General features: G+C 49.0%; 1 protein-coding gene and 2 pseudogenes across 1 annotated transcript; 1 reads left to right on the plus strand and 2 right to left on the minus strand.

Annotated features, from left to right (window-relative positions):
- The first annotated feature begins 7233 nt into the window (after positions 1–7233).
- LOC119309696 lies at positions 7234–15222 on the plus strand (annotated as a pseudogene).
- Positions 15223–43613: 28391 nt separating this feature from the next.
- On the minus strand, positions 43614–50029 carry LOC119310476 (cellulose synthase-like protein E6). The gene is made up of 7 exons (XM_037586217.1): positions 49703–50029; positions 46923–47241; positions 46623–46763; positions 46388–46519; positions 45015–45227; positions 44350–44922; positions 43614–44261 (listed from the first exon to the last, which is right to left on the minus strand). The coding sequence occupies exons 1-7, from the start codon at positions 49963–49965 to the stop codon at positions 43713–43715; spliced, it is 2190 nt and encodes a 729-aa protein (XP_037442114.1). The 5' UTR covers positions 49966–50029; the 3' UTR covers positions 43614–43712.
- Positions 50030–70909: 20880 nt separating this feature from the next.
- The window catches only part of LOC119309698, a 3098-nt pseudogene continuing 1918 nt past the window's right edge, over positions 70910–72089 (minus strand).

Consider the following 72089-nt stretch of genomic DNA (forward strand, 5'->3'; position numbering starts at 1 on the left):
GACCAACTCCAGTCGCGCTTTCTCTGTACAGCTGCCCCCTTATCACAGTAAAGGCTTTAGATCGGCGGACAATCTGTCGAGCCTCTTCTTCGTCCTCTGGGAGCTCTTTCCTCAAGATATACGCGATATACGGTACTGTCCAATCGGGAGTGATCACCAAAGCTTCCATGATCAGGTCGACCACTGCTGGAACTTCAACCTCAGTCGGATCCATAACACTCTTAGGTTGCGGGGCTTCGTCGGTAAAAGGATCTTCTATGACTGATGGAGTATGGATATGCTCCAAGAACACATCACTGGGGATGGCTTCTCTCTTGGATCCTATCTTCGCCAAATCATCAGCCGCTTGATTTTTCAGTCGGGGTATATGGTGGAGCTCTAACCCTTCGAATTTCTTTTCGAGCTTCCTCACTGCATTGCAGTATCCAGTCATGGCTGGGCTTCTAACGTCCCACTCCTTCATCACCTGATTGACCACCAAATCTGAGTCGCCATAAACCATAAGGCGACGGACGCCGAGCGAAATGGCCATGCACAACCCATACAAAAGTGCTTCATATTCTGCTTCATTGTTGGAGGAATCAAAGTGGATCTGGAGCACATATCTGAGCTTATCTCCTCGGGGAGAAACCAAAACTACCCCAGCACCAGAACCATTTAACATCTTAGAGCCATCAAAGAACATGGTCCAATGCTCCGAGTGAACTTGAGTCGGCTGCTGTTGTTCAATCCACTCGGCAAGGAAATCTGCTATAGCCTGGGACTTAATGGCTTTCTTTGCCTCAAATTTGATATCAAGGGGAAGGAGTTCAATCGCCCATTTAGCCACTCGACCAGTTGCGTCTCTGTTGTGCAGAATCTCTGACAATGGTGCGTCGCTGACGATTGTAATGTCATGGTCAGAGAAATAATGAGCAACCTTCTTCATGGTCATGTAGATCCCATATACGAGCTTCTGATAATGAGGATATCTTTGCTTCGATGGAGTCAAAACTTCAGAGAGATAATACACTGGGCGCTGAACTTTGAAGGTTTTACCTTCCTCTTCCCGCTCGACCGTAAGTACTGTACTGACGACCTGTCCTGTGGCTGCAATGTAAAGCAACAGAGGCTCTTTGCTGATTGCAGCAGCAAGCACCGGCTGGGTGGAGAGCAGAGCTTTTAGCTCGGCAAATGCTGCACCAGCTTCTGGAGTCCACTCGAACTTGTCTGCCTTCTTCATCAGTCGGTAAAGAGGCAACACCTTTTCACCGAGGCAAGAGATGAATCGACTTAATGCGGCCAAGCATCCAGTAAGTTTCTGGATGTCGTGCACACGCACAGGCCGTTTCATTCAGAGTATGGTGCCAACTTTTTCTGGGTTAGCATCGATTCCTCGTTCTGAAACGAGAAAACCGAGTAACTTTCCGCCAGGTACTCCGAATGTGCACTTTGATGGATTGAGCTTGATATCATACCTCCTGAGATTGGCAAATGTTTCAGCTAGGTCAGTCAACAGGTCAGAACCCTTTCGTGACTTGACCATGATATCATCCATGTACGCTTCCATATTCCGACTGATTTGAGTGAGTAAACACTTTTGAATCATTCTCATGAACGTGGCTCCGGCATTCTTGAGACCAAATGGCATGGTGATATAGCAGAAGCACCCGAATGGAGTGATGAAAGCTGTTTTGATTTCGTCAGGTCCATACAGACGGATCTGATGATACCCAGAATAAGCGTCTAAAAAAGACAATCTCTCGCATCCCGCAGTTGAGTCGACAATTTGGTCGATGCGAGGGAGAGGAAAATGATCTTTTGGGCAGGCCCGATTGATATGTTTGAAACCAATGCACATGCGAAGTGAGTTGTCCTTCTTGGGAACCATGACGACATTGGCGAGCCACTCGGAGTGGTATATCTCTCGGATAAACTCTGCTGCAAGGAGTCGAGCCACCTCCTCGCCAATGGCTTTTTTCTTCTGAATGGCAGACTGTCGAAGATGTTCTTTAACAAGTTTCGCTTTTGAGTCGACTCTAAGGCGATGCTCAGCCAGCCCCCTGGGAACACCCGGCATGTCAGCTGGCTTCCATGCAAAGATGTCCCAGTTCTCACGGAGGAACTGGATGAGCACTTCTTCCTATTTAGAGTCGAGTGTTGTGGAAATATGGGTCGGAGCTGCGTTGGGGTCAGTCGGGTGGATATGAACTGGCTTCCTCTCCCCTGACGACTGGAACGCTGACTCTGTGGCGGGCTTCTTGGCCCGCAGCAAATCACTCGGATCTGCATTTTTCTTGTATCCTTCCAGCTCTACCACTGTTATCTGGGCATCCGCAATCTTCGAGCCTTTCTGGAAACACTCTTCTGCCTTCTTCCGGCTGCCAGCGATAGTGATCACTCCTTTGGGGCCAGGCATCTTTAATTTGAGGTACACATAACATGGTCGAGCCATGAAGCGGGCATAGGCTGGTCTTCCCAAAATAGCGTGGTAAGCGCTCTGGAAATCCACGACTTCAAATGCCAGCTTCTCTTTGCGGAAATGCTTCGAGTCGCCGAACACTACATCCAAAGCTATTTGACCGAGTGACTCAGCCTTCTTTCCAGGAATGACTCCGTGAAAACTCATGTTGCTGGAGCTGAGTCTGGACATCGGAATGCCCATTCCCTTGAGCGTCTCTGCATACAGTATATTCAACCCACTGCCGCCATCCATCAATACCTTCGTCAGTCGAGTGCCTTCGACGACTGGGTCGACCACCAGCGCTTGCCTCCCAGGGGTGGCAATGTGAGTAGGGTGATCGGACTGGTTGAACATAATGGGAGTTTGCGACCATTTCAGATAGCTTGGTGTCGCCGGGGCGACCATATTTACCTCTCGGTTGATCACTTTCAGTCGACTTTTGCTCTCTACATCAGCAAAAATCATCAGGGTGGAATTGACATGAGGGTACCCTCCATCACTGTCCTCCTTGTCCTCGGCCTTGTCCGACTCCTTCTCTTTGTCCTTGGGTTGTTTTCCTTGAAACTGCTGGATTAAGAGCCGGCACTGGCGAGTGGTATGTTTCGGGTAGATGAAGTTACCCTCTTCGTCTTTCTTCATGTGGATGTGACACGCTAGATCCATCACGTCATTTCCTTCTTTATCCTTTACCTTCTTGGGGTTCCAAGATCCTTTGGGCTTCCCTTTGAATTTTCCCTGAGTCACGGCCAGAGCCTCTCCAGGAGCAGTTGGCTCGGCCTTCCGCTTCTGCTTCCGACTGGAGTTTCCTTTTTCCGATTGACTCGGCTTATACTTGCCACTCCGGAGCCTGTCCTCTTCTTCACCGTTAGCGTATTTGGTGGCAATCTCCATCATTCGACTCAGGGTCATATCTCTGGTTCGACCAAACTTCAGGCTCAACTCTCTGTTCTTGACACCATCCTTGAAGGCGCAGACCGCTTGATGGTCCGACACATTCTCCACGGTATGATGCAAAGTGATCCATCTCTGGATGTAATCTCTCAATGTCTCACTCGAATTTTGTACGCAGACTTGCAGCTCCGTCAATCCGGCCGGTCGCTTGCAAGTTCCTTCGAACGTCCTGACGAACACTCGGGAAAGATCTTCCCAGGTGTAAATGCTGCTAGGAGCTAACTGATTCAACCACGCCCTGGCCGAACCCTCTAGCATGAGTGGCAAGTGCTTCATGGCCACCTCATCATTACCACCATCAATCTGTACCGCCACTCGGTAGTCTTCAAGCCAAGTTTCAGGCTTGGACTCTCCGGTGAACTTAGTTACCCCAGTCGCCAACCTGAAGTTGGGGGGTATCACTGCGGCTCTGATGGCTCTGCTAAAGCATTCTGGACCTGAAACATGGACTCGGCTGCTAGTGGGCACATCTCTGTCATGGCCACCTCTATGAGCTCTGTTCCAATCGACCAAACCTTGCACGATGATGGATCTCGCGTCAAAGCCTGGTTCTCTGGGGTCGACCGGAGCTCTCCGCACAACACTGAGCTGGCGCCTGTCATCTTGCTGCCGATGGGCGTTAGACCCACTTCTCGGGGGAGGAGTGGGCACTCGACGCCTATCATCACGATCAAATCGGTCATCATAGTGGTCCCGCCGGCCTTCACGTCCCACGCGCCTCGGAGGTGACCTTGGGCTGTGAGCCGACTAAACAGTATTCGCAGCGACAGATCGACTGTGAATCCTGTTACGCGACTGTGACACAACTGAATTCTGATCTCCTGCCGCCCGGAGCAAATCCCTGATCTGCATCAAGCCTCTTCCAGACTCCGACTGAGAGGGCTGAATTGACTCCGCTATACGGGCTGCAGCTGCCAAATTCTGAATCGGGGTTTGATATACCTGAGTCGGTTGCGGAAAGAGCTGACGTCGGCTGGAGTCGGGTACTCGTTGACGCGCACGCTCGTCGAGTGCTCGCTGGAGGTTCTCCAGTCGAGTGCGTTCAGCCAAGTTGGCCAAACGCGCCTCTTCCAAAGCACGAGCCTCAGGAGTTTCTCCTGCGATGGGAGTATGCAAGGCATCCATGTTCTGGCGGCGAAGATCTTCTCTTTGCTGAGAAGTGAGCGGCTCGGGCTGATATTCTTCGTGGGCCTGAGCGGGGTCGCCTCCATCGTCCATCCCGTCGATGCGGGGGAAACCGGGAGGGCTACGAGGCCCGTTGACCATCAGGACCTCCGCCGCTGGATCACTGCTGTCGCACTCGGATGCAGTCTCTACGGAGCCAGTCGACAGATCGAACATGCCGTAGAGAGATTCGTCGGGCTCAATTGCCGCAACTTGGGTGGTGGCCGATTGGCGAGCCACTGCGTGTCTCACCCATCGCTGAAGCCTCGACCGACCGGAGCGCTTGCGCTGGCGGGAGACAGGGAGGGAGGACGGCACAGGAGTCGACCAGTATGGGGTTGACGGCTGCCGCAGTAGGACGTCGCGGACACACGCCCGAAAGTGTGTCGCCCCGCGGACGGGGAGCGCGTCGATGTCGAGTGGTGCCTCCTGGAGCCAAACGGAGTCGTCGGCGATGAAAACGAGCGCACCGAGACGGATCTCGCGGCCCTCGACCAGAGCTCCGCCAGAAACCATGATGAAGGCAATCGGACAAATTGCAACTTCTCCAAAAAGTCGCTAAGACACCTGCCCCACGGTGGGCGCCAACTGTCGTGGTTCTAAGTCTGACAGTAGAATGGGGGGTAGGTATGGAGAGGCAAGATCCTAGCTATGGAGTAGTTGTACACACGAGTGTTTTACGAGTTCAGGCCCTTCTCGGAGGAAGTAATAGCCCTACGTCTCGGAGTCCGGAGGCGGTCGACTGGTTTCTGTATATATGAGTTACCGGGGTGCGAACCCTTTACACTGAGGAGGGGGGTGGCTTATATAGAGTTCGCCAGACCCCTCCGGCCCTCAGTTATGCAGGGTTTAAAGTACATTAAGACAGGGGGTTACTGGTAATGCCCTCATAAAGTGCCATGAAGACTATTAAAGCTACTTAATGACAGACTGTTGCGTGCTGAGTGACTTTAGGTCTCCTGGCCGTCGAGTGGTTAGCTTCATGGTCGAGTGGCTATCTTCATCGTCGAGTGTCCTTGAGTTCGTCGAGTGAAGTCCCTCTTGGTCGACTGGAAGGTAGCTTCTTCTAAGGATGTCCTTGGGTAGGGTATCCTAGATGGGTCCATGACCCTACCCTAGGTACATGACTTCATCACTGCTATTATATGATGCCCACAAGTACCATGTGCAGTCTTCATCACATTTTGCTTTCACTCTTTTCCTACCATTCACAGGAAGCTTGATATCAACTCTGTTCTGGCAGGAGTACTCTTTAATTGCTTTCCTTAGAAGCTCCACACTCTCAAAAACCTGCCCTACATGGAATTTTGGCCTATGAAGATCCTCTGGTCTGAAATTTTTGAACTTTAAATGCATTTCCTCATCATCAGAATCAGGTGCCCACAAATCTTCACCTTCAGACAAGTCTTCATCTGAATTGTACTGCTGCTTGCTTTTGTCTTCATCTGTAGGTTTCACATGCTTGACTTGCTCCTTTGAATTGTTCTTATGCTTCTGTTCTGGTTTATCCTCATCAACATTATCTGCAAACAAGTCATCATCATCATTGCCTATCTCATTGTCACTGTCCACAAGTACACCTGGGCCATAGTCCTCATCATCTGTATCACTTCCATATCATGACTGCTTTTGGTCCTCCTACTTGATGTGCTTCCTCCAACATCCTCATTTGCAACAGCTTGTGCATCTTTCCCTGCTTCCACTTCAGGGTATACAACCTGGAGAGGAGTAGGTGCTGCCTCTGGTGCTGCCTCTGGTTCTGCCTCTGCTTCCCCTGTTTCTGCAGTCATGCTGCTTCCCACTCTCTTTGCAGGACTAAATACTGGAGGCAAAGTGGCTCTAGGATAGTTCACAACATCATCCTCACTTAGGTTTGCTTGTAAGCTCTCATCATGATCAAGATATATAGTAAAGGAGTGGTGCCCAATATCAATAAACATCAACATTCAATCTGTCTGCTCATCATCACTAAGCTGCCTGAGACCATTATTACTGAGTGTAAGGATGGGGACACAATAGTATACCTTCAACCTCCCTGCCATCTCATAACCAATCTCCTCAACAAGGTGTTCAATCATAATTGGTGACCAAGTGACCTTCTCCAGATTATCGTACCAAATGGCACGACCATTAACATAAGCACGATTACTTCCATGGCCAACAAAAAATCCACCATGGTTGATTTGCACAGAGAAGTTGGTGCTTCGAGGGCCTGATACACAAGACAGAAACATCATGCATCATAATTGACTATAGCATCATTTCATTCGAGTATCTAAAATCCTAACCCCCAAAGACCATCAAATCCAATACCGAAACCCTAGTACAATCCATCGAAACTACCAGCTGCATACCATCTATAATGACAATGCGGGCCAAAAAGGAGTGTCTTTGAACATCAAAACGCAAAAAAAGTCGGATTTACGCAAGATGAAACTTACTGTACATGGGGGGAGGCGCCCCTTCTGCGCGACGAACAGGGGCCATCGCCACCACCTACCGCCGGTGGAATTGACGCGGCGGCGGCGCCTCTCCAGCCACGGAAGAAATCAGCACGCGGCGGCACCTGTAGGCCGATGATCGGCGGGGCGGCGGCGCCTATGTAGCGCCTTCCCTGTCTCCAATCGAAGACGAAGAGGCGTCGTCAGAGTAGGGATGATTGGGGGGATTCGGACATGCCCGAGGGGTTTTTCGCTTATTATGCACAGCGGCCGGTGCGCGGATCGCCACCTGTCCCCAACGACTGGTCAACAGGTGGTCAAAGGAGCGGCTACTCACCGCATATGACCAACAGTGACGGTACGTTCACGTCATATCGTATATAGTGACCGTAACAACCGTATTTCTAAGTTCAGTGATCGTATCGGGTTTTCGTCGCAACTACGATGACCGTGAGTGTAAAGCGCTTCCCCTCACGCACTTCCGCGCGCGGGCGGGCTCGCCGCTCCTCCTCTCCGCGGACGCCACCTCCGCCGCGCGCAAGGGCTCCGGCGCGCCAGGTACTCCGCATTCCTCCATGGAATCGCAGGCTGTTCTGCTCGGGGGCTAATCGGGGGGATTATTTCGCCGTGTTTTTTTTTTTTTGGGTAGGGAGGAGCAGGGCCTCGAGGTACGACGCGGGAGCGCCTCCGAGCAGAGCAGGTACACAGTGGCGGAACAGATGTTTCGGCTTAGTTTTGCTGTTTGTTTCGTCAGTTACTCCGCAGGCTGCTTATCTGATGAATCGTCGTGAATTTTCTCCTTTTACTGAAGGGAGGGGTGGGGTCTGGAAGCGTCATGATCCGGAGGATTCACCGCGCCGAACAGGTAACAAAATGCTAGCACTATGTTGGTAAATTACTGTATTTTATCCCTGGCATTTGTTACTCCATATTCAAATTACTTTACACATTCTTTTCCCAAAAGGGGGTTGACTCCGGCCTCTGCATCATTGTGATGCACAGGGTGATAATTACTTTACACATGTAAAAAATTAGTAAATAACCAAGGGCCTCACCTAAGGCGAGTTCAGGCTGTACCCCTCACCAGCCATATATTTCTTTTGTGTGAATACTGAAAGATGCCTGTCTGAGTGAATTAATGTAAGATAAAGCAAAGTACAAAAGCTGGGAATGACCCCGTGAACAACATGATCCTCCCTAGTGTAATACAGTATTGTACTTCATCTCTGTGTTAGGCTGATTGTCTGATCCAAATCTCCTGTGCTTTTTAGGGATGAATGGAGTTCCCAAGCTTAATCCCAAATTCTCCACCAAAAGAGCAGGTAAAGAGCGCTCCTTGAAATACTATAGCTTAGTTCATCACTTTAATCAAATTTCTGTGTTTCTTAGGGACGAGTAAGGTTCCGATTATTAATTTCGAGGTTTCTCATCACCGAGCAGGTAAAATGTTAATGTTATGTTTTTTTATTCTGATAATCATATTTGCTTCACCTGTATGAATCTCTGGTAATGATCTAATCATTCCTAATGTTTGTGTTGTTGCCTTGTTGGAGCAGTTGCAGCGGTGAGGTTGCTAAGAGCTGACAAGGGGAAGGCATTTGTTGATCTTTTAAATGAGAAAGCAAACGACTCTGGGGAAAATGAGATGGGCTATGTAGAAAGGACGTTAGGGTTCAGTACACGGCATTTGGATGACAGGGATATAAGATTGGTAAAATTCATATATCTCACATGTTCAAATGTTTGTTCTGTCTATGAATTTCAGTTTCTTTAGGGATGCTTACACTATGTTGGGTTATTGCTAGGAAATAGGGGTATAATGCTGTGAGAGAAACAACTCTTTTGTTGCAGCAGCATAATGATGTTATCTGTATTTGATGAACATACAGCTAACTAGTTGTCAGTTTTGTTTCTTCACTTTCTTGTATCACTATGCCTCTGATACAGGGTGTCATGATGAACATATTGCACAAATGGCTCAGTAGCAGTGTAACAGTATAACACACCTAAGACGACTTGTCTATGCCTGCTTAGGAATCCAAACCTTCTGATTCTCTTATGGTTGGATTGTTAGGTTACTGTCATAGTAGCTGGAACTGTACGTTGGAAACGCTACATTGATTATCTTATCATGTCACTCTAGTGAAGAGAAGGTGTTCGGCAACATGGAACCGCTGCTGCTGCAGATTTGTCCTATATTTCTTACAGCATATAATCTCATTGAATACCAATTGCAGAAGTTTACTCTTGCTTGTAAAATATTTGAGGTTAACACTTCTGATTTCAGATATTGCGAATTGGCTTCTTTGAAATTCTCAAACTTAATGTACCAGCTTATGCTGTCGTTGATGAGGTATGTTGAAGTATTTAACATGTACTGGAATTAAGTTAGCCCTTCGTTTGTTTTTTGGTTGACCAAAAAGTTAAATGCGGCAACTGGTATCTCTTAATTAAAGTGATTTCCTTCCTGTTTATTTAAGTTCCAAAGAACAAATGCGGGCATGTGATACTGAGCTCTTTTTCTTATCATTTCATAATACAAAAGTTACGCTAAATGCTGTAGATGGTTGTGTTGCTGTTCTCTGATAGTTGGCATGCTGGATATAAATCATTACGACAATAGCCAGTATGCTACACCCGAACCCCAAAAGGATGATGTGGTTATGTTCCTGTTTTAATATCCTGAAGATCTACCTTGTTACTGTTCTTTGTTATATGGTGGTTTTCAAACTTGGTGTGTCCATTATTTGAGGTTGACATGTAGTATTATATTATTGTTGTCAGTTGTACTAAAGTCTGAAGCCAATATCACCAGACAATATATTTGCTTTGTTTTCAAAAGGAACCTGATAATGTGTCTTGCAAACCGAATTTTAGAATGTAAGGCTCGCGAAAGTAGCTTTAAGGCCCGGTGCTGGGAACATGGTGAATGCGATTCTGCGTAAACTTCTGTTACTGAAGGTAAAACCTGGTGTACTCAGACTAGTCAGTAGGGTTATGCTGTAAGCCTGTAACGTTATTGTGTTACTTTTATAATTAGGAGACAGATTCTCTTCCTCTTCCAAAGATAGAAGGTGATGATCGTGCCCAAGCTCGTGCTCTTTCCATAATTTATTCTCATCCTGTTGTAAGTTTGCTTTCCCAAGCTTTAGTTCTCATCATGTTGTAAGTTTGCTTTACTTCCTAAACTTAATTGACTTCTGTTTTAAAATTTTAAAGCGTCAAATGCTTCGTTCGTACAATCAATAGGTTTACTGCACTGTTGATAACATTCGAATTGAACTCATGCCTGTTATCAATCAGTGTCCTTGTTAACTGGAGTAATGTACCTGTGGGGAATTCGGGAAGTGCATGGATGAACCCGGGTACATATGAACCCACTTTGAAAAACACATTTCTACATGGGGAATTCAATATTTCAATGTACTGCTATTTCTGACGTTTCTTAAGAGCATAATATAGGATTGGTAGACATGTTTTGTAAACTGTAATATGTTTTCTGCTCTGCAGTGGATGGTGAGAAGGTGGATTCGATTTCTTGGAAAAGAAGAAGCTCTAAAATTGATGAATTGGAATAACAGTGACCCTCATTTCAGTTTAAGGTTTCAATTTTTAAGTGTGCTCTACTGCTCTTCTGTGAATTGCAAATTACCTGCTCAGCTGCTCTGTTTATGCGTGTGTTTCTGATTGACTGATCTTTGTGCCATAGGGTGAACACAACAAATGGCTATACAAGGGATGATCTTGTTAACCGATTGGAAGATTTGCAGGTACTTACGTTAATTCTTAGTACCTGAGTTCCATCCTATTTATGGCTAAGGTAGGAAAAATATAAGAGCCATGCTATTTAGCTACATATGATTTATCCAATTTAGTAGTCATGTTGGGGTCATACTCTGCCTTGATTATTTGCACTGGATTTCATCGCTTGATTTTCTTTTGTGTAGGTTCACTGTGAAAAGTCAATTATGGACGAATTTGTCCGCATTTTTGTGAGGGCATGCAGGTAAGGAAGCTGAACAGTTAGTTCCGTGACCACTGCACAACTGGTGTTTGCCAAACCAATGTGTTCTATTCATATCCTCTTAATTTCTTTCGGAACACAATATGTTTAGGATGCTTATAAATAACAGTGTTCAAAGTCTTCTAAATTGGATGTGGACAATAAGATACCACACTTGACTTCAGTCCAAGGAAGTGAGACGCCGGGAGTGTAAAAATTAATGTTTAAGAAATAAAACTGAAATACTGCATTTCGATACTATTAGCTAGAAAGGAAAGGATAGCGCTATACTTCTGGTGCGGGCGCATTGAATAAAAATTAATATTTAAGAAATAATGCTATTGCTATGGAGCACAAAGCACTACAATCCAGCATACATTTCATTTTAGAAAATTTAGTTGTGTATCATACAAGTTCATTTATATTCAAGAAGTAACCTGTGCAGCATCTGTGGGCGCACAATTTCCCCAATTCGCCCTTAATCCATAAGAAACTCTAGTGATTTCTAATTGCAATATTGCATTAGGTCTGCACCTTTTCTTATAATGCCTCTCGAGATACTGGCTGGTATCTTGATAGCTTAATTTCTTCCTTGCAGGCAGTCTTACAAGCTGGATTACTGAAAGAAGGCATGTGTGCCGTGCAGGATGAGAGTGCAGGCAAGTCGTGAACGTTACTTGTTGACCACCTTTTATTTATTATAAATGGGATTATGGTATCAAATGATTTTCACTACGACTACATGCTGATGTAGAAAGAACTATTCACTATTAAGCTTTATATTATACTCCATTACGTTAAGTATTTACCCTTTTTCCTTATACGGTTCCAAGTCTTGGTAACAACAGCAAGTTTCATTGAAGATCGCTATAGATAGCCCGCACTAAGATTTACAGAACCTATTGCAGGTTTTGTTGTGTCTGTGGTCGATCCACAACCTGGGGAAACAATCATGGATTGTTGCGCTGCACCTGGCGGGAAGACTTTGTTCATGGCATCCCGGCTGGCAGGACAAGGTGAGAGATTGGAATGAGGGAGTTCAATTTTCTGTTGATATTGCGACTGGAGAACTGTGGGACCTTGTGCTAGTGTCTATCTTTTCCTTTCTGGCCATGCATCTATAATGTGTTTTTGTTAGTATGCTATGATTTTTGCGAAAGAACTTGTGAGCAAAATGCTCAAATGAATCACTTTTCATATGTTATTCTTGACAGCCTGCTCAGGGTGCTATGCACCGCCGGCATAATCGGTTGTTATGACCTAGTAATGTGTGCTAGTGTCTGCCGTTGTTAGCTTAATTTGTCAGATATAAACATAGTTAAAAAAGGCGCACCTAAGCGAGCGCTTAAGCGCGCCTAGGCTCTAGGCGTTGGCAAAACGCATTGCGCATAACTACGCATAATCTGTGCATAACTGCGCATAAGCATGCGCTTTGGTCAGTAAAGCGCAAGGCGGTGGCAAAACGCACGATTAACGCCTAGCGCTTTTTTGAACTATGGATATAAATCAACCAATGTATTACATTTATGTCCTTCAAATGTCGCATCTGATGCTATTTAATATGTAGCATCTGATGCTATTTAATGGGTAGCCGGTATAAAAATTCTTCACCTTTCATCTCCACTGAAAACCAGCATTTGTGAACGTATACATTCCACACCAACAAGAAAATATTACTCACAGGTCCAGAATAATTAAGTTCTAGCAGATCTGATCTTGTTAACACATTATGTCATCGATGCAGATCGAGCTTCTAAGTCTGGAGTACATAGTATACTTGACTTGATGATGTGCTATTATACAGGGAAGGTATCGGCTCTTGACATAAACAAAGGCCGCTTGCAAATTCTCATGGAGGCAGCAAAGTGCCACAATCTTGATGATATAATCAGTGATATCCATGGTGATCTTCGACTATATGCTGTAAGTTTCCAAGAAACTTCATAATTACTAGTCCCCAAAAGGCCTCAAAAAGAAAGAGGAAGCCCCGTATATCCAAGAATAATGCACCGCCAGTGGAAATATTTATCAGGAATATGCCTATTGACTATTACGGACTTATGGTTAATGTTTTATCCACACATATGATAAGGAGGCTTATGCACATGAGACTTGTATTGCAGAAGGAAAGCACTGCCAGACAAGGTATTGTTGGATGCTCCATGCTCTGGGCTGGGAGTCCTTTCCAAGGTAGCTCTCTTTATCAAGTTCACTATTTTCGAGAACTTCACCATCACAGAGCGTTGTACTGATCCGAATCTGGAGTTACAAGCTGGCAAATTTTGTGATGAACTAAAGTCACCTTTTCTGTTCCCAAGAGGGCAGACTTGCGTTGGAATCGGCAATTCGAAGATCTGGAGGAGTTGGTGTGTTTGCAAGATGAGCTCCTTGATTCGGCCTCATTGTGAGATTCTTGCTGTTATAAGTTTTTAAAATTTTGTGCAAGCAAATTCATCTTGACTGCATCTAAGATTACTTTCAATGACTTTACTTGCAGGTTGGTAAAACCTGGTGGTATACTAATATACAGTACATGTTCCATTGACCATGAAGAAAATGAGAACCGGGTTACTGCTTTTGTTCAGAGGCATCCGGTACGAGTTCATATTTAAATTATGCATCGATCCTTCAGGCATCGATCCTTCACAAAATATACAAACTCAATATTCAATTGATCTAGGCAATATGTCTGTCCTTACAATTCGGGGTCCTGTTGGTAACTTGGTACTATTAAGCATGTACATTGTTTCTCCCCAAGTATTATTATCACCAAAATTCTACTCCCTCCGGCCACGACAATAATTATGGAACGGAGGAATCAAGGCTGCTAAAGACTTCGCTTTCTCTTCAATCTCAACTATGCTCTCTTGTGTTTTGTCCTTGATTCCTCCGTTCCAGTCCTCCTTGTAGTCTTCGGTGAACCTCCTTCCGCAAAGGATCTCCCTTCTGTGGAAACATCCAGTGCCAACATACATAGGACCGCCCACACTGTCCATACCACCCATTAGCACCTTTAGATTGGGCAGCTATGTTAGTGGCAGAACATACATGCATAATGATTGCTCATATTGTGGAGAACATGAGAACGAAACTGAAGTTACAGTTTGACACCGCTGACCTGATTGGTGACTTGGTGGGAGTTCCCATATATATTATTCTTGGTCAAATTGTTATAGTTCTGGGGGAATTGCACAAATCCAATCTTGTGACCCATTTCTTCATCAAGGAAGAAACACAGTGCATCTCTGATTGTATCGCAATTGTTGGAATACATATCACAGTCCACATTCATGATGATAGGGCTGTTGCTTATCACTGATGACACTCTTATCTGCATTTCAATAGAAAAATTGTCACATTTTAGAACTATTCATTATGATCATAGAATTCCAACCTTTCATGGAACACTTGTGAATAAGTTCTTTTCATTTCACGCTCTATTTTGTGCCTTGGTTTTCGTTTGCTATTTTGCTTGTTTTCATTGTTGGACGACACCATCTTGGCGATTCTTGTAACACAAATGATGTGCAATTGGATGCGCTTTTGAGAAAAAAGGTCTAGCGGTAGGGAACAAGTTATTGTTTATATCTAAAACCAACATATTTTAAGCTCACATCCATTGCATGTATTTCACAAAATGCTAGTACTAAAGAAGTGGAGAGTTTTGCACTCCCTCAACTCTACAAACAATCCAATGACACACAAAATGAATTATTATGGTGTGAACTCCATGGTACAATTTTCTCAAAGGACAAGAAATTGCATGACAACATTTTGCTAATTTGGTTACTCTTGCAAACATTACTGTTTACTTAAACTTCAAAATTATGAATTAGAATATGTTGCAACTAATATGCTGCTAAGAATCAGTATAAGAAAATGGGCTAATGAAAACTATAAAGTTTACTATAAATTGTATGCTTGGTATGATGGGGCAAGGTTAGTGAGTGCACCAGAGCATTCATTGCCCCAGCTTTGAAATTATGGTGGTGCTGAGGCCGCTTCTCCCGTGCCATGTACACAAGTGTTGGTAGCACATTTCCTTCGTCATCATTTGCATTTTTGTCTTTGCCCTCCATCAGAATCTAGCAAAGGAAAGAATTATATAACTTGAAACTCCCAAATAACATGCAAGTTATTTACCCCAGAATCATGCAAACCTTTACTCAAATTTGGAGGGCAGGAAAGCTACCTGAACAATTGGCTGGTGATTTTTTGAGGTATTTTCTTGATCCCATTCATGAAATCCTTTATGATTTGCTTTGACTTCCTCTGAAATTTTACCTGACAAAACAGCTCTATCAATTCGCTGAGTTATATCTTCATACATCTCCTGCCCAAAAATGAAAAAAAAAGTCAGTTGTCATGCCAAATGCTGAGCACTAGGGGTAGACTGCGCTTAACATTAAGCATCTTATCTAGTCACATGTGTGTGTCATGCCGTTCCCTGTGTAATAGCCATTTGATTACATGTGTTAAAGAAAATATGTTTGGAAAATCTGCTTACCCTGATAAGTGACCATTCCTTTGGGCTGCACAAATCTTGATGCCCATCTGACTCTGAGAAGTAAGCGGCTGGTGACCTTGGCTCAATGTTATATCTCTTGCAGAATGGTATCCAATGCTTTGCAAATAAGGAGGCCTCCCACAGAGCATAGAAAGTGAGAATCGAACCTCTGTCGTCAGAAAGGTACACACTAATTTTTTCGGCTGGGTAATTGTATGCCATGAGCGATAGGATGGTGGAGATGACAAGACTTGGTGGCTCTGAGTGTGGATCTGCGGTGCATACAAAGATATCCACATAAGGTAGCCTCTCTCCATACCTTCTCCAAATGACATAGTAACTGTGTTAATGCTCAGTGCGGGAAATACATGTTTTAAAGCAGTAGAACCTTACACTTGACACTCTTATAAACCTTCAAAACAAGTCCCTACTTTGGATCTTGTTTTGGCAGAAATGAGTCTGAAGTACTCACTCCCTGGTTTATGGGTTGAGCGTTTAAGGGTGTCTCGAAATCTAAACAGATGACGGAGATGGACCCTTTAAACCGCAAAAATAATAATATTGATATAGGTCCCTTACACCCATGTGTCTTGAAATCTAAACAGATGATGGAGATGGACCCTTTAAACCGCAAAAATAGTAATATTGATAAGCCCTTTAAACCACCACTTTTTTTTTCTTGAGATAAGCCCTTTAAACCGGAAAGGAGGGAGTATCTACCTTCTTTTCTATAGAAAAGGCCTCTCAGTCTAGCTTATTAATTTACCTTCTAAGTTAGTGATCTCTGATCATCAATGTAAGCCCTGTGGCGGTGGCAGAACTATAAACCTGTGATGTCAACTATAATTACTCCCCAAATCTTATAGTATTTCTGAATTTATCCATGAAATTTTACTTGTACATTTAGACGGTTTTGATCAAAAGCTGTGTAGTCAGTTGACTACACAACCATAGTGTGGCTTAACCCTTTGTACAGCTGACAACGGTGTAAAACTGCCTCCTAGGAGGATGTAAATTCCCTATCTTTCCAATGCAATGAGACGCAAAGGCCATTTGCGTTTTCTCGAAAAAAGCATCAAACTTTTGTCTAATTTGTTAACAGAAAGACAGTTCTGTTATCTGGCCCGCGTAGCTTTAAAGCTAGCCTAATGTAGATTCTCAGTGCACTTAGTGTTGTGTGGTCTGAAACTCATAGGCTACCATCTCGTTGAAGTACAACATATTAAGAAATAAGAATAACGCAGAAGATAACTAAATTTAAACTGCAAAAATATCTTACATTAAGCTCATACTATGCAAAACACCCGTTAGAAATTGCCCGCTGTGTTTTGTTAAATCTGGTACATTTCTTTTCTTGAATATATGATTCATTATTGTGAGTTTTGACACTGGTCTCGTGTACCTAACTGACTTCAAGAGCTTCAAGAAAATCAGCCAACATGCTGAAATATGCGGCATGTTCATAGCACCTATAGCAGACAGCCCGGACATGGCGCAGACATGAGAGAAGAAAAAATGTCATCCAACCGGACCCCATAAATTGACTCGTATATCTAGACAGTCATCGAATCCTCAAACTTAACCCATATATGAGAGAATATGAGGGTGTCCAGTTGTCTAGGCAGTCCGCCAATCATATGGATTAGACCAACTCCATCCGAACAATTTGAGGGACATATTGCGTGCGCGGATAAAATGTGGGTTCAAAATAAACACGTCCGGACACTATCCGAACACGTCCGCGAGCGTAAGAAAGGGGCAGATTTGACCATTGTGGTTGTATATGCTCTCATCGTTTATGCTCAAAAAAGCAAGTTCGCTGTTTACACTATTGACCTGGTGAGTGGTGGCAAGGCATGTATGGTCACAAACTCACAGTCCGGGCGGTGTACAGGCTAACAAATAGTAGGCGTTACTGTCAGCTCCATCACCATCGCTGGACTAGTTTGGCTTTTAACAGTCTGTCTATATCAAAAATATACGCGTATAAAATCTGAAATTTTGGAAGAAAAAAAATCAAGTTTTTGTCGTGACACAGCCGGAGCTTACAGCCCCCGGACGTCGTACTGACCTGGCGGCGAGCCTGTCCCTGTAGGGGCGGCGGCGGAGGGGGCTCCAGCGCACGGACTGCGTGACGGCCCAGTAGGCGGCGTACCAGAGCTCCGCCGCCAGCATGCCCAGCCACGCCGCCTCCCTTCGCCGGCGGCCGGCACGCGCGTCGCCCGGTAGTAGAGCACCAGCAGTATCCCGGCGGCCACCGTGACGGCGTGGTGCCTGTACACTGCCCGGCCCCCGTTCGTCTCCGTCTCGAACAGCCTCCTGGTCCTCTCCATCTTCCAGTCTCGCATGTCGCTCTCTCAGTCTTTTGTCAACTCCTGTAGATGATGGACAGGAGCACACGCATGTAGTGAGGGCCCTGTTCGGGAGGATCTGGAACTCCTATAGTTGTTGTGGACAGCCGACCAGGTGGAGGCGTGGACCTCCCCACCCCTCACTCCACTGGTTTGGTTGACTGAATTGCCCGTCCCACTGCCCACTCCACGCGCGCACACACACCCACCCACATGGCCACACCCCGTGGCCCCGTAGGGCATCTCCAACACGACTCATCAAATCACCTCGATCCGATAGTTCAAACACTTTCGGACCTTTTAATGCGGACACATATTTTAGGTTGGACCTGTTCGGACATCCGAAATTCCAATGCCGGCCCCAAATTGGGGGTGGAAGAGTTTGAACATTCGCTGCCTCGGCATCTGACAACCTGGACCCACCTTTCCCATGTCTAGAACCCTCAGCATTGATGCCGCTCTCACCGGCTCGTCGCCTACCTGCATTCAAGCCTGGTCGGCGCGTCGCTCGAGAAGCCTACTTCAGCTTTAAAGTCAGTCAACCTCCCCTTCCAAACCCTATCCTCACTCAGTCCTCCCCATCTCCCAAATCTGCTGCACATCGTACCTGTAAGTGCATCTAGTGCCACCCCTAGTTGGTTTTGGAGTATTGACGACAAACCTGGTTGAGGGACTAATGTGTTTGTGAGAATTGCGGGATAACACAGGTAGTAGTCCCTCATTGATTCGGTTTACCTACCGGAGATGACCCCTAAAAATGTGTGAAGACATTGAAGACAATGGTAGTCTGTGAAGATATTCACATTGAAGACTATGACATGAGAAGACATTGAGTGAAGACTATGGAACGCGAAGACTTAGTTGTTTCGTTGTTTACTTTTCTTCTTTGTTGAGTCATAGGAACCACCGCACTGTTAAGTGGGGTCCTAGTGAACAAAGTCAGAGTGACTAAAGTGATGCTCAAACAAATCATATGTCTTCGAGCGAAGACAATGAGAGCAAATCTTATCCAGAGTCGGATAAGTCAGCTTTACTTGTAGCCCAAGTCAAGCTGCCACGTGTATTTGAAATCTGACCGTTGCGACACGTGTCAGTTCCTTAGTGACCGAGGGTCATTTCGGACAAATCAGGTCGGGTTGCCCTGTGGCTATAAATAGCCCACCTCCTACACCATAAATTGGTGGCTGCTCAGAGTTAGATACGGCTTTTGTCGTTTGAGAGCAACCCACCTCCGAAGCTTTTGAGAGAGAATCCTTGCGAGGATAAAGCCCAAACCACCCAGAGCCCAGAGTGTGTTTGGCATCACTGAAGTCTTTTTGTCCGCGTGATCTGAAGACTTGTTACACTTGAGGACTGTGAATCCTCCAGCCGGTTAGGCGTCACGTTCTGAGCATCCAAGAGTCATTGTGTATTGCCGGTGAACGAAGTCTGTGAAGGTTTGGAAGTCTACCTTGAAGACTTACCTAAGTGATTGGGCGGGGACTAGGTGTCCTTAGCTCAAGGGGAATAAGGTGAAGACGCGGTCTTCTGAGTTGAATCTCAGCCTCGCTAATCAGACGTACAGTTGTCACATCAACTGGAACTGGTCGAACAAACCACTGTCTCCCTGAAGCTACTTGTTCTATCTCTCACTTCTCTTTACTTATCGTTTGTCTTCGTGAAGTCTTTGCCTGATTGCATAATCTGTTTGACTTCACAGTTTGACTACTTGTCCTGATTGGCTTCATACTATCTTCCACCCTGATCCTTACTACCTAGCTGCTAATAGTCTTCGTGCTTTCACTTCATTGAATACTTAACTATGGCTTGTCTAGTGTAGTCTACCTTCCGCTGCATACGAATAGTGTTGTTTCTCCTGTTTGTCTTCGAAACTCCCATGTTTTGAAGACTTTCATAAAAATCGCCTATTCACCCCCCTCTAGTCGATAACTAGCACTTTCAATTGGTATCAGAGTAAGGTACTCCCTTGTTCTGTGTGATTCGTTTTAATCAGCTGAAGTTTTAGCTATGTCGACTGCAGGGATAATCAAGGTCTCCGCTGCGTGTGATGGCACTGAATATCCCTACTGGAAGAATAGGATGCGCATGCATCTTGAAGCCATTGATGTCGATCTGTGGTATGTCATCAAGAATGGCGTTCCCAAGACTGGTGAAGGTGTCACCCCCGCTGATGTGAAGAAGTTCATTCAACTGGACTCTACCGCCAAGAACATCATCTGTGGTCATCTGACCAAAGGGCAGTATGGCCGTGTGAGCGCTTTGGAAACGTCGAAGCTAGTCTGGGACTGGCTCTCCAAGGTCAATGAAGGCGTCTCAACACAGCGTGATCAACGAATCAGTACTCTTCGCAACCTCTTCAACCGCTTCAAAAGACACGACAACGAGAACGTCCAGCTCACGTTTGATCCCCTCACCGATATTACCAATGAGCTCCGTGCACTCGGTGCAACTGACATTACGAAGCATGAAATTGTGAAGACACTGCTGAGATCTCTTGACAGCTCATTTGACACCTTAGCCCTGATGATACAAGAACGCCCTGATTTCAAGACACTCGATCCGTCTGACATACTCGAGAGGCTCAACACACATGAGTACCAGCTATCTGAGAAACGAGATATCTATGGCCCCAACTACGGCCGAACTCGTGCCTTGAAGGCAAAGGCTGCGGCTTCCTCGTTTGGAGAAGAATCTGACTGCAATTCTGATGATCCTGAAGACATTGGAAAGGAGCTTGCTATGCTTGTGAAGAAGTTCCAGAGATTCACAAGGAAGAAGAACTTCAGAAAGTCTTCACGATCCAGCTCAAGGGACGATGAAGCTTCTACCTATGACAACAAGAAAAGAACCTGTCACAAGTGCAAGAAACCTGGCCACTACATCTCTGAATGTCCACAGTGGGACAATGAGAAGAAGTAAAAGAAGAGCAAAGAATATGATTCTGATGACAAAAAGAAGAAGAAATCCTCAAAGTCTTCTTCCAAATCTTCCTCTAAGTCTTCATCACACAAGAAGATCTCGTCAGGCAAAGCACGTGCTTTTGTTGGCAAGGAAATGGATTCAGAGGAGGAGTCTGCTTCTGAGGAGGAAGTGGTGGAGTCTGAGGAGGAGTCTGACTCCGGTGTCGCAAGTATGGCTCTAGCTACAGCCTACGTTGCCAAGTCCATCTTCAACACTGAAGACAATGACTCCCTCACCAACACTAATGACGAGAACGACTCGACTCCCACCTACTGCTTCATGGCACGTGGTGCCAAGGTAAACTCTCGCGATGCTTACTTTCAAACATCAAGTGAAGATGACTCTGATGGTGATTCCAAACCCAGCTACAAAAAACTTGCTAAAACTGCAACTGAACAGCAGAATGCCATGGAACATATTCAAAAACTGTTAGACAAAAGCGATGACATGTTGGACGCGGAAATGACTAAGACTCAGTCCTTGATTGAAGACATAAAAAATCTTCATGTTAAGTACCAGGAACTTGAAGGTCGTCATGAAACCCTCTCAACATCTCATGAAAAGCTTTCCTACGATTATCTTCAAAGGAAGCAGGAACTTGAGAAATTGAGATTGGATGATGAAGATCTTCAAAAAGAGAACGAGTCACTTCACGCTCAACAGATCAGTCCCGCTCAGGAAGGATTTGAACCACCATGTCTAATATGCATTGAGCGTGATAACGCTGCCTCTGTTGCTGAATGTTCTACTGCTACTCCTGTTGCAATACCTTCAACTGATGATGTGGTAACTAACCCCTCTATTGAGGATACCACCACTATTGCTGATGAGAATGCCAGGTTGAAAACACTGCTTGAGACAGGGATGTACAAAAGCCTCAAAGGGCATCAGACATTATGTGATGTCCTCAAAAAGCAGATTCTGAACCGAAACCCTAGAAAAGAGGGTGTTGGGTTCGAGAGGAAAATGAATGTTGATGGGTCGTACTGGAAGCCTGAGCAGTACCCCAAAACTACCTAGGTTGCTGCAAAGGAACCTCCAGCAGATCCATCCACCTTATCTGGTTTCACTTGCGCTAACCCTATTATCATTGATGAATCCTTTGATGCAAACTATAAATTGTTTAAGAATCGGAATGGCGAAGTGTTTGCCAGGTATATTGGTACTAACTGCAGGAATGGGTCACCTATGAAGAAGATATGGGTACCCAAGAGTTGCCTTGAGAATCTTCCTGTGAATGTCATCACGACGCCACTTGTGAAGAAGACAAACCCCCTACCAAAGGTGTCATACGTTCCAAAAGCTTCATACAGACCAAGGACTCATCTGAGTCACCCTAACTCAATGTTTTGCAGGAAAATCATACTCAGACCCATGAATATGAGCATGTTTCATTAAACCGCTATGTTCATAGAACCAAGAACTTTTCTGCTTATTCATATGAGTATTATTCACCCCCTGCAAGGCTATTTACTAGGGCTCAGAAGCCAAAATTCTCAGATGCTGCACTTAGACTCATTGCTTCTAAGCCACCCCTGAAGATGTGGGTGGTTAAGAAAACTTAACTCTCTTTTGCAGGGAAGGTCTCTAGTCGGAAATCAAAAGCATCCGAAGCTAATGCTGGAGACCTTAAAATCTTGTTGGGCGCAAGATAAAATGCCTAAATAGTCTTACTATGTATTCCATTCCAGATTTTCTTGATACTCATCCTGTCTATCCTAACCAAGACCTGAATTTCCATGTTCCACTTGCTCATTAAATGTTTCTGCTTCACAACTCGCTTGGTGAAGCCTATCCCCCAAACTGCATTGTAGGCTACGACACCTTGTGCTTCAGAATGGATTATGGACAATGGATGCACTAATCACATGACTGACGATCGAAGTCTTCTGATGGATTCAACGCTGCGTCCATCAGACAAAAGCCACATCACATTTGCTGACACTGGTAAAATTAAGGTATTGGGTCTAGGTAGAGTAGCAATATCAAGGGATCAGCACATGGATAAAGTGATGCTTGTTGAATCCCTTGGTTTCAACTTAATGTCTGTCTCAATGCTTTGTGACTTAAACATGATTGTGCTATTTGGAAAATATCGCTGCCTTATACTGATGGAATCTAACAAGTCTCTAGTCTTTGAAGGATATCGAAAAGGTGATCTGTATATGGTAGATTTCTCAGCAGGTCCACAGATGGCCGTATGTCTTCTAGCAAAAGCTTCAGAATGCTGGCTTTGGCATCGAAGGCTAGGACATGCTGGCATGAGGAACTTGCACATTCTCGTGAAGAAGAAGCATGTTGTGGGCATCGAAGGCGTCAAGTTCAAGAAGGATCATTTGTGTGGCACCTGCGAAGCCGGGAAGATGACAAGAGCCAAGCATCCCTCGAAGATAATCATGACCACGTCTCAATCCTTCGAGCTGCTGCACATGGACTTATTTGGCCCTACTCACTATTCCACTCTCAATGCTACTGCTTGCCTCTATGGCTTCGTCATTGTTGATGATTACTCTCGATACACTTGGGTGCATATAATCCTCTACAAGACTGAAGTGCAGGATGTCTTCAGACGCTTTGCCAACCGTGCCATGGCGAACTACGGTGTCAAGATCAAGCACATCAGAAGCGACAACGGCACTGAGTTCAAGAACACCGGCCTCGACCTCTACCTGGATACCATGGGTATCACTCATGAGTTCTCTGCTCCATACACATCTCAGCAGAATGGCATCGCCGAGCGCAAGAATAGAACTCTTATTGAGATGGCCCGAACGATGCTTGATGAGTACAAGACTCCACGGAAGTTCTGGCCCGAAGCCATTGATACTGCTTGTCACACCATCAACCGCGTTTATCTTCACAAGCTTCTGAAGAAAACATCCTATGAGCTCCTAACTGGTAAGAAACCCAATGTAAGCTACTTTAGAGTATTTGGTGCTAGGTGCTGGATCAAGGATCCTCATCACACTTCAAAATTTGCACAGAAAGCACATGAAGGTTTTATGCTTGGTTACGCAAAAGATTCGCACTCCTACAAAGTCTTCAACCTCTTTCACTATAAAGTGGTTGAAACTGTGGATGTGCAGTTCGATGAGACTAACGGCTCGCAAAGAGAGCACCTACCAAATGTTTTTAGATGAGTTATCCACTAGCGAGTCAATCAAGTAAATGGGAACTGGTGAAATCATACCCTCTGAGAATCAGGCTGAAGAAGAACTGATCATTTCTGCACCTGATCAACCTGAAGACAATGCTCAGCCTGAAGATAATCCTCCAAATGATGACATTGATCAGAATGAACAGAATCTTCGTCCTGCTCACCCTCGTGTTGCAAATGAAGTACAGATTGAGAAGATGATCGATAGCCTCAATGCACCTGGTCCACTCACTCGTTCAAGAGCCACACAAAGAGCAACACAACTCACCAATTTATGTGGACACTTTGCATTCGTCTCAATCTCAGAACCCAAGAAAGTCACCGAAGCCTTTATGGAATCTGAATGGATTCAAGCAATGCAAGAAGAGCTTCAACAATTTGAGTTGAACAATGTGTGGGAACTGGTCAAGCGTCTTGATCCTCGGAAGCACAATATCATTGGCACCAAATGGATATATCGCAACAAGCAAGATGAACATGGTCAGGTGGTCAGAAACAAAGCTCGTCTAGTTGCTCAAGGCTACACTCAAGTGGAAGGGATTGACTTTGATGAAACTTTTGCTCCTGTGGCAAGGCTTGAAGCCATTCGCATACTGCTAGCCTATGCAAATCATCACAACATTCTACTTTATCAAATGGATGTGAAGAGTGCTTTTCTCAATGGAAAGATAGAAGAAGAAGTATATGTTGCACAACCTCCTGGCTTTGAAGATCCAAAACATCCTGATATGGTGTACAAGCTCAACAAGGCACTGTATGGCCTCAAACAAGCCCCTCGCGCTTGGTATGATACACTCAAAGACTTCCTGAAGAGCAAAGGCTTCAAACCTGGTTCACTGGATCCTACCCTCTTCACGAAGACTTATGACAGTGAACTGTTTGTGTGCTAAATATATGTGGATGACATTATCTTCCGCTGCACCAACAAGAAATACAGTGATGAGTTTGGTCATATGATGCAAGAGCAATATCAGATGTCCATGATGGGTGAACTAAAGTTCTTTCTAGGTCTCCAAATCCGTCAGCAACGCAACGGCATCTTCATTTCTCAAGAAAAATATCTCAAAGATTGCCTAAAGAAGTTTGGAATGCAAGACTGCAAAGGATACACGACGCCAATGCCAACCAAAAGTCATCTGGGTCCCGACGACACTGGTAAAGAATTCGACCAAAAGGTATACCGCTCCATGATTGGTTCTTTGCTTTATTTATGTGCATCTAGGCCAGATATAATGCTTAGTGTTTGCATGTGTGCCCGATTCCAAGCGGCACCAAAGGAATCGCATCACTTACCTGTGAAGCGAATACTTCGATATTTGGCTTACACCCCAACACTAGGATTATGGTATCCAAAGGGCTCAGAGTTTGATCTAGTTGGATTCTCAGATGCTGATTATGCTGGTGATAAGGTTGATCGCAAGTCCACATCAGGCACATGTCACTTTCTGGGACGATCACTTGTCTGTTGGTCTTCAAAGAAGCAGAACTGTGTATCTCTCTCCACTGCTGAATCCGAATACATTGCTGCTGGATCTTGCTGTGCTCAGCTTCTCTGGATGAAGCAAACTCTCAAGGACTATGGTATACACCTAAAGAATGTGCCTCTTTACTGTGACAATGAGAGTGCCATCAAGATTGCCAACAATCTAGTTCAGCACTCGAAGACAAAGCATATTGAGATTCGGCATCACTTCCTCAGAGATCATGTTATGAAGGAAGACATTGATATCATCCATGTCAACACTGAAGAGCAACTTGCTGATATCTTCACAAAGCCCTTGGATGAGAAAAGGTTTTGCAAGTTGCGGTGTGAGCTAAATATCTTGGAATTCTCAAATGTCCTGTGAATGGGACACACATCCTAACACTTATGCATTTTCATGACTTAGATGTGCAACACACGAAGTAACATATATCTTCAATCAATGAAGACATACACTTCAAGTGTGAATACATTAATGCGGAATTTGACTTCGGAGCGCCAGGATAATTGTGCGCCATGTCTGAGTCTAATACTTTCTATACGGTGGGTAACACCACCACCAAACTTTTGTTTGAGGTGCTTCTCTTAGCGTTATGTTTGCATAGTCTTCATAACTGAGTTGTCTTTATTTCTGACTTATATTCGAATTTATCTTCATATGATTGATTTGGCCTTAAACTGGTTGCATACTATTTGTGTTCTGTCCTCCACGGCATTCACTTATAGTTATGACTTCGTGTTGAATCTTTTAATCTAAGTGAATGTGATCGGACCCTAACCTAACTATGCTTCTACCTCAACTCCATCTGTCCAAATCATATGCATTCTATTGAAAACTGTCGATTGTCTTCACTGAATCTTGTCAGCTGAAGCCAATCTGACAAACATTCATGTTTGTTTTAAATGTGCTATCTTTATTACCGGAAATCCGAAGAATTCAGAACGACCGCCCCCACAATCTAGGCGTGCGTGGGAACATGGAACAACTACCCAGGAGTTGCATGCACGCCACGTGTCATTCAAATGTGAATCGCCAGGGGCACCTGCGTAATTACGTTGTGCTGTCCCTTTCCTTATAAATGCACATCCCATCACAGTCAAAAAACTTTCTTCCACCTCGCCACCTCCCGAAAACCCTAGCGCCACCGCTAGCACTCGACGACGCCGGCGACAAAGCGCTTAGGTGTCGCGACTTCTCCGACGCCGTCCTCACGCCGGCCGCGACCTCATCTTCTCTGTCGCCACCGTAGCTGTCTCTCGTCGCCAAGTTAGGGCACGAGAGATTGAACTGCTCGGCCTCAACTTTTCCTCCGTCTAGCAGTTCTTCCTGTGGTAATTAAAACTCTCTTTTTACTGTCTTTTTGATCTGATAGATTCATCCTTCTTTACCAAAAGTAGTTTCTACAACTCCAAAGTTGAATCTATCACACTCTGCATCTCATAATGTGCCTAGAATGTTCACTTATGCTTCATTACAAGTTAGATTCCTCACTTGTACTTATTTCTGGATTTGTACAACTCTGGAACCAACTCACATCAACTAAGTGAATATCTTCGCTTTATGAGGTCAATGTCTTCAAACTGATTTATCTTCAAAATCATCTGAGAATGCATATGACCTCTTCCCCTTTCCTCGCATCTCTAATGCTGTCACAGGTACATGTCCGTGGGAGAATCCCTTGGTTCTCATAGTCTGCATTCATTTGCAGAATTCTTGCAGAGTCACATCAATTCACCTGAAGCAAGTTCTTGTCTGACTAGCCGCAAGAAGCCATTGCACGTTCTGAAACCCTTCAGCTTAAACTTCATGATAACTGAATAGTCAGCACGAAAGGGAGGCAGACAGCGCCGTGGTAACACTTCAAAGAATTTGCCTCCTGATCTTCACGAGCTGTACAAAACTGATCCTGAGGAAACCTATACCGGCCGCAAGAATCGAATCCAGTGGATTCGAAGATATTGGGCTGAAGAATGGTTCAAATACCGCTTCGTCACTGAAGAATATGCAGAGAAAAATGCCATCAAGGCACCCTGGGGAGATATTGTGTACAAAAATCTTCAACCCCAGTCTCTTTCCGAAGCCATCCAACGGGAATTCTATCCTTGCATGGTTCGCGGACCAGAGCCAGAGAATGCTGACCCTTCTTCTGTCACATCCCTAGCTTCTGGTGCTGCCTGGTGTGTGCATCATGTTTAAATTCAAATGAAATTTGAATTGAGGAATTTTCAAAAGCCTCAGGAAACCTCTAAAAATAACCAACAATTAAATCTTCTCAAATGTGTCCAAGAAAATGTTCCTGTTATTCCATGGAAATATTGGTAAGAGGTAAAAATTAAACCAATATTTTTGGAGTCACAGAGATAATTATTTTGGCCATTTGAATTAATCCAATAACTATTTGCTTTGGATTTATATTTAATATATATTAAATATGACTCCAATAATTCTGGAAGTTTGTGAGTGGCTTTGTATATATTTTAGCAAGCCACATAAAAATCTACAGAATTTATTTAAATGATTTAGTTGCTAAACTAAATCAAAACAAACTACAGAAAATAGAAAAAAAGTAAAAGAAAGAGAGCAGAAGGACTTACCTGGCGCCACTTACCTGGCCCAACACTGTGCAGCCAGCAGCGGCCCAGCCCACCACTTCTCCCCCCCCCCTTGTCGTCTTCCTCCTCGCGCCAGTAGGCGCAGGCGCGTGGCCGGAGCGCGCGGGCACACGCCCAGGCCACCTCCTGCCTCCCTGCTTGCCTCCGCTACTCCCTGGAGACGCCACGCGGCTCCCTCGACCCTCCCTCACTCTCCCGCGTCTCTCCCTCCGTCCCTATCCCCCTCTGCTCCCTCTCCTTCTCTGCCCGAGCGGAGCCCGTCGCCACCGACGCCGTTCGCCGCGGCCACCAGCCACCCCCTCGCTCCCTCTATGCATCCCTGAGCTCCGCCCTGACCCCGTGGAGCTACACACGCGACGCACGCGACCAGAGGAGGCCGCAGTCGACCGGAGCGTCGTCGTCTTCATCTCCGGTGCCCGGAGATCGCCGTCGTCAATTCGCCGTTGCAGAGGCGTCCCCGAGCCCACTCAGCGTCTCGTCCGACTCCCCGTGAGCTCCTCTTCTCTTCCCCTCACTCCCCGCACCTGATTTCGTCCCCTAGCTCCATCTTCCACCACGGCCGAAGCTCGCCGCCGCCGTGCCTCGTCGCTGTCGTGGCCAGAGCCACTGTGGCTCGAAGCCGGGCACACCATCGTGCTCCACACCTCACCAGGAGCACGTAGCACGCACCAACGCCTCCCCTAGCGCCCTGCATCGCCTAACCCGCCGTTGGCCGAACTCCGGCCGCCGCTCACGAGCTCGCCGTCGTCGGTACCGGCCACCACAGGCACGGCCACCACCACCATTCGATGCGCACCAGCAAGGGCTCTCCAACGAGCCCAAACACAGCCTCGCCCGTGCCCTGTAGCGCGTTTCCGGCTCGCGCCGCCGTCTCGGGCCTCGCCGGCGTCATGTCGCCGGTGGGTTTGACCCCACTGACCCGGGATTTGACCCTGCTAATTAACCCTGTGACACTGACAGCAGGGCCCCACCTGCTAATTAATCCTAGATTAGTTTCTGTTTAGTTTTTAACTAATCCTAGTGGCCCCACGCGTCAGCTTTGACTAAGCTAACGTGGCTGTTGACTGGGCCCACATGTCAGCGACACTAATCAGCCCCAGTCACTGACCAGTGGACCCCGCTGGTCAGGTTTGACCACCAGCAGCGTCTGTTGACCTGCTGACGTCATAGTGACGCAATGCTGACGCAATAAGTATTTTCTGGATTTAAAAATAAATCAGAAAATCCAGAAAATTGTATAAACTTCAATAAATCATAGAAATTCAACCGTAACTCCAAATTAAATAATTTATATATGAAAAATTATCAGAAAAATTCAAGGAATCCATCTGTACCATTTTCATGCATGTCAGAACAACTTATAGATGCTGTTTAGCACAAATCATACTAATGGCATTTAAATATCCACATATGGAGTTTGAATTTGAATCTTGGATTCAAACCAACTTCATTTAATCTGGTTTTAGGTGCATTAGCCCAAAACACATTCATATTGCCATGTCATAGCATGCATCATATTGTGCATTGCATTGATTGTGTTTCTTCTGTGTTTGCCGGTGTTGTTCCCCCTCGGTAGACGTTGTATCGACGATGTGATCGTTGACACTGATGAAGACTCAATGCTATCTTCAGAAGTGCCAGGCAAGCAAAACCCCCTTGTTCATTCCGATACAATCCTACTCTCTCGCTCCTGCTCTCTTTTACTGCATTAGGACAACACCGATTCATCTGTTACTTGCTGCGGTAGCTGAACCCCTTTATCCTCTGCATGACCTGTCATTCCACAGTAAAAAGATGAAACCCACTAGCATGAGTAGGAGTTGTTTGAGCCCTGTTGTGCCTACTCATTCATGCTTGGTTGTCATGCCTGCTACTGCTTAGAGTTGAGTCGGGTCTGATTCATCGGGGATGAATCAGAGGTGTGTGAACATGTCCTACGGTGTGTGAGCTAAGCGTGTGAACACGATTTGGTAAAGGTAGCGGTGAGAGGCCATGTAGGAGTACATGGTGGGTTGTCTCATTGCAGCCGTCCTCAGGAACTGAGTTCTGTGTTTGTGATCCATGATTCAGCTACTACCACGCATTGGGCCCGAAACCAATGGACCCTCTCGGCTTCTTAATCACCCTTGTCCTCTGTCCAGGAGTTGCAAGTAGTTTCTGGTGTTTGTAGTATGCTGGAGGCCGTGGACAGCGCTGACCGTAGGGGTGGGCTGTGATGCGGTAGGCACGTGGCCGGGTAAACCGGGCGCCCGTTTGGTGTCACGGAACCCTGTTCACATTGTTTGGGGCTGTGAGCGAAACTCCGGCCGGATCTCCTCATGGATGGAACCCGAATAGGCGATAAATCTGGACTAGAGACTTGAGTGTTTAGGCAGGCCGTGGCCGACACCCACGTTGGGCTTCCGCTTGAAGGTTGCCGAGTACATGTCGTGTAAACGGCGGTAAGTGGTGAGAGCGTGTGTGAAGAAGTACACCCCTGCAGGGTTAATATGATCTATTCGAATAGCCGTGTCCGCGGAAAAGGACTTCTGGGTTGCTTATATCAGTTCATAGACAAGTGAAAGTGGATACTCTAAAATACGCAAGATAAGCGTGAGTGCTATGGATGGCGTTCTCGTAGGGAGACGGGAGCGGATCCATAGTGGTGTATTGATATGGTGAATATGTGGACTCGTGTGCGCCACCTCAAAAGAGTCGCTTGCAGTCGTAGTTTAGGATAGCCACCGAGTCAAGCTGGCTTGCTGCAGTTAAACCCCACCATCCCCTTTGTTGATAATGATGCATATGTAGTTAGTTCTGATGTAAGTCTTGCTGGATACATTTGTACTCACGTTTGCCTATTTTATGTTTTGCAGAGAGACTTCGGTCTCACTAGTAGTTTCGCGTGGACTTCGACGTTTAGCTTGTTACCTCAGCTACGATCTTGTGCCCTCGGCAGGATCTGGTAGATAGTCAGGCTTCTCAGCCTTTTTCATTTATAGATGTCTGTACTCAGACATGATAGCTTCCGCTTGTGCTTGATTTGTATGCTCTGAATGTTGGGTCATGAGACCCATGTTTGTAATATCTCGCTCCTCGGAGCCTATTGAATAGATTACTTGAGTCATAGAGTCATGTTGTGATGCCATGTTGTATTTGCACATATCGAGCATATTGTGTGTATGTTATTGAAATGCTTGGTATGTGTGGGATCTGACCATCTAGTTGTTTATCTTTAGTAGCCTCTCTTACGGGGAAATGTCTCCTAGTGTTTCCACCGAGCCATGGTAGCTTGCTACTGCTTCGGAACACTTAGGCTGGCCGGCATGTGTCCTTCTTCGTTCCTGTGTCTGTCCCTTCGGGGAAATGTCACGCGGTGAATACCGGAGTCCTGTTAGCCCGCTACAGCCCGGTTCACCGGAGTCCTGCTAGCCCAGTGCTACAGCCTGGATTCACTCGCTGATGACCGACACGTTCGATGCTGGGTCATGGATGCCTGTCCCTGTAAGTCTGTGCCGCTTTGGGTTTACGACTAGCCATGTCAGCCCGGGCTCCTTATCATATGGATGCTAGCGACACTGTCATATACGTGTGCCAAAAGGCGCAAACGGTCCCGGGCAAAGGTAAGGCGACACCCGTGGGAATACCGTGCGTGAGGCCGCAAAGTGATATGAGGTGTTACATGCTAGATCGATGTGGCATTGAGTCGGGGTCCTGACATCTTCTCTGCTATGGTGTCGCGAAGACCATCTCTTTAAGCGCAATTACCAGTTCGCCAAAGACTCAGCTGCGAAGAACAAGAAGGCTCTAGGGCTCGACTTCAACCCTGGTCCTTCCTCACCTCGGGAGGATGGCACCCGCGAAGCCAATGAGAATAGGATCGGTCCCTTCTACAACTTTGAAGGCCTCCTCGCTCACATAGTTGTACAAGGTGCCAAGGTGGATCATTCTGATGATGATGCTGACACAGATGAAGCTCCTGCTCCTACTCCAAAGCCGCAGAAGCAAAAGAATGCTAAAGCTTCAAAACCCTCTGCTGCACCAAAGGCTTCTCGAGTGAAGCCGTTGGCAACTGCCCCTCCTGCTCCAAGCAACGCCTCTGAAGATCTCTCTCGCATCTCTAAGAAGCGTGAGAAGCCACAGAAGAAACCTGTTCAGAGACTCAGTCAAGCACTGACACCAGCTGCCGTTCTGAGGAATGAATCTGAAGCCATTGATTTGTCTTCAGATGAAGAATTTGGTGAGGATGCTCTGGAGCAGCTGATCAAGAGCAAGCAAGAGGCGGAGATCTTCAATGATCTGCCCCTCTTTGATGTGAACATCTTGCACAATTTCATTGATGAGTGGTTCGACAATCAAAATCTCAGCTTTGATGATCTCCAACTCCCCATTGGCATCAGCGTCGCCTTCCAAGGCGCAATTGCTCCTGAGCTGGCTCTGGCCCAGCGAATTGTTGAACTGAAACACAAGATTGATTTCGAGAAGGAACAGTTCAAGAAGCATGTGGCCAAGCTGAGTGTGGCTGATGTCCAAAAATTCAAGGTGATGCTGAATGACCTTAAAGAAGCCTTTCGCAAGAAGCATGAAGAAGCCAAAGGCTCAAGAGAACGCATGAAGATTCTTGCTGCCAAATGTGTTCAGGCTTACAACGAAGCTGAAAAGCGCAAGGCACTTGGGCGTCCTGGTATTGACCCCAAGATGGCTGTCAAGCAAAAGAAGAAGTCTACTGTGGCCCCCACTGAAGCTCCAAGGCGGGAAGAACCTTGCATTGTCTTCCCTGCCAGCATGATAGGCTCGAAGCCTAAGGTCTCCACAGTGGCTTCAGATCAGCAGAAGACCAAGGCCGCTGAAGCCGAAGCCAGAAAGCGCAAAATCAAGCGCACTACTGATGATGCACCACCCCAAAGAAGAGAAAGACCAAGAAGAAAGACCGGGCTGCTTCCAGAGAGCCCCTAGTTGTTGAACCCATTGCTTGTGCTCCCCCTCCATCCAACAATCAAGAGCGTCAGTTGATTGTTCATGAGCCTGCTTCCACAGAGGCTCCTGAAGAACAAGAAGTTCCAGTCGTCGATCCTATCGCGACTGAAGACATTGGTCCCCAAGACAATGTAGAAGATGATGAAGTCCTTCCTCAGATTCAGAACCCCACAGTATCATCGCCTGTTCTCACGAACAGCGAACTCATCAGTATTGGTCGTCCTTTGATGCCAATCACACAGGATGCTTCATGGGCTGATCGCCCCCAACCAGATACCCCAGTTCAAGACTCCCCAAGTACACCGCATCCTACGCCAACGCAAGGTACCAGTCCAATTGTCAATGATGACAATTACATGGAGGCCACACCATCATCGAAGACGTCACCCGTGTTTCAACGGCTTCACAAAGGCCTGAGGCCTTCGGTCTCCATGACGACTATCAGGAAGAGGATTCACACCAATCCAGCTCAGTGGCACGTCAAGTGTTTCCTGAAGACAATCCTTCTGTGACGGTTCCTGTGCCTGAAGCTAATGCTTCTGAAGAGATTCCGGCTGCAACAGTCGATGACAGACAAGAAGAACCTGTTGCCACACACCCCACAAATCAAGAAGTTGTTCTCGAGGAGAACGTATCTGTGCCCGACCCTCCAGCTACACAAGTGGAGGTTGAGAATACTGAGGCGGCCACCAATAACGCCACTGAAGCCAATGACGTTGTCATGGCTGAAGCCAATGTGGCACCTCAAGTCAATACAGTGAATGAAGCCAATGCTGCACCTGCATCCAATGTGCAGCCTGAAGCTAATGCAGATGCCACTGCTCCTGTTCCGCCTCCAAGGCCACACACAATTAAGCATGCATTCTATCAAGGCGAGCTTGTTCCTGTATGATGGCCAATTCTGGTTCCTCCGCCTGCTCCTGGACCACAATTTGACTACCATGTGGAGCATAGGCCTCAGGTTCAGAAGCCAAAACCTAAGACTGCCCAGATTCCCAGGTTCTGCATCAGCACCAGGCTCCTTCAATGTCAACGGCTTCATTGCACACAACACCTTCTTCGATTCTGGCAAGAACCCATATTCCAAGCCAAGAATCTCATCAGATCGGTTCTGGAGCTACCACCAGCGCAGCTACTACTCCTGCATTCTATACAATCAAGAGCGCATATTTCCTCATATGCGTCTGGACACTGAAGTCGTTGCTGGTCTGCCCTGCCTTGAAGAAGCCCTAGACTGCTTTCGTGATGCTGGCCTTCTGCAGTTTGTCACCGACAAGGAACATTGGAATGAAGAGCTTCTCCTGCAATTTTATGCAACCCTCCACATTCGCGGCTACAATAGGGATACAACGACATTGGTCCTTGAGTGGATGACGGGCAACGTTCATCATGAAGCCAAAGCCTTTGATCTCATTGAGCTTACCAGCCTCTCCACTCCAGGCGAACTGTATGAACCAGGTTGTCAGCTTCACCGCGATGCATTGGAGAGCATCTTTTAGAAGCTTGAGCCCAACATAAGCCAGATGCTCAGTATGATGAAGCCACTGCCCTCGGATGCTGAGTATCCCAAGGAATTCCTTGTTGAAGACCTTGAGTATCTGCCACGCACAATCTATCATATCATTCGGCGAACTCTATGGCCGATGAAGGGGCATTCCTCCTCAGCAAATCTTGAAGGAGCAATGAAGACATTGGTCTTCTACATACTCAATGGCAAAAGCTTCAATGCTCAAGATTTCTTCATACGCCAGTTTGCTGCATCTGGGTCTGACATTTCCGGTCTCAAATTTTATGCTCCTTGGGTTATGCGTCTGATTAAGCTGCACTCTGCTGTTGACTATCAGCCCTCTGCACGCAACCATATTATCTTCCTGCCAGAGGTTGATATGTCAGTCGAAGCCATTTACCCAGAGCCTGCCAAGGAAGCGCTATATCTTCACAATGCAGATTGTCAGAGTTTCACTCAGGATGTTGAAGGTGTTCAAGCTGTTTCGCGTGTCTATCCATTGGCCAGCAACACTCGCCGTGCACGTACTGAAGCCACTGAAAGCACCATTGCGCCAAGGTCTCGCAAGCGCTCCCGTGTACTCTATGACCGTGAGCTTCTTGTGGCCCTGCATCGGAAACAAGACAAGCATCACTTTTGGCTGAAACGGCAGATGCAAAGCCTCTTGGTGGATGTTAATCACATTCGCAATCTTGCTACCAAGAATGCTTTTGTCACTCATGAAACCTGTCGGAGGTCCTGGAAGAGTCTAACATTACTAAGTGTTGAAGCTGATCTTCAAGACGATGGCTTCACTGAGAGATTCAAGTTCGACTCCACTCCTCCACGGAATGATGTGCTACGTCAAACCCCATCTCTTGAAGACTCAGAATACTCTTCCTCTGCAGCCACTGTTCACGCTAGAGTTATTGATGAAGCTGATGATGCTACCTCACCACCTCCAACCTCAGCGCATGTCAACACTGCACCAAGTTCTTCTGCACCACCTAACCTCAACGACGACCCTACTGCTTCACCTACTCCTCATGGGAACGAGTAGCGACTATGTCTTCAAACCTTTTTGGTCCTTACTGACAAAAGGGGGAGAAGCATATGTTGATAGTCTTCAAGCGGGTCCATATGGGTGGTTGCTATACTTTTGCCCGGTGTTTACAACTCTCGTTTTTGATACATTTGGTTCTTTGAGTTGTAACACCTAAACTCGATGGTTGTCTGCTACTTTTTGCTACTAGTCTGTGATGCGACGATAAATTCCGCATATGCGATGTTAAATCTCGCATGAAGTCATGTCGCAGACATCCATCTTTCATTATGCATGTCATTATCCTTGTATATCTTCTCATGCATGATGCATTGTCTTCATATGGTGAGATGGATCACCACAAGTACAACCTGCCATGTGCATTTGCATTCCAACGCAAAACATTTATATGCACATCTTCAGGGGGAGCCTCTTGCCATATATGAAGACAATGCCTTAATCCCCTACAATTTCACATACTTTTATCCCCGTTGAAAACTTCAACCAGTTTGTCATCAATCACCAAAAAGGGGGAGATTGTAAGTGCATCTAGTGCCACCCCTAGTTGGTTTTGGAGTATTGACGACAAACCTGGTTAAGAGACTAATGTGTTTGTGAGAATTGCAGGATAACACAGGTAGTAGTCCCTCATTGATTCGGTTGACCTACCGGAGATGACCTCTAAAAATGTGTGAAGACATTGAAGACAATGGTGGTCTGTGAAGATATTCACATTGAAGACTATGACATGAGAATACATTGAGTGAAGACTATGGAACGCAAAGACTTAGTTGTTTCATTGTTTCCTTTTCTTCTTTGTTGAGTCATAGGAACCACCGCACTGTTAAGTGGGGTCCCAGTGAACAAAGTCAGAGTGACTAAAGTGATGCTCAAACAAATCCTATGTCTTCGAGCGAAGACAATGAGAGCAAATCTTATCCAGAGTCGGATAAGTCAGCTTTACTTGTAGCCCAAGTCAAGCTGCCACGTGTGTTTGAAATCTGACCGTTGCGACACGTGTCAGTTCCTTAGTGACCCAGGGTCATTTCGGACAAATCAGGTCGGGTTGCCCTGTGGCTATAAATAGCCCTCCTCCTACACCATAAATTGGTGGCTGCTCAGAGTTAGATACGGCTTTTGTCGTTTGAGAGCAACCCACCTCCGAAGCTTTTGAGAGAGAATCCTTGCGAGGATAAAGCCCAAACCACCCAGAGCCCAGAGTGTGTTTGGCATCACTGAAGTCTTTTTGTCCGCGTGATCTGAAGACTTGTTACACTTGAGGACTGTGAATCCTCCAGCCGGTTAGGCGTCACGTTCTGAGCATCCAAGAGTCATTGTGTATTGCCGGTGAACGAAGTCTGTGAAGGTTTGGAAGTCTACCTTGAAGACTTACCTAAGTGATTGGGCGGGGACTAGGTGTCCTTAGCTCAAGGGGAATAAGGTGAAGACGCGGTCTTCTGAGTTGAATCTCAGCCTCGCTAATCAGACGTACAGTTGTCACATCAACTGGAACTGGTCGAACAAACCACTGTCTCCCTGAAGCTACTTGTTCTATCTCTCACTTCTCTTTACTTATCGTTTGTCTTCGTGAAGTCTTTGCCTGATTGCATAATCTGTTTGACTTCACAGTTTGACTACTTGTCCTGATTGGCTTCATACTATCTTCCACCCTGATCCTTACTACCTAGCTGCTAATAGTCTTCGTGCTTTCACTTCATTGAATACTTAACTATGGCTTGTCTAGTGTAGTCTACCTTCCGCTGCATACGAATAGTGTTGTTTCTCCTGTTTGTCTTCGAAACTCCCATGTTTTGAAGACTTTCATAAAAATCGCCTATTCACCCCCCTCTAGTCGATAACTAGCACTTCCAGTACCTCCAATGGCCACCATGATGGACAAGAAGATGCTCGAGGAGGAGAACAAGCGCACCGGGGTGTGGTGGTTGCTTGGCGGCTACCACTCGACGCAGCCTCCGCCATGCCCGGACTCTGGATTTGAGGAGAGCTTCAGATCCAATATGCGGTGCTATTCCCGGTCACCGAGTCCATCTTCGTCCACCGTGAAGGAGAAGCGGGTTGACGAGGAGGAGATCGGCTAGGCCAACCTCGCGAGGAGGACTCGGTAGAGGAGGAGCCGCCGCAGCCGCCCATGCCCTGCGGCGGCGACAGATGGCGAGTTCCAGCAGCACACGCGGATTGCACCGTGGAACTCGTTGAGCGACTAGGGTCCGGCGCCATCATCTCCTCTATGAAACCATAGTGTCCAGATTAGACTCCATTTGTAGTCATCCGTGTTGCCCCGATGCCAAATGGTGCCTTGCCCTAGTGAAGCAAGAGTCATCCCAGCCGAGGCTGCGTAGCCACCTTGACTACTATCTGAGTGGTGGTGGCTCGGGCTGCACATCGTCCTCGTCGTCGGTGGTCGGGGGATGCCTCACCAAGGTGGAGAGACACGCCCGGAGTGACACCGGGTGCAGCGCTTGGTGGTGTTCGCCAAGACCGATGTGCCACTGCCCTAGGTCCTCGCTGAGGCTTGGGCCTTCGATTGGTTCAAGACCACCAAGAAGATGGTTGCCCGCCGATGGCGCCGTCCGAACTAGCAGCTCCTCCTTTTCGGGCTGGTCGAGACCGAGTGCTTGATCCGCCTCCAAGCCAACAAGAAGCGACCCAAGGTGGAAGAGGTGGCTGAGTTTCTACGGCGTGAGCATGACGCCCCGGCCATGGACAGATCGCGCGACGGCTAGAGTTGTATCCTCCACTGGCGCGACTATGACGACTCAAACGGCGGCGGCAACTGTGGTGCCCGTGGGCTTGGAGGCCATGCCTACGAGGTGGTCGTGCGCTACTTAGCCTAGTTTTAGTTTAGTTATGTTAAGTTAAATTTGAGTAGTTTCGATGAAACTTGTTAAATCTTATCTAATATGCATGTAATAGACCGTACTAGGTTTAATTTCGTTTTTGAAGTGTTCGGACGAGGGAAATTACGGAGACGATTTTGGATGGCCGGCGCCGGCCAGATGACCGCGGACACGTCAAATTGGTCATACAGTGCAATATAAAACAAATACCTTACACTCATTCAACAAAACTAAGTGAGACAAATATCTAAAAGCCATAGTGAGAACACTTAGTGATTTGAATGTGATATGTACAATCCAGTGGCACCCTGCTTTGTTTGTACATTGGGATCTTTGTCCAATGGTCCAAATGGCTAGATCCTATGTATCCACCTAATGGTCTGATCCTATACAAGTTGCTCCCCAGTAAAATGTACTGTAAAGAAATCTCTGATATTTCGATTCACATAGATATGGTGATTTTGCGCACTGCACAGTCTTCAACAAGTTACTTTCATAGTTAATATTCATACAAATATGTTGGTAAGAATATATAGAAAAACATGTATCATGAAAATATTTTCATCAGTACAATTTTGCTTAATTATTGTGAAGCATTTCCTCTTATTTAGCGCTCTTGTTGGTAAGATCTAAGAAATGACATGATACAAGAGAGGGAGAGATGGTTGAAAGGGGGTCCTAATTTGAGGTGGGCACATGTGGGATGAGAAGGGATTAGGTGCAGCATTGAGGATGAAAATAGAGGGTTTACGCAAAATGTCCATGCCCTGGCCACCTTGCTAAATCTGGATAGCTCATTCTTTATTCAATGGTGCAGACGATTGGATCCTATGTATTCATGTGTCCACCTAAAGCCCTGATTCTATACAAGTTGCTCCCATACTGGGATTTTACTAGTGCTAGAGGAGACTGAGTTAGATCTGTCATCGATTGCATCGGCGTTCTTGACATCTTCTGTTTGGGCATTTTTATTTTACCGAAAAAGGCTTTCGCCCCGCTTTATAAATAAAGCAAACCGCCACAGAGCATACAAACCGAAGCAAGTCCACACACACCCACCCAAGACTCACGACAAAGTACATAGGTTCTGCTGAGGGCACAGCTCAACAAGCCCAAAAGGAAAAGAAAAACAACACCCACACACCAAACACAAGGCGTCTAGTCAGGATCCGGCGGAGGCGGCGGCGACAGGCGGACGGCCATCGAACGGATGTCGGCGATGAAGGCGGAGATGGCGTCACAGTTCGGGGGGCGGCTAAGCGGCCGCCAAAGCTGCAAGAAACCCGAGAATTTGTAGAGAGCGTCAGTAGCGCGGCGAAGGGGAGCGTGCTAAATCACAAGCTTATTGCGAACGGTCCAAAGAGTCCAGGCGAGAACGCCAACCTCAAGCCACCTAATGTGGCGAGAGGACGCGGGGGACAACTGGAGTTCAGCAAAATGGTCCGGGAAATTGGTGTGGCACCAACTACCACCGACCACCTCGCGAAAGCAGCTCCAGAGGAACTGGGCGGAGTCGCGGGAGAAGAAGATGTGGTTCGAGTCTTCAGGGACTCCACAGAGCGGGCAGATACCGGTGCCCAGGCCATTGCGCTTGCAGACCTCCACTCCAGACGGGACCCGGCCGCGAATCCACTGCCACATGAAAATGCGGATCTTCAGGGGAACGCGGACGGACCACACCGTCGATAGGGGGAGGGAAGCGGAGGATGGGGCAATGGCCGGGTACAACGACTTGGTGGAGAACAAGCCCGACGGATCCAGACGCCACCGCACAAGGTCCGGTCTGCCATCCACCAACGGCTCATGCAACGCAACGCAATCAAGCAACTCACGCCAGGCGGCGGATTCCGCCGGCCCAAAAGGCCGACGGAAAGCAACGCGCCCTAAGTCAAGAAGGGCCCTATTGACCGAAATCGTGGGGTCGACGGAGATAGAGAAGAGGGCGGGGAAGCGGGCCGCAAAGGGAGCGTCTCCGGCCCAACGATCAAACCAGAAAAGCGTCGAGAGGCCGGATCCCACTGAGATGGAGGTCCCAATGCGGAGCACCGGGAGAAGCTGGACAATAGACTGCCAGAACTGAGAGCCGCCCGATTTCTGGCAGAAGGCTAGGGGCTGACCCCGCAGGTATTTATTCCGGATAATGTCGAGCCAGAGGCCACCTTGACCCTGGGCGATGCGCCAGAGCCAACGGGAGAGAAGGTCAATATTCATCCTTTTAGAGCACATGATGCCCAGACCACCTTGCTCCCTGGGCTTGCAGATGTCAGGCCAGCTGACCATGTGGTACTTTTGCTTATCATGCTCGCCAGCCCAGTAGAAGCGGGACTGAATTTTGGCGATCTCCTTGTGGAGAGATTCATGGAGGCTGTAGAAACTCATAAGGAACAGAAGGAGACTGGAGAGGAAAGAGTTGATGAGAATAGTCCGGGCCGCCTTAGATAGCCATCTCCCCTGCCAGGGCTCGCAACGGGATTGGAGCTTAGTCACGGAGGGCCGCAGGTCCGCGACGGAGAGTCGCGAGTCGCTAATGGGAGTCCCCGGGTAGGAGGTGGGGAAAGAGCCCAGGCGGCAATTAAGTCTGTTGGCGATGGCCATAGACTCAGAGGGGGAATATCCCATAACCATGACATCACTCTTCTCAAAGTTGATCTTGAGGCCCGACATCTGTTGGAAGCAGAGAAGGAGGAACTTGAGGTTGGCGATGTCCACCTCCGAGCCTTCGACCATAATGATCGTGTCGTCAGCATACTGGAGGATGGAGATCCCCGAGCCCCCAGAAAGGTGTGGGGTAATCCCGCGGATGTGGCCAGCGGCTTTTGCCTTATCAAGGATGGAGGCAAGAGCGTCCACTACCATATTGAACAGGAATGGGGAGAAGGGGTCGCCTTGGCGCACCCCACAAAGGGTAGGGAAGAAAGGACCAATCTCGTCGTTGATGTTAACCGCCGTGCGACCGCAAGAGACCATTTGCATGACTCTAGTGATCCACCAGTCATCAAAGCCCTTCCGAAGAGGGACTTCCCTGAGGAAGGTTCAGCTAACAGAGTCGTAGGCTTTGTGGAAATCGATCTTCAGAAAGACCGCCTTAAGGCGTTTGACCCGGACCTCGTGAAGGACTTCATGAAGGACCAGGACTCCATCTAGGATATATCGGCCCTTAATGAAGGCCGACTTGTTAGGGTGGGTTATCCGGTCAGCAAGCAGGGTCACCCTATTGGCGTACCCTTTGGCCAGGATCCGGAAGATCACATTAATGACCGTGATCGGCCGGAACTGGCGGATGTCGGACGCCCCAGGGACCTTGGGGATGAGAGAGATGATCCCGTAGTTGAGGCGCCCCAGGTCAATAGAGCCAACAAAGAATTCCTTGAAGATGGCCATGACTTCTGGTTTAATCACGTTCCAGAAGGTCTGGAAGAAGATGACTGGGAGTCCATCCGGGCCCGGAGCAGAAGAAGCATTCATACCCTTGATAGCCTCCCAGACCTCCTGCTCAGAGAAGGGGGTCGTCAAGGCCGCGTTCTCCGCGTCAGACACTAGCTGGAGGCCGGCCCAACAATCAGGGGCGAGGGAGATGCCGCTCCGAGGAGCGGCAGAGAAAAGGGACCTATAGAAGCCGTCGACATGGGTCCGGATGTCGCGGGGGTCCTGGAGGAGGGTCTCCCCATCCCAGAGAAGGGGGATGGTGTTGCGTCTACGGCGGCCGTTGGCGATAGCCTGGAAGTATGCAGTATTCGCGTCACCCTTCAGGACCCATTTCTGCGCGCCCCGAAGGCGCCAATAAGCCTCCTCATCGGTGTAGATCACGGAGAGTTGGTCTTCGAGGTCATAGCGGGACAACCACTCGTCCGGAGAGAGACCCACCACGTCGGCCCTAAGGTCAAGGGCCTGGATCGCGGTAAGCAACGCCTTCTTACGCTCCCTGGCGTCGCGACCAAGGTTGGCCCCCCACCCCTTCATAAACTGCCTGCCACGTTTCGCACAGAAGTTCCACGCGTCAATAGCCGAGGGGGGCCAAGGGTGGGGGTGGGCCCGAGCCTCGATCCACCGCGCGCAGACGGCGTCGGTAAATCCAGACTGGGAGAGCCAGAAGGTCTCAAAGCGGAAACGGGGGGGATCGGCGGACGCTCGTCCGCGGAGGAGAGAAGAAGGGGGACATGATCCGAGCCAATCCTAGTGATGGCGCGGAGAGAGGCTAGGGAGCAAGGGAGGTCCCACTCCGGGGACACTAAGACCCTGTCCAAGACGGACTGGGTCGGGGAGGCTTGCCGATTGGTCCAGGTGAACCGGGCACCAATCCTATCAATCTCCCGGAGGGCGAGGTCAGCAATGAAGTCATTAAACAACTGCATCCGGGCAAAGCAGACATTGTCATTGCTCTTGTCTTCCGCCACGCGCAGCAGGTTAAAGTCGCCACCAACTACCACGGGGAGGGAGGCAGCCGAGATCTTCCGGTGGAGCTCCTCAAGGAAGGCGGCCGATCGACTATGGTCGGCAGGCCCGTAGACAATGATGATCTCCCACTTGAAGTTGAGAGATCTCTCGAATAATTCCATGCTGACGAAGAATTCCCCCCGATCCATGCTGCCCACCTCGAAGGTGGCATCCTTCACACCTAAAAGGATGCCACCCGAGTGGCCTGAGCTCCCACTAGAAGGGAGCCAGTGCCACGCAAAGAGGTGGGAGCTCAAACGGTCGAGCTCAGGGAACGAGAAGTCGCGACGCATGGTCTCCTGAACGGCAACGATGTCGATGTGCTCATCCCGCATGTACTCCACAAGTTGGCAGCGACGACCATCATGGCCGAAGCCGCGGATGTTCCAGAAGAGGGCTCGCATTAAGGAGCCATCGGGGGGCTGCTTGACCCCAGAACACGAGAAGCGCTTTGCGCGCGAAGAGCCGCAGTGCGGGAGCGAGTACGGCCACGGATCTCCGCCCCGGCCGCCGCGGACCAGGCGGGGTGGGAGACACCCCCACCGCAGAGGCGGCCGGAGGTAAAAGGAGGGCTGCACGGGCCTCCGCGAGCTTCCCATCAAGGATCTCACGAGCTCTGATGGCCGCGATCTGGACTAAAGGGAGGCCAGCCTCCCCTCTGAAGATGATCGCGGAGTCGGAGGCCACTTTGGCGAGGTTAATCCCGAGTTGAAGGGCTTACGCAAATTGCTTCTGCCCAACCCGGGACTACTCCACATATAAATACAATTGCACATGAAACTATCAGCGCAAGTGTTTTGAGAGAACCATAAACCATACCAACTTGAGTACTTAATTACACACTGATGCCTCTTATGGGACCTTAAACTATTGCTGGCAGTAAGGCCAACATCACAAAGCCAATAGAAGCTAGTGTAACTGGGAATGGTATTCTGCCTTTGTCCTTCCTCAGGAACATTGCTTCATAGAATGGGATACTGGTTATCACCACCATCCCACAGAGAATGAGCTGGGGGAAAAGTGCATCCAAGTGTATATTATTCCATCCAACTTTCATGACTTTACTTAGCCCTCCCAGCAGGCAAACAAGGTTGAGTAACGTGATAGTCCCGATGATCACATATTCTGGATCTGACGACCCAAATTCCATAATCTCTTGCTCATACCTCTTGGACTCGTCTTCATCGCTTACCTTCGGTGAAACCACAAAATTCATCTTTGACAGTCCAAGTAACTTCCGGAGATTGTCAAGGACTCCAAAGAGGTACGAGGTTATTCTTTTGACCAACCACATCCTCTGCCCATTCCACCATCCTTTCAGCGTGTCTCCAGATGATAGTGCCTCATATAGGCTGTACATGTTCTTCACACAGAAGACATATACGAAGGGTGCAATCCATGGACTTGTAATCTGAACGACACATGAATATTACATCAGTTTTTTAATACAAAACATATATGTAACTAAGGTGAGGCTTTTTCATAGCATGAATCATTACCTCTGGGAAAAGGGGGGTGCCTTTGAGGAGGGCCAGTGAAGGGATGATAACATAATACAGTGTAGCGAGTGAGTTGGGTGCCCATAGTCCATAGATATGGTAGCCCATCTGATGTCGTAGCTTGGTTTTTCCATGCCCAAACAAGAACACGTTGTACTTGGAAAGGAAAATTGATAAGTTGCCCTCGCTCCATCGCTTATGTTGCAATATTGTCTGAGCAAGTGTCGTTGGACCTACACCCATAAACGCTGGTTTTTTAGGATTGTTGTAGACCGACTCCCATCCTCTGCAATGTATTGCCAATCCGGTGATTACATCCTCCACCGCGCAACCATATTTTACCCCAATCTCATCTCCCCACTGTGTGCCATGTTCATATGTGCAGGCTGCTAAAGACTTGGCTTTCTCTTCAGTCTCATCTATGCTCTCTTGTAATTTGTCCTTGATTCCTGCATTCCAGTCTTCCTGGTAGTCTTTTGTGAACTTCCTGCCGCAAAGGATCTCCCTTCTGTGGAAACATCCGGTGCCAATATACAGAGGGCCACCCAAACTGTCCATACCACCCATCTCCACCTATTAGATTGAGTGGCCATGTTAGTGCCAATAATATAATATAAATGGAGAACATGAGAATGTAATTCAAGTTACAATTTGGCACTGCTGACCTCATTGATGACATGGAGGGAGTTCCCATATATATCATTCTTGCTCAGATTGTTATAGTTCTGAGGGTACTGCACAAATCCAATCTTGTGACCCATTTCTTCGTCAAGGAAGAAGCACAGTGCATCTCTGACCGCATCGTTGTTGTTGGAGTACATATCACAGTCCACATTCATGATGATAGGGCTGTTGCTTATCACTGATGATACCCTTATCTGCATTTCAGCGGAAAAACTGACACATTCTAATTAAGTCCATTATGACAAAAGCATTACAACCTTTCATGGAATAAAATTGTCATATAATTCCCTCAAAAAAATTGTCATCTAAACACCAATTCCACTCCAGTAAGCTAAATTGGTGTGGTGTCAAGCTACTCTCAGCCTCTCACTGTCTCTTGTTAGGCGGAGGGCAAAAGAATGGGATCAGTGTATCACCAAGTGTTTTTAAGTATCAGCAAGTGCATACATTGGGTTATGTTATTAGCTAACTTCTTTGTAGCTTCTGTACATTCAAAACCCAAAATTTATAGAAATCACAGTAGGGAAACCTACTGTCTTCCTAAAAAAATTGGGTGTATGCATATGGTTTGTGATGACCGATATACGTTTGAATGCATGTATTGACCATTGTGTTTTGCATGCACCCATGAATATGGTGCGCATTTTGGATTTTACTCTATGTCTTTGGTGTCACTAGAAGATGAATAGACAATACCTACTCAAATTGGTGTGTATATAAGCATAGTCCAATTGCAACTTGGATTTCAATGCTGTGCCGCAGACATTGATTTGTTGCAGGTGCTACTCGTATGAATGCATACTACAACCAGCACACCTCAGGAACTTGAGCCATGTGACAGGAGGTATGTAGTCCTTGTGCTCTGTGTAGCTTTATAGACATACCGCAAGTGACTGATGGGGCATCAATCAACTTTCCTATTGATTCTGGCACACATCTCTTTGCAACACATTCAGTGACAATAAGCCCAGGGACTATTTTCCTATTGAGGATTTCAGACTGTACCAACATATTTTAAGCATACATTCACTTCATTTGTTTCACAAAAGGCTGAAGAATCGAGCTTCTTGCATTTTCTCAACTTTCATTCTCTCAAATGCTTGGGAAATTTCTATTGTGGACTAGTGGTACAATGAGGTGAAACTGAATGAAGAAAGCAGAGCACAACATTTTGGTTACTCTTGTCCAATAATGCAGTTTATCAAGAACTTCGAAATTATGAATTAGAATATGGTGCAAGTGCAACTAGTATTTCGCCAAGAACCAGTATTAGAAAAAGAGTTTACTAATGAAAATTATGAATCTTATAGTAAACTGTCTACTTGGCGTGACGGGGCAAGGTTAGTAAGTTTACCAGAGCATTCATGGCCCCAGCTTTGAAGTTATGGTGGTGCTGAGGCCTCTTCTCACGCGCCATGTAAACAAGTGTTGGTAGCGCATTTCCTTCGTTATCAACTGCATTTTGGTCCTTGCCATCTATCAGAATCTAACAAAAGTAACAAGCTTAGAACTTCAAACTCCCAGATACAATGTTATTTACTCCAAAATCATGGAAACCTTTACTACATTCTAGAGGGCATGATAGCTACCTGAACAATTGGCTGGTGATTTTTTGAGGTAATTTCTTGGTTCCATTCATAAAATCCTTTATGCTTTGCATTGATTTCTTCAGGAATTTTGCCCGACATGACAGCCGTGTCTATTCGCTCAGTCATTTCGTCAAACATGTCCTGCCCAAAAGATGCAGAAATAGTATCAGTTGCCATGCCACATGTTGAGCACTATATATAATAACCTTGTCATCACCAGTGTGTCAATTCATTCCCTGTTCAATAGCCATTTGATGCACGTGTTTAAAAAAAAAGGAGATGTTTGCAATATCTGCTTACCTTGATCAATGACCATTCTTTTGGGGTGCACAGTTCTTGATGCCCATCTGACTCTGAGAAGTAAGCGGCTGGTGACCTTGGCTCAATGTTATATCTCTTGCAGAATGGCAGCCAGTGCTTTGCAAACAAGGAGGCCTCCCACATGCCATAGAAAGTGAGAATCGAGCCTCCGTCGTCGGAAAGGTACACGCTTAATTTCTCCGGCGGGTAATTGTACGCCATGAGTGATAGGATGGTCGAGACGACGAGGCTCGGCGGCTCCGAATAGGGGTCTGCAGTGCACACAAAGATGTCGACGCAAGGTAGCCTTTCTCCGTGCCTTGTCCAAATGACAAATTAACCGTGTTAATGCTGAGCATGACAAATATATGTGTGAATATGGTGAAGTACATCAAAACAGGTCCCTGGTTAACTGGTTTTTAAATCCAGTTTTGCTGCCGGGAGATGCAAAGTGCTCTGGTTTGGGACGATGGGACCGTGTACCTGTCAGCTGATGAGTCCCGGAGCTTGGACCAAACCAGCCAACCGTACTGAAATTTAAATTCTGCAGCGTGTTCAGCGCTGATTTCGACCTGGTGGGTGGTATGCGCCATTCAGTCGTACCCCAGACTTGTTAAATGCATTTGCTCCAATTTATGAGTTTTTGTATACATCAGGCTTAATAGACATCACCGTCAGCTTCCATCATTTTCACAAGATTAATGTTGTGTCAAAAGCAATGTTTGCCTCTCTAACAAAGACACATATATATCTGAATTTGGAAATAACCAAAGTTTTTTTTGCAGGAAAATAACCAAAAGGTTTTGGCATGTTCGAAGTTTTTTTTGTCATGTATTGATCAAATAAGAACATAAATCTGTGATTTCAAAATAATTGTATGCTATAGTGTGTCACCTTGTGGCATTAGTCATTAGCTATATTTTATCACCTTTGCTAATTCTCATGTAACTGATTTTTTTATGGCGATCTCAGTCGATTTTTCAACCCAAAACTGCACTGGTTTTGGCTGTCAGTGCTCATACAACATCGGTAAAGTGCAAGCCTCCATCTATTATGCAAAACTGAAGATTATGGGCGCAGTTCCATTTGAATTGTGACAAATTGCGTATATTCCTTTCGTTTTTTTTTTGTTTTCTAGGGGCAAACATAATCAAACAATCTCATCTTTGTTTCAGCCCAGCCCACTAGTGAGATAGCACTAAAAATGGTTACCATCCACTAGATGGAAAGCCTAAAGGCTACCAAAAAGTGAATTGTATAGACAATAAAAGAAATACTATCTCTATACCAAAACATAAGATGTTTTTATAGTTCAAATTAAACAGCAAAAACATCTTATGTTTTGGTGCGGAGAGAGTATTAATTGTTGCAGTGTTGTCAAGCACTATTTTCCGGAAGTCTTAACCGACTGCTTCATTGTTTTCCATATATCTTGTCGAAAAATAATGTAGGGTGCATCATTTTGAGAATGAAAAGAAAAAAAATCATATCTTGTTGTGCATGAAACGGATGGGATGTCACCTTCTACTCGTTGGTACACAGTCCATGCACTAACTAAGATTGTTGGGTGATCATAAAAAAGAAAAAAAAAGAAAAACCAAGATTGTTGGGCGTTCATGCGGCCGTGCACGCCTCGGCGTGGTGCATGAGGCAGCAAAACAAATGGGAGCGCCGCGCGGTAGGTAACGCTAACGCAGACGCACGCACGCACGCACGTGTACTCCTAGCGCTGGAGGAGGCAGCAGCACCCGTGTAGCTGCTGGTGGCCAGTGCAACTATGCCACGACAGCACGCGTCTGCTCTGCCTTCATGGCAGCTGAGATGCTGACCAGGCACGTAGCTCCCCACGCGCTGGACGCCATTGATCACTGCCGTGCTGCCTTGCTCCTAATCAATGAAAAAAATAGCGCGCCACATAAAATAGCATGGCCCCTAAAAATATGTTATTAGCATGCCATATCGCGCTATTAGCGAGGCATTATACATTAATATAGCGAGACAATTTTCTATATGCTATAGCGTGCTATTTTTTCAGTGCTTCTAATAAGCGCCCGGCCTGTAAGCAAAGCAGTCCTGCCCGCCCGGCGGCCCCTTAGGCCTTGTTTGGTTCATAAGTCCTAGGACTTTTTTTAGTCCCAATTTATAAGTCTCAAGTCCCTAATAAGTCCCTACCTGTTTGGTTCCTGGAGCTTAACATGGACTAAAAGACCATATTACAACTATAAATCCCTATAAGTCCCTCCTTGAGATCTTATTTCATAAGTCCCAAATGCCCTCTTTAAGTCCCTATAAGTCCCTCCTGTTTGGTTTAGATGGGACTTAAAGGGACTTATTTAAGTCCCTACACCAATAAGTCCCTGTAATCAAACACCCTCTTAGCCGTTACACGCACGGACAAGTGCATGTGGGAGGGACGTGGTGGTTTCTTCTTCTTCCTCTTCATCAGGCAAAGGCAAGCGAGATGAGCAGCACTCTGGTACTACACAAGTCATACGTACGACGACGACGACGACGACAACGTCGTGTCACCTCAGCTACGTACGGACTATAGGTAACAAAAAAAGGTATGTGGTGGTAGGAGTAAGCAAGGGAAACACGTGCGTACGCCCGCCCGCCTGCGCGCAACTGCATCATACGTATCTCTCCAAGAGAAGAAAAGAAGAGAGCTGCTTGACATGTCTCTGGTCTCTCGATCATGCATGCAGCCGCGCGCGCGCCGTTCGTGGGTCGATCGATCGGTCACAGGTCATACTACTAGCGCGGACGGACGTGGTGCGTACCTGGCGGCGAGCCGGTCGATGAAGGGGCGGCGGCGGACGGGGCTCCAGCGGACGGACTGCGTGACGACCCAGTAGGCGGCGTACCAGAGCTCCGCCGCCAGCATGCCCAGCCACGCCGCCCGGCCCTCGCCGGCGGCCGGGACGTGCGTCGCCCGGTAGTAGAGCACCAGGAGGATCCCCGCGGCCACCGTGACGGCGTGGAGCCTGTACGCCGCCCGGCCCCCGTGCGTCTCCGTCTCGAACAGCCTCCTGCTCCTCTCCATCTCTGCTAGCTAGCTCACTCTCTCTTGTCGATCGAGCTGTCTCGAACACTTGTGTATGTATGGTGGCTGGAGGTGCTCGCGTCCGCTACGCACATATATGGTGGCTGGGAAGGCCCGAGGCCTTGCGATCAGCAGTGACGCTAGCGGCTAGCCGGTCCAGCCCTCTCTCTCTCTGTGTCGATGGATGGATGGACGGGCCGCGCCGTGCGTGCTCGATCAGATGGCGTCTAATTGGCCACCCACCCGCGCATGGCCATAGGGACACAGTCGTTGGCTCTGGCGGCTCTGTGCTGTGCAGCCATCTAAAACGTGCGCCTGCGCCTGCGTACGTGCACATGCCGCCGGTCTCCTCGCGCAGTGCACGACTCCGAGTCCACGGCTCTGTCCCTGTGTGACTGAATCCATTATCCCTGTCCTGTCCTTTGGATCGAACAGCGTAGGTGCGGACGTAGGTCTCCTCTGGTGCTCGCCTTGGTTACTTGCCAAGACTCCCCCGGTGCTCTCGATCAGTCGATCTGGCGTCCGGTGTGAAGCGAGGAGGATGGATGGATAAGCCTGAACCAGCAGAGGCAGGCATGCAGTGTCATGCGCATGCATGGATGCTCTTGAACCGACCATCACCAGCTCGCTGAACCCACGGAGAAGACCCGTCGGTCGGTTCCCTGGAGTAGTACGCACGAGAGCCGGAAGAGCATTGATAGTGATCAAGGAGTCGTCCTTGTTAGTAGTGAGAGAGGGATCTGATGAAATAGTTTTGATTTATTGTTTGAGCCCCGTGGATATATATATAGGAGTATAATGACCAACTTAAAGTACAATGACAAGACAGGAATAAATCCTAGTATATCCTATACTTCTTAATATGGATTATACTCAACATCCCCCGCAGTCACAACGGTAGCGATGCAAACGGTGAGACTGGAGAAGAATCCAAAGGCAAGCCGACGGACTCCCTGTCGTGGTTCTAAGTCTGACAGTAGAATGGGGGTAGGTGTGGAGAGGCAAGATCCTAGCTATGGAGCAGCTGTGAACACAAAGATGTACGAGTTCAGGCCCTTCTCAGAAGAAGTAACAGCCCTACGTCTCGGAGCCCGGAGGCGGTCGACTGAATTATATGTGTATGGGTTACAGGGGTGCGAACCCTTTACACTGAGGAGGGGGGTGGCTTATATAGTGTCCGCCAGACCCCTTCGGCCCTCAGTAATGCAGGGTTTAAAGTACATTAAGTCTAGGCGTTACTGGTAACGCCATACATAAAGTGTCCTAAATGCCATAAAGACTACTTGATTACAGACCGTTTGGATGCGGAGTGCCTCTTGATCTCCTGGTGGTCGAGTGTGTCTTCATGGTCGAGTCCTTCGAGTACGTCGAGTGAGGTCCCTCTTGGTCGACTGGAAGGCAGTTTCTTCTAAGGGTGTCCTTGGGTAGGGCACTTAGATCAGGCCTATGACCCTACCCTAGGTACATGACTTCATCATTAGTCCCCGAATGGATCGAGATTTGAGTGAGGAAGGAGCCGATAATATTTCCGACCTGCTTTTGTGTTCTGGATATGCATTGTCTTGGACCAATAATCTCTTCGTTGATAACAACAACTTTTCTTTAGTCGCCTTGATCCATTCTTTTCTCTTGTCGAGTGAACTTTTGAACTTAGTAATTTCCGAGCGACGGATCGCAGGAAATCTCTCGTCTGACAGATCGATCTATTGTTAGCGGATTTTATGGGATCCGAATTTTGGGGGAAGCGCGCGAAGCGGGGCGGACCGCGGCGCTCGGATTGGATAGGGCATAGACGCCTCGATTCCAGCGCCACCTTTTTCACCACGTATCGCGTACGCGTGACTGTTGCGGGATGTGATTGGATTGCCTGGGCCCACTTGTCATTCACTCGGAAGTGCTCTTATAAAAGTGCCCGGCGAGGGTTTTTGAACAGTATCTCTCCATTCTTCCCCCTGCCCCCTCCGCCTCCACCCACTGCGCCCGCTCTCGCCCGCGCCCAATCGCTCCTCGTACGCTTCGCCAGCAACAATGGTGAAGGAGAAGACGGCGGCGCTGGAGCGCGCGAAGAAGGCGACGGCGACGGGGAAGGCGAAAGGAAGAGCGACCAGTCGGGGCGGGTCTTCGTCCAGGTCCCGCCTGCCGCAAGGCTGGGTCCAAGGGGATTGGATCCGGTCGACCATCACCGAGAAGGATCTCACTGATATGGCCAATGATGGTTTAATCCCCCACGGAGCGGTGAGGCTCCCGGGGAACGAGTGGCAACCACAGCCGGAAGAGGGTGAGTGTGTTCTTCTGGCGATAAGACCAAGGTTATTCAGATGTGTGGAGGTTCGGGGATTCAGATGAGGAACAAGAGCACCTTTCCGGCCATGACCCTTCCTGAGTCGGTCAGAGGATGGCAGTCGACTTGGTTCTACTGCCAAAATGAGTCGACGCCGGGGCAGTCGAGTGGTCTCCCTCCGTTCTCTATGAACCGAGCGCAGAAGCCCTCTTCTCTGAAGGTGCTCCCTGAGGAGAAATCCCAAGTGAAGATGTTGATGGAGCGCGTAGTCCAGTTAGTTTGGGAAGGGGTGGCGGGTATGGACCTTCTGGAGGTCTTTCTTAGGCGACGCATCCAGCCTCTTCAGTACCGAGGCCATTGCATGTGGCTGTACTGTGGAACTGAGGATGAGACTCGGATCCATCCAGAGGCAGTCGACGATGCCACACTTGAGAGGTGGATGGCCGCGGTCACTGGGAACAAGGACAACCCTCGAGGAGCCAGGAGGATTCCGCCACTCGACCATTCTAGCACTCCAGACAAGGTATGCCCAACTTATTTCCAATTGTATTCTTGCCATACTTGTTCTGCTTTTGCTGAAAATTGGTCGATTGATCCCTATCTTGCTGTCTGTCAGACCTTCACCGAACTATACTCGATGCCGAATGGAGCACAGATGCCGACTGAAGAGGAGGAAGCAAGTGGGGGCGAAAGCCAGGAGGAGTGGGACTCGGACGCTGCTGACGATGATGATGATGATGATGACTCCGATGGAGAGGAAGAGGAGGAGGAGGAGGAGGAGGAAACCGCACCGCCTCGCACGGAAAGACGATCGAAGCTCATTCATGACCCTGCGACTGAACGTGGTAAGGGGGTCGCGACTGTCGCGCAGTCGACCAAGCGCCCTCGGACCACTTCTCCGGCGCCAACTGAGAAGGCCCCGAAGCAATCTCGAATGGCGCCGTCGAAACCGGCAAAGGTCTTGCCAAAGATGAAGGTGTCGATTCCCACCATGTCAGGGTAAAAATGCTATCTGAGTCTTCTTGCTCTACACGAGTTTATCTTTGGTCGACTCATGAGTTAACTGACTGATTATTGGAATTGCAGTGCTGCTACTTCTGATACCTCGGCCAGGGCTGACGATCATGAGATGGAAGATGCTGCAACCTCAAAACCTGGTACCACTTTCTTAATTCCGTTTTTTAGTCGATTGGCTCTTGGTCTCTAATTCTGATTCTTTTCTGTAGCTCCATCCAATGTCGTTATCACCCTTCCTGACGACGACGATGATGAGGAACCGCTGAAGCACAGGAGGGACAGGAAAGCGTCTGCTGGCAGGGTGACTCAAGACGTGCCAGCACCCGAGACACTGGTCGCAGAGGAGGAGAACACCACTCGGCACACCGTATCTTTCGCGGTGCCGTTGACGAGTGCTCACCCCACGTCGTCGAGTGCCGCACAGCCTTCACTCTTCTCGACCCACTACGTCCCAGAGGACCAAGCCAGTGCTGCAAAAGAAGCGATATGCCAGGCGGGAGTCATGATGGAGCGGGTGAAGGCCATCCGGGAAGCTAGTCAGGCAGCCTATGACGCCAGTTCCGCCCTTCAAAGCAACGTTCAGGTCAGTCGGTCATCGCCTGTTCTGTTAGGATATGATCTCTGAAAATTCTTCTTTCTGAAATCTGTAGTAGCCCTACACCCACTGGGTGTGTCGATTGAAATTCCGGTTTAGTGGGGGCACGCTGAGTGCACCCACTGGGTGTAGTCCCCAAGGCTATGGTGGACTGTTGGTAGTCGACCATAGGCTTTATAAGTTAAGTTCTTCCTTCATTCGACTAGGTCGAATGGATTTCCAAACCGGTGGGGGCACACTGAGTGCACCCACTGGGTATAGTCTCCGAGGCTGTGGTCGACTGCTGGTAGTCGGCTACAGTCTGAAGAACATGTCCTGCTTTTTTTTTGCTGGTCGACTGGTCGACTCTTCTTTGATAGACTAGTGGGGGCACGCTGAGTGCACCCACTGGGTGTAGTCCCCGAGACTACGGTCGAATGCTTGTATTTGGCTGTAGTCTTAGAAACGTATGACTTTTCCTTAGTCACTCGGAAGTGAACTATTTTTGACATCTGTCGATTGATTCTTCGCAGAAATCCTGTGACCTTGCGGCTCGTTACACCGAGCTGGAGAACAAGCATATCCAGCTCGAGCTTGATCTGAAGCTGGTCCAGGAGAATCTGGCGAAGGCGAAGGAAGAAGCTAGAGGTATGTTTGGTGAGGCTTCCGACGACTGCCTTTGCCCCTTATTTGATTCAAATTCCGACCTTGCTGCAACTTTGCAGGCAAAGTGAAGGAGGCCCAGAAGAAGAAAGACCTTGAGTTGGCTGAGATGCAGAGAACAGCTTTAGAGAAGACCAAACTTGCAGACGAGAAGTTGACTCCAGTCACCAGGCTTGAAGAAGAGAACACCAATCTGAAAGCTGCTCTCGCTATTGCCAACAAGGAGGTCAGTCGACTAAAAGATGACAAAGTTGCTCTGAATGACAAGGCCAGTCAGTTGGCTGGGAAGAAGAATGATCTGGAGGCCTATCTGAGCGGACTTGCCAAAAAGTTGTTCCTCGTGCTCGAAGGTAATCCTTTGCGCCAAACAATCGTTTTTACAGTGATCTTTCCATTCGACCATTGCCTTGACTCGGCGATTGTACTTGCAGAATTTTGCCAAAAGTTTGAAGAGGAGACTAGTCGACTAGAACCAAACCTGGACCCCATCAACTCTCCGGTGAATGATGAAGTCGCCATGAACGTGTTCCGGCTTGAGTCTCGCGTTGCTGCTGTCACTGACTATCTTGCAAGGCTGAAGGTCGCCACTTCCCGCATCGACACTACGCTCTGGCCCGGGGAGACGCTCCAAAATGACCTCAAGTCTCTGATGACTCGACTAAACGCAGTCCCTGGTCGAGTGCAGGAGTGGAAGAAATCTTCGGCCAGGTGCGGCGCGGATGTTGCTCTATCTCTGGTCCGCGTTCACTGCAAGGATGCACGGGAGGACAAGCTGGTGGCTCTCAGGGTGGCCAACACCAAGAAGCACGATTTCAGATCTTTCATGGAGACCTTCATTGCCGCTGCCACTCGGATTGCAGATGGAATTGATCTGGACGAGTTTGTGGCATCTTCCAGCCCTCCACAGGAGGGGTAAAAAACTTTTGAGCTTGATACTTTAAATTTGCCTCGGTATGCCGAGTGAGTTTTGTAACTGATAAACCTTAACAGGCTTAGCGCCTGAGCACTTTCGGTTCCGTTAGGTATTTATCCGAACTTGGATTCGACATTCGAATATGCTTGCATTTGGCTTGAGATGTCTTTTGCAGGTTAAAGCGAGATGCTCATTGCAGTCGACTTGTTCCCCAATTTGCTTAGGCGGGCACTGGACTGCGGCTAAGCCTCCGTGCGGGAGGCATGCTCTCCACTCGGTAGGATTTTTATATCTTAGGCGAGCACTGGGCTACAGCTAAGCCCCCGAGTGGGAGGTCTGCTCTCCACTCGGTAGGATTTTTATATCTTAGGCGAGCACTAGGCTGCAGCTAAGCCCCCGAGTGGGAGGTCTGCTCTTCAGTTGGTAGGATTTTTATAACTTAGGCGAGCACTGGGCTGCAGCTAAGCCCCCGAGTGGGAGGTCTGCTCTCCACTCGGTAGGATTTTTATAACTTAGGCGAGCATTGGGCTGCAGCTAAGCCCCCGAGTGGGAGGTCTGCTCTACACTCGGTAGGATTTTTACAACTTAGGCGAGCACTGGGCTGCAGCTAAGCCCCCGAGTGGGAGGTCTGCTCTCCACTCGGTAGGATTTTTATAACTTAGGCGAGCATTGGGCTGCAGCTAAGCCCGCGAGTGGGAGGTCTGCTCTACACTCGGTAGGATTTTTACAACTTAGGCGAGCACTGGGCTGCAGCTAAGCCCCCGAGTGGGAGGTCTGCTCTCCACTCGGTAGGATTTTTATATTGTACTTGTGGTGTAGCTCGGAGGAGAAGGTCGCAGTCGACCTGCACCTCGTCTTCCTTGCTACTGCGCATTGTACTTGTGGCGTAGCTCGGAGGAGAGGGTCGCAGTCGACCTGCACCTCGTCTTCCTTGCTACCGCACATTGTACTTGTGGTGTAGCTCGGAGGAGAGGGTCGCAGTCGACCTGCACCTCGTCTTCCTTGCTACTGCCCGTTGTATTCGAACTTAGGCGAGTACTTGGACTGCAGCTAAGCCTCCGAGTGGGAGTCTGGCTCACCACTCGGTAGGATTTTATTGAAACTTATGCGAGTACTTGTACCGCAGCTAAGCCCCCGAGTGGGAGTCTGGCTCACCACTCGGTAGGATTTTATTGGAACTTAGGCGAGTACTTGGACTGCAGCTAAGCCTCCGAGTGGGAGTCTGGCTCACCACTCGGTAGGATTTTATTGAAACTTAGGCGAGTACTTGGACTGCAGCTAAGCCCCCGAGTGGGAGTCTGGCTCACCACTTGGTAGGATTTTATTGAAACTTAGGCGAGTACTTGGACTGCAGCTAAGCCTCCGAGTGGGAGTCTGGCTCACCACTCGGTAGGATTTTATTGAAACTTAGGCGAAACGGATTCGCAGCTAAGCCCCGAGTGGGAGGCTGGCTCACCACTCGGTAAGGATTTTTTTACAAACTTAGGCGAAACGGATTCGCGGCTAAGTCACCCACTGGGTGGGAAATTTTTACTGAACAAATAAAAGTGACAAAAATCATTGGGGAAATTATGACACTATTATTTTGCAAAATATGGACTACAGAAGTTCTTTTATTACAACTCATCCGAGTGAAATCTTAAGTGTAAAATGGGCGGAGTATCTCCGCGTTCCAAGCTCGGGGCTCGTCGATATTGTGCTTAACATTGTAGAGACGGTACGCCCCGTTGTGGAGAACCTTGGTGACGATGAAGGGTCCTTCCCAAGAAGGAGCAAGCTTGTGTTGTTTCTGCTGGTCCACTCGGAGAACCAAATCTCCTTCCTGGAAGGCTCGACTCTTCACGTTTCTGGCGTGGAAGCAACGCAAATCTTGTTGGTAGATGGTCGATCGGATCAGAGCCATCTTCCTTTCTTCCTCTAAAAGGTCGACTGCGTCCTGCCGCGCTTGTTCTGCTTCAGCTTCGTTGTAAAGCTCAACTCGAGGAGCATTGTGGAGAAGATCACTCGGCAAGACTGCTTCAGCTCCATAGACCAAGAAGAATGGAGTTCTTCCGGTCGACCGATTAGGCGTGGTCCGCAGACCCCAAAGCACTGAGAGAAGTTTGTCGACCCATGCTCCAGCCGCATGCTTGAGATCACGCATCAGTCGGGGTTTCAATCCTTTGAGGATCAAGCCATTGGCTCGCTCCGCTTGCCCACTCGACTGTGGATGGGCGACCGAAGCGTAGTCGACTCGTGTGCCTTGAGATGTGCAGAACTCTCTGAATTCCTCCGAGTCGAAGTTTGATCCGTTGTCTGTGATGATGCTGTGCGGGACTCCATATCTGAATATTAGTTCTCTGATGAAGCTAACCGCAGTACCGGCGTCAAGGTTCTTGATGGGTTTAGCCTCGATCCACTTGGTGAACTTGTCGACTGCCACCAGTACATGCGTGAAACCGCTTCGACCTGTTCGCAAGGGCCCCACCATATACAACCCCCATACTGCGAAGGGCCAGACGAGTGGTATGGTCTTCAGAGCTGACGCAGGCTTGTGTGACATGTTGGAGTAAAACTGACATCCCTCGCACTTGTCCACTATCTCCTTTGCCATTTCATTCGCCCTTGGCTAGTAAAATCCGGCTCGGTATGCTTTGTCCATGATGGTCTGAGAGGACGCATGATGACCACAGGTCCCCGAGTGGATATCATCAAGGATTATTCGACCTTCTTCTGGCGTTATGCACTTCTGACCAACTCCAGTCACGCTCTCTCTGTATAGCTGCCCCTTGATCACAGTAAAGGCTTTGGATCGGCGGACGATCTGTCGAGCCTCTTCTTCGTCCTCTGGGAGCTCTTTCCTTAGGATATACGCGATATATGGAACTGTCCACTCGGGAGTGATAACTAAAACCTCCATGACCAAGTCGACCACCGCTGGAACTTCAACTTCAGTCGGATCTGTGGCACTCTTGGGCTGCGGAGCTTCTTCAGTAAAAGGATCTTCTTTGACTGATGGAGTATGGATATGCTCCAGGAACACACCACTGGGAATGGTTTCTCTCTTGGAACCTATCTTCGCCAAATCATCAGCCGCTTGATTTTTCAGTCGCAGTATATGATGGAGCTCTAACCCCTCAAACTTCTTTTCCAGCTTCCTCACTGCATTGCAGTATCCAGTCATAGCTGGGCTTCTAACGTCCCACTCCTTCATCACTTGGTTGACCACCAAATCTGAGTCGCCATAAACCATAAGGCGACGGACGCCGAGTGAGATGGCCATGCGCAAACCATACAAGAGGGCCTCGTACTCTGCCTCATTGTTGGAGGAGTCAAAGTGAATCTGGAGCACATATCTGAGCTTATCTCTTCTGGGGGAAACTAGGACAACCCCAGCACCGGAACCATTCAACATCTTAGAGCCATCAAAGAACATGGTCCAATGCTCCGAGTGAACTTCAATCGGCTGCTGTTGTTCAATCCACTCGGCAAGGAAATCTGCTATTGCTTGGGACTTAATGGCTTTCTTTGCCTCAAATTTGATATCAAGGGGAAGGAGTCCAATCGCCCATTTAGCCACTCGACCAGTTGCATCTCTGTTGTGCAGAATCTCTGACAATGGTGCGTCGCTGACGACTGTAATGTCATGATCAGAGAAATAATGGGCAACCTTCTTCATGGTCATGTAGATCCCATATACGAGCTTCTGATAATGAGGATATCTTTGCTTCGATGGGGTCAAAACTTCGGAGAGATAATATACTGGGCGCTGAACTTTGAAGGTTTTCCCTTCTTCTTCCCGCTCGACCGTAAGTACTGTACTGACGACTTGTCCTGTGGCTGCAATATAAAGCAACAGAGGCTCTTTGCTGATTGGAGCAGCAAGCACCGGCTGGGTGGAGAGCAGAGTTTTTAACTCGGCAAACGCTACATCAGCTTCTGGAGTCCACTCGAATTTGTCTGCCTTCTTCATCAGTCGGTAAAGCGGCAACGCCTTTTCACCGAGGCGAGAGATGAATCGACTTAATGCGGCCAAGCATCCAGTAAGCTTCTGGACATCGTGTACACGCACGGGGCGTTTCATTCGGAGTATGGTGCCAATTTTTTCTGGGTTAGCATCGATTCCCCGTTCGGAAACGAGAAAACCGAGTAACTTCCCGCTAGGTACTCCGAATGTGCACTTTGAAGGATTGAGCTTGATATCATACCTCCTGAGGTTGGCAAATGTTTCGGCGAGGTCAGTCAGCAGGTCGGAACCTTTTCGCGACTTGACCACGATATCATCCATATACGCTTCCACATTCCGACTGATTTGAGTGAGCAAACACTTCTGAATCATTCGCATAAATGTGGCTCCGGCATTCTTGAGGCCGAATGGCATGGTGATATAGCAGAAGCACCCGAATGGAGTGATGAAAGCTGTTTTTATCTCATCGGGTCCGTACAGACGGATCTGATGGTACCCGGAATAAGCGTCTAGAAAAGACAATCTCTCGCATCCCGCGGTCGAGTCAACAATTTGATCAATGCGAGGGAGAGGAAAATGATCTTTCGGGCAGGCCCGATTGATGTGCTTGAAATCAATGCACATTCTGAGTGAGTTGTCCTTCTTAGGAACCATGGCGACATTGGCGAGCCACTCGGAGTGGTATATCTCTCGGATAAATCCTGCCGCCAATAGTCGAGCCACTTCCTCACCAATTGCTTTTCTCTTCTGGACGGTGGACCGTCGAAGATGTTCTTTTACTGGTTTTGCTGCTGAGTCGACTCTAAGACGATGCTCAGCCAGTCCCCTGGGAACACCCGGCATGTCAGCAGTCTTCCATGCAAAGATGTCCCAGTTCTCACGGAGGAACTGGATGAGCGCTTCTTCCTATTTCGGGTCGAGTGTTATGGAGATATGGGTCGGAGCTGCATTGGGGTCGGTCGGGTGAATGTGGACGGGCTTCGTCTCACCAGACGACTGAAATGTTGACTCTGTGGCAGGCTTCTTGGCTCGCAGCAAATCACTCGGGTCTGCATTTCGCTTGTATTCTTCTAGCTCGACCGCTGTCACCTGGGAGTCGGCAATTTTCGAGCCTTTCTAGAAGCACTCTTCTGCTTTTTTCCGATCACCAGTGATAGTGATCACGCCTTTGGGACCGGGCATCTTCAATTTGAGGTACACATAACATGGTCGAGCCATGAATCGTGCGCAAGCTGGTCTCCCCAAAATAGCATGGTAAGCGCTCTGAAAGTCCACGACTTCAAACGTTAGCCTCTCTTTGCGGAAATGTTTCGAATCACCGAACACCACGTCCAGAGCTATTTGACCGAGTGACTCGGCTTTCTTTCCGGGTATGACTCCATGAAAACTCATGTTACTGGTGCTCAGTCGGGACATTGGAATGCCCATACCCTTCAGTGTGTCTGCATATAACAAGTTCAGTCCGCTACCACCATCCATTAGCACCTTCGTCAGTCGAGTGCCTTCGACAATCGGGTCGACCACCAAAGCTTGCCTCCCAGGGGTGGCTATATGAGTCGGGTGATCAGACTGGTCGAACGTAATGGGTGTTTGGGACCATCTCAGATAGATGGGTGTCACCGAGGCGACCATGTTTACCTCGCGGTTAATAACCTTCAGCCGGCTCTTGCTTTCCACATCCGCAAAGATCATCAAAGTGGAGTTAACATGAGGGTATCCTCCCTCACTGTCCTCCTTGTCTTCAGCTTTGTCCGACTCCTTTTCCTTGTCCTTGGGCTGTTTACCTTGGAACTGCTGGATCAGGAGCCTGCACTGGCGAGTGGTATGCTTCGGGTAGATGATATTACCCTCTTCGTCTTTCTTGTGTGGATGTGACACGGCATATCCATCACGTCATTTCCTTCTTTATCCTTCACCTTCTCGGGGTTCCAGGATCCTTTGGGTTTTCCCTTGAACTTGCCCTGAGTCACGGCCAGAGCCTCCCCAGGAGCCGCTAGTTCGGCCTTCCGCTTCTGCTTCCGACTGGAGTTTCCCTTCTCCGACTGACTCGGTTTATACTTGCCGCTGCGGAGTTGGTCCTCCTCTTCACCATTGGCGTACTTGGTTCAATTTCCATCATCCGACTCAGAGTCATATCTCCGGTCCGCCCAAACTTCAAACTTAACTCTCTGTTCTTGACGCCATCCTTGAAGGCACAGATGGCCTGATGATCAGACACGTTCTCCGCGGTATGATGTAAAGTGATCCATCTCTGAATATACTCTCTTAAGGTCTCATTCGACTTCTGTACACAAACTTGCAGCTCTGTCAATCCAGCTGGTCACTTGCAAGTTTCCTCAAATGTTCTGACGAACACTCGAGAAAGATCTTCCCAAGTGTAAATGCTGCTTGGAGTCAACTGATTCAACCACGCCCTGGCTGAACCTTCCAACATGAGAGGCAAATGTTTCATGGCCACCTCATCGTTCCCACTGCCGATCTGTACAGCCACTCGGTAGTCCTCAAGCCAAGTTTCAGGCTTAGACTCACCGGTGAACTTGCTTACTCCAGTCGCCAACCGGAAGTTAGGGGGAATTACCGCGGCTCTGATTGCCCTGCTGAAACATTCCGGACCAGAAACATGCACTCGGTTGCTAGTGGGCGCGTCTCTGTCATGGTTACCCCGATGAGCCCTGTTCCGATCGACCAAGCCTTGCACGATGATAGACCGCGCGTCGAAGCCTGGTTCCCGGGGGTCGACCAGAGCTCTTCGCCCCACGCTGAACTGACGCCTGTCATCTTGCTGCCGAGGAGCATGAGACCCGCCTCTAGGAGGAGGAGTGGGCACTCGACGCCTACCCTCACGATCGTATCGGTCACCATATTGGTCCTGCCGATTCTCGCGTCCTTCACGCCGCGGAGGCGATCTGGGGCTGTGAGCCGACTGAACTGTATTCGCAGCGACGGATCGACTGTGAATCCTGTTGCGCGGCTGCGACACGGCTGAATTCTGATCTCCTGCTGCCCGGAGCAAATCTCTGATCTACATCAAGCCTCTGCTAGCCTCCGACTGAGAGGGCTGAATCGACTCTGCTATTCGGGTTGCAGCTGCTAAATTTTGAATCGGGGTTCGATATACCTGAGTCGGCGGGAAGAGTTGACGTCGACTGGAGTCGGGTACTCGTTGCCGCGCGCGCTTGTCGAGTGCTCGCTGAAGGTTCTCCAGACGAGCGCGTTCAGCCAAGTTAGCCAGATGTGCCTCCTCCAAGGCACGAGCCTCGGGGGTTTCTCCCGCGATGGGAGTATGCAAGGCGTCCATGTTCCTGCGACGAAGTTCTTCCCTTTGCAGGGAATTAAGTGGCTTGGGTTGGTACTCCTCGTGGATTTGAGCGGGGTCGCCTCCACCGTCTACCCCGTCCTCGCGGGGGAAACCGGGAGGGCTGCGAGGCCCGTTGACCATCAAAACCTCTACCACTGGATCACTGCTATCACACTCGGATGCAGTCTCTACGGAGCCAGTCGACAGATCGAACAGGCCGTAGAGGGACTCGTCGGGCTCAATCGCCGCGACTTGAGTGGTGGCCGTCTGGCGAGCCACTGCGTGCCGCACCCACCGCTAGAGCCTCGACCGACCAGAACGCTTGTGCTGGCGGGAGACAGGGAGGGATGACGACAGAGGAGTCGACCGATATGGAGTCGACGGTTGCCGCAGCAGAACACCACGGACACACGCGCGAAAGTGCGTCGCCCCGCGGACGGGGAGCGCATCGATGTCGAGTGGAGCTTCCTGAAGCCAAGCGGAATCATCGGCGATGAAGGTGAGAGCACCGAGACGGATCTCGCGGCCCTCGACCAAAAATCCACCAGCAACCATGATGAAAGTGAACGGAAGAAATGCAACTTCTCCAAAAATCGCTAAGACACCTGCCCCACGGTGGGCGCCAACTGTCGTGGTTCTAAGTCTGACAGTAGAATGGGGGGTAGGTGTGGAGAGGCAAGATCCTAGCTATGGAGCAGCTGTGAACACAAAGATGTATGAGTTCAGGCCCTTCTCGGAAGAAGTAACAGCCCTACGTCTCGGAGCCCGGAGGCGGTCGACTGGATTATATGTGTATGGGTTACAGGGGTGCGAACCCTTTACACTGAGGAGGAGGGTGGCTTATATAGTGTCCGCCAGACCCCTTCGGCCCTCAGTAATGCAGGGTTTAAAGTACATTAAGTCTAGGCGTTACTGGTAACGCCTTACATAAAGTGTCCTAAATGCCATAAAGACTACTTGATTACAGACCGTTTGGATGCGGAGTGCCTCTTGATCTCTTGGTGGTCGAGTGTGTCTTCATGGTCGAGTCCTTCGAGTACGTCGAGTGAGGTCCCTCTTGGTCGACTGGAAGACAGTTTCTTCTAAGGGTGTCCTTGGGTAGGGCACTTAGATCAGGCCTATGACCCTACCCTAGGTACATGACTTCATCACCCCCCCCCACACACACACCACACACACAGTCGTAACGGTCGATGCATCGCGAAAGTCGTGGCTGGATGGCCCTTCCTCCGGGAGGTCCTTCTTCGGAAGGGCTTCGACGACCGGTGGATCACTAGAGTCATGCAAATGGTCTCTTGCAGTCGCACGGCCGTGAACATCAACGGTGAGATTGGCCCTTTCTTCCCCACCCTTTGTGGGGTTCGACAAGGCGACTCCATATCCCCGTTCTTGTTCAATATGGTCGTGGACGCGTTTGCCTCCATTTTGGATAAGGCGAAAGCCGCTGGCCATATTCGTGGGATTACTCCCCACCTTGCCGGTGGCTCCGGGATCTCCATCCTCCAGTATGCTGACGACACTATCATCATGGTCGAAGGCTCAGAGAGAGACATCTCCAACCTCAAGTTCCTCTTTCTCTGCTTCCAACAGATGTCGGGCCTCAAGATCAACTTCGAGAAGAGTGATGTTATGGTGATGGGTTACTCCCCCTCAGAGTTCCCCCTCAGAGTCTTTGGCCATCGCCAACAGACTTAATTGCCGCCTGGGCTCCTCCCCTACAACCTACCTGGGGACGCCCATTAGTGACTCCCGGCTCACCGTCGCGGACTTGTGCCCCTCCGTGGCCAAGCTCCAAACATGCATCGAGCCCTGGCAAGGGAGGTGGCTGTCCAAGGCGGCCCAGACTATTCTCATCAACTCCTCTCTCTCCAGCCTCCTCTTGTTTCTCATGAGTTTCTACAGTCTCCACAAGACCCTTCACCAGAAGATCGCCAAGGTCCAGTCCCGCTTTTACTGGGCAGGCGACAATGACAAGCAGAAATACCATATGGTCAGCTGGCCTGACATATGCAAGCCCAGGGAGCAAGGTGCCCTGGGTATCATGTGCTCTAAACGGATGAATATCGCCCTTCTCTCCCGCTGGCTTTGGCGCATCTCGCAAGGTCACGGTGGCTCTGGCTTGACATCATCCGGAACAGATACTTGCGCGGACAGCCCCTCGCCTTCTGCCAGAAATCTGGCGGTTCTCAGTTCTGGCAGTCGATTGTCCAGCTTCTCCCGGTCCTCCGTATCGGGACCTCCATTTCGGTGGGATCCGGAGTGTCGACACTGTTCTGGTTTGATCGTTGGACCGGGGATTCTCCCTTTGCGGCTCGCTTTCCCGGCCTATTCTCTATCTCCGTTGATCCCGTGATCTCTGTTGATAGGGCCCTTCTTGACTTAGGGCGCCTTGCTTTCCGACGGCCTTTTGGTCCCTTGGAATCCGCCGTCTAGCGTGAGTTTCTCGATTGTGTTGCTCTCCACGAGCCTATGGTGGATGGTGGCCCTGACCTGGTGCGCTGGCGCCTTGAGCCCTCGGGTCAATTCTCCACCAAGTCACTATACCTGGCCATCGCCCCATCTTCTGCCCCCCTCCCACTATCGATGGTGTGGTCCATCCGCCTGCCCTTGAAGATCCGTATCTTCATGTGGCAATGGATTCGCGGTTGGGCCCCGTCCGGGGTGGAGGTGCGCAAGCGTAATGGCCCGGGTACTGGCATCTGCCCGCTCTGTGGGGTCCCCGAAGACTCGAACCACATTTTCTTCTCCTGCGTATCCGCCCAGTTCCTTTGGAGTTGTTTTCGCGAAGCGGTCGGTGGAAATTGATGTCACACCAACTTCCTGGACCTATTTGCCGAAATCCAGATGTCCCCCATGACTTCTCGCCACATTAGGTGGCTTGAGATTGGGGTTCTTGCCTGGACCCTCTGGACTGTCCGCAATAAGCTTGTGATTCAACGCACTCCTCTTCGATGGGCCACTGATGCTCTTTTCAAACTCTCGGGTTTCTTGCAGCTTTGGCGGCCGCTTAGCCGCCCCCTGGACCGCGACGCCATCTCAGCCTTCATCGCCGACCTACGCTCGATGGTCGTCCGCCTGTCGCCGCCGCCCCCGCCGCCACCGCCGGAGCCAGACTAGGCGCTATCTTCGTCCGGCGTGTTCTGTTTTTTATTTTCTGGGCTTGTTGAGCTGTGCCCTCAGCAGAACCTATGTACTTTGTTGTGAGACTTGGGTGTATGTGCGTGGACTTGACTCTGTATGTGTGCTCTTTGGTGGTTTGCTTTATTTATAAAGCGGGGCAAAAGCCTTTTTCGGTAAAGTTGTGGCTGGAGTGGAAACCCGACGAGGTTGTTAAAGCAAGGCGGTAGCCCTTTGTGTCGTTTGTCGAGGTAGCCGAGAGCGTGGGTGGTGGAGCCGTGGTCTGTGCGAAGAATGTCGTGGTCGATGTCAAGTCGGGGTGGCCGGTGTCAAGGAAGTCACCGTGGAGCCGCGGGCGCAAGGGGGTGCCGAGTTAGCATGGGCGCAGTGGTGTCGAAGTAGTGGTGCGCCGGGAAGAAGATGTTGTTGACGACGCGTCGCGGCGGGTTTGCCAAGCCCGGGGACACATCGTGGATGAAGGCACACACCGGTGTTGCCAGCACCAGGCATGCGTAGACGGACGAAGATGAAGTTGACAAAGCGCCGACCAGGCTTGCCAGGCCCAGGGACATGTTGTGGATGAAGGCACACATCGGTGTTGCCAGCACCGGGGGCATGCGGAGACTGGGACCTGCACGAGTTGTTCGCCATGTCGAGGAATCAGAGGGCCAGCAGAAAAGAAGACTCGACGATGGTTGTGGCGCCAATCGGCGTGGTGCTGATGCCGCCCACGGTTGTCAGAGTAGACGAAGTGGTCGGGGTAGATGACGGCGACACTGGCGACGAGCTGGTGCTGGACGAAGACGAACGGGTTGGACGGGCGGCGGCGACCAGAGAAGAGCGGGCGGCCGCGGCCTGACGGTGGCGGCGGCGGCTAGGTTAGGAGTGCGGTGGCGGTGCTCGAAGTAGGCGAAGAACCCTGACAGCGTGACGAAGACCGTCACGGACGGTGGCGTTCCCGTGTGAAGGGAGACGGCGCGGTGCATACCACTGGAGGTCGGCGCGTGGTGACGGCGGAGTGAATCGCGGGCCGTGGCGCTACAGCCCGAAGGGGCGACGCAGCGGCAGCGGGCAGGTCGGGACGACAGCAGTATGACCTCGGGGCGGCTGTGTTGACCGCGGGACACGGTGGGACAACTCGAAGGGTCGGGTAGCGGCGGAGCGCGGGTCGGTGCAGCCGCGGGGACGGCCTCGGGGCGGCGGCTGGGACTGCGTATCGCGGCACTACGGCCCGTAGGGGCGACGCAGCGGCGACGTGCGAGTCGATGCAGCCGTGTGGAGAACCACGGGGGCGGTGGCGCTGCGGCCCGACGGGGCGACGCAACTACAACCCGTTGCTCGATCGGTGGAGGGGCACGCTGAACTCGGGGACGATCTTCACGCGACCTGTGGAGGCGCGCGTAACCGACGGGCCAGGTCGGTCGCGCGGTGTAGATGAGGCGGACCGCGGCGGCGAGCGGGTGATCAAGCCGATCGCGCGCGAGGTCGGGGACGCCGCTTGATGGAGGCGGGGTGGCGGCGGAGTCCGAGATGAGACTGGCGACGATGGACGGCGTGGGACGTCGTCGGACGAGCTTGTCAGCACCGGCACCCGGGCTGCCAAAGCAGTGTCGGTGCCCGGACAGCGAGGCCCGAGCGACCAACGGAGCAGCGGCGCCCGAGTTGAGGCAGCTGACGAGCCTGACGCAACTGGTCCGATGCAGCAAGGGACGAGGCTAGCGAGGCAACCCGCAGGGCCGCCGTGCAGACGTGGCGGAGGCGGGTGGCGTGGATCGATTGGCGGGCCGACGACCGGCGGCTATGATTGGCCGCCGCATGACGCGAGGCCGTCGGGTGTAGGCGATGCAGGTGTCCCGGTTGGAGCAGGGCGGTGACGGCCGGCGCAGGGCGACGGGCAGACGGCGCGCGGACAACGGCCTTGAGGGGCCGCCTGTCACGCGAGGTCGCCGGGTCGGTGAAGTAGCCGGCCGGTTGCACCGGTGTCGGAGTAGAGGCGCGGGGTGTCGAGGTGGTGGCGGGCGACGCAAACCGATCAAGCATAGATCGGAAGACCAAAAAGAAAACGCGCCGATCAAGGTGACCAGCAGGAGAGAGAAAACCCGGAGCAAGGGCTCGGAAAAAAGACTCTTTAGGGCAGCCGGTCAACACTACCGGCGGACGAACCCTAGATACGAGCGCGCGGCCCCCGGCGGCGGTCATGGAGGCTGACCGCCCGAGGGGCGGCGCGCAGGTCCGGAAGCGTCGGGCGGCGCTAGGGTTGGATCGATTAGGCTGATACCGTGTTAGAAAGGATTGAGATATCTGATGGAATAGTTGATTTATTATTTGAGCCTCGTGGGCATATATACAAGAATACAATGACCAACTTAAAGTATAAGATAAGGTAGAAATAAATCCTAGTCTATCCCATACTTGGGGACCCGGCTGGTCCATTCCTGTAGATACGGACTGCAACGATGCATCATTGCTGGGTTCCTGCACAAAATTGCATTGCACAATGTGGGTAACAGTACGTGCCAGGGTTCCGATCTACACTACTAGTACTTTGCAGCGTGCCTGGTTAGCGACTTGTATTGTACTCCATCTACTACTACAGTATGTATGTCGGCAGTTAGCAGCCGGGTGCCTTGGATCTACTTACCATCTAGGCAGCATTTTTCTGAAATTGCTTGCTTGTCGAGATGAGATGCTTCATGCCCCACGTTCGCCGCCTCTAGCTAGCAGGTGGATCAGTCAGTGATCGTATATACTGATAGTAATTGAGGTTGGTACTCCCTTCGATCAGTCAACGACGATTAGTATGCATACGAGGGAGTAGCATAATACTACTAGTATTGCTGGTAGGATATAGTAGTATAATCCAGGCGAAGAAAAGAAATTGCTTCTCGCGAGGACCAAATCAGATCCTCGTCTCCTACTCCACTGGTTCGAGTCTACTACGTCGTTGTGGCGCCGTGCCCGTCTCCGTCGAGCACACAGGCCCAGAGAGAGAGAGATCGAGAGCATACGCAACGAGCACACGGATAGGATATATAGAGACAAATTATGTAACTGACGGGTACATATCGATCGGCTATCTGGCTTCTCTTCTCCGGCTAAACTGGCGACGCAACCGAGGGAACGTGTGCGTGCGGCACGCAGTTGCAACAGCCTACAGCCGACGAAGAAGCACACGTCCTGCCTGCTCGTCCATCCGTGTCCGGCCGCGAGTGCTCGATCGTCGTCTACGATGCGTCGTGTAGCGACGGACGAGCGTAGCAGCCGCCTCTTTCTGCTACGGAGAACCATCGCCGGCCTTGCTTCCCCGACGTGCGTACGTATGCGCCGCCGTACGTGGCCGGGCGGGCGCGGGCGACGATTCTGTCATCTGCTGCCATCTAGAACGTGCGGCTTCGTACTACGTGCCGTGCATGTGCCGCTGGTCTCCTCGCGCGTTGCACGATTCTGTCTGATCCCCACGCCCTGTGCTTTTGCGTCGACCGGTGAGTTTCACGCACGCACGCACGCATTCCAGGTGAGTAGTTTTGTGTCCTAACGAAAATTCCGACGGGACGAGACGAGACTGGACGGAACAAATTTCACTTACAAACCTTGGCATGTTATTTATGTACCAATATACTAGATAGATGTCCACGCAAAATCCGTGCATCGGACACAATCGAGAACATCCGTCCGTCCGTCTCTCACCTACGTACTCCCTCCGTTCCAAAATAGATGACCCTAATACAAAGTTGGGTCATCTATTTTGGAACGGAGGGAGTACGTACGTACGTGTCAGGACTCCTCCGGCGCTCCGACGAGCGTCCGGTGTGACCGTGTGAGGATGGACACCACACAGTACGTACATGAGAGAAGCAGCTAACTACTACCTCTGTTCCGGTTTTTTGATCTCCATTGTATTTCATGTCAAATTTTGACCATAGATTAAACTAACAGAATGTTCACGCATGTCATCAAATATTATATTTTTTAAAACTATGTTGAAATACGAATTCAATGAGATAATTTTTTTTTGACATGCATTAACATTTTCTTAGTTAAATCTTTAATTAAAATTTGACACAAACTATAAAAAAGATCTATAAACCAAGACGAAGGTACTAACTGCCAAGCGCTTAGCTCGGCCTTCCCGGCCGGAAGCGTCGCCTAGCTAGCGTAACGATCGCCGTACGTCTCGCTCGGCTGCCCCTCTCTCTCCACGGGAGGAAACCCGTCGGGCACTTGGTCGGAGTCAAGACGAACGGACGGACACTGCACCGACGGATAGCGTCTACTACACTTAAAAACTGCGGACTTGCGATGATCGGTGGATTGACCAGATCGCATCCGCCACTGCTATACACTAACCATCCCGTATACTTTCTGTCACTACCTTAGAAAATGCGGGGCACAGTGTCAGGGTTCCAACTTTTGCTATTACTAGCTATTTAGGAGTACATGTACAATAGCTACATGCCAGTCGCCTGATCGAATCTAAAGTGTGCTCCTGCGTACGTGCATGTGGTGCCGGTCTCCTTGCGCAGTGCACGACTATGATTCCACTGCCCTGCCCCTGGGCCTCCCGCCTGCGTTACGTGCCAGCACTCCTCTGGCGCTCGATCCGACGAATGGTGTGATGTGAGCAGGATGGAGGCTAAATTTCGTGTTTTGACCTTTTTCCTAAACAAATTCAGGATCTGACCCCACTTTGAAATATTTTTGGGATTTGACCCTTTTGCTACCGCCAGAGCTTCTGGCGGTAGGGTTAGACAGCCTACCGCCATGGCGCCTGGCGGTGGGGTCCTGCGTTTTGCCGTATAAAGTTTCTGTAACGAAATATGCAAGGGCCCTGGCGGTAGGTTCACCCTACCGCTAGGTTTCCTGGCGGTAGGGTCCTCTGTTTTGTTTTTTCAAGTTCATTTGGTTGCTTGTTTTTAAATTCAATATCACAGCAAGTTTCACAAATATAACAACAATATCATAGATTTTAAACAATTAAATTTGGGCATCACGTAGATCCATATTAAGATAACTTGAAGTGCATAGAACATTTCCAACACATAGATCCACAAATAGCAAACACATAGTTTCACATAGTTTCACAACCACTAGACAAGTTCAACCAAACTAAAAGAGCCAAGTATCGAAGAGCATAATCAGTTGCTCCTTCCCCTCTTGGAGGTACGGTCCTCGTTACTCTTTGAACGAGTCTCTTCGGTCTTCTTCTTGGGCCGGCGAGGAACCGGTCTCTGAAAAGGGTCCGGACTCAGCAAATCCTTCTTCTTCGGATTCCTCTTCGGCAGCTGAGATGCCTGAGATGTTTGAGTTGGTGGAGGTCCATAATCTTCATCGTACTCCTCCTCCCCGTTGCTCTCATCCTCCTCCCCTCCTCTTCTTCATGTGTGGCCTCCTCATCCTCATCCTCTTCCTCCTCCTCCTCCCCAACCAACCTGGACGACGAGGGAGCATGGCTCGATGAGCCGATGAGACCCTGTGTGGCTACAGGCTGATAAGCTTCAACTGACCCAGCTCCAGCACACCCAAGCAGCCCTACCAACTTGCGACAACGCTGCACGAACTTCTGCACTCACAATGAAGCAAGGTCATAATAAGTATCAGATCGACTGACTGCAAGTGAACAAGATGCATCTGTTCCGAGGAGGCTGAAATTGTACCTTCATCGTCCCCCTGACTCTGGTCTTAGATTGTACGCTCCCGGAAAGATGACCTAGTGCATCTGAGGCTTCAAAGATGCATCTGTTCAGCTCACCGGACTGCAACGGCATAAGTCAGTCACATTGACGAATAAAATATTTTAAATACGACCATCGGTTCAAACATACCACTCTGTTGATGAGGGGTGCAAACTCCCTAAATCCACTGTGCATGTCTCTGATGCCGGTCTGGTATGCCTGTTCATCGGGGTCAGCCCACTCCAGCTCCGTGATGTCTTCCGCCGTCCATCGAGGCCTGAGACGAAGACGGTGCTTCTGGCCATCATCGTACCATGTGTCGGCCCAGGTAATCATCCCAGTTAGTCACTCTCCTCTCCACGTCTTTACGCCACCTCCGTCGGTTCCACTCCGTCACATGAGTCTTATGCTCATCTCCCCAGTCTGTGATCGACTGATTCTTCTGCCGGCTCATGCTGCAAGGCATAAGCAACAAGAATCATCATACGCGCAATGAGATCATCATAAGCAACAAGAAACATGATAATCTCATGGAGAACAAAGAGCTCACAGGTGCAGCGCGTGGCCGCCGATATCGGTGGGCTGGCCCGGTGGGGTATGCTGATAAATCCCGAACTGCGTGGCCACGCGTTGTGGCAAATGC

The sequence above is a fragment of the Triticum dicoccoides genome, chromosome 5B, assembly GCF_002162155.2.
Source record: "Triticum dicoccoides isolate Atlit2015 ecotype Zavitan chromosome 5B, WEW_v2.0, whole genome shotgun sequence".
Classification (NCBI taxonomy): Eukaryota; Viridiplantae; Streptophyta; class Magnoliopsida; order Poales; family Poaceae; genus Triticum; species Triticum dicoccoides.

What these genes read in the sequence shown, in the direction of transcription:
- LOC119310476 (XM_037586217.1), bottom strand. Translation starts at nt 49,965, where the DNA reads ATGGAGAGGAGCAGGAGGCTGTTCGAGACGGAGACGCACGGGGGCCGG. An exon ending in ATCGACCGGCTCGCCGCCAG is followed by an intron (nt 47,242 to 49,702) that starts GTACGCACCACG and finishes CATTTGGACAAG; the next exon opens with GCACGGAGAAAGGCTACCTT. An exon ending in GCACCCCCCTTTTCCCAGAG is followed by an intron (nt 44,262 to 44,349) that starts GTAATGATTCAT and finishes TGTGTCGTTCAG; the next exon opens with ATTACAAGTCCATGGATTGC.